The following is a 72,089-nucleotide window of genomic DNA, read 5'->3' as shown; positions in this document are numbered from 1 at the left end:
ATACAACTGTGCAAAGCTTCATCAGATTTTCGTTGTGGTTTCCATTCCGCCCGCGATCGGACCTTACTTTCCGAATAGCTGTGTAAAAGTCCAGCTCGCAGCACGCCAGGGTGTCAACATCGAGGGTCGTAATTGGGTCAGTTGCGCCAGCCGAGCAACACCAGAATATTCCACCGATTTTTTAGGGAAGAAGAACAGCAGACGTCAGCGGCAGAAAGCCGTATTTAAGGACCGGCAGAAAGCTCGCCATAATCATCTGTAATGATGCGTTGGAGTGGCGCAGAGCCTGTCTCACTTAGGGCCGGCACAAGTTCGGAGCCGTCATCGTAATAGCCGTCTACAAAACAGTCGCGACACTCACTGCTGTAAAAGTTACCGTTTGACAGCTGGAGTGACATTAGCGCTCCAAGCGGCCAGAAAGGAGAATGTCAGACGCGTCGTAAGCATGACGTTTGTTTTGCTTCCCTTTCCCATGTGATTTACGAAGTATTTGAATTATTTTTTTGCCCCAAAGAGTTTGTGCAATAACAAAGGACATAGATGTTTCGAAAAATGATTCTAAAATAAACGCGAGTAGGGGTAAAAATCGCGAATCCAGTGGCAAGCTACAACACATTCGTGCAGAAAAACTTATGACGTTGGATAGAACTGCAGCTTGCCACGTTGATATCAAAAGAATATAAACACACATATTCAAACGTAAGAAGCATAGACATGTACAGTGCAAAAGGGATTGACGCCACATTTGTCGTTCCGTAGGCATACTGTGTATTAGTCATTGTTGCCTGTTGCCACATTATATTAGGCCTATTCCAATTTCTATGTGAGGCAAGCAAGCGCCAAGCAGTGGGAGAAATATGCTGTGCGTGTAAACCCCAAGTCCTAAAAGCCAATAACACTGCCAGAATTGCTGTCATTTGCTAAATTTGCCATTAGAGACATTTCATCCAATGACATATTCACTAGTTTATCGGTATCGGAGAAATGCTGTTCCTTCTGCTTTAAAAGGTGAAATATATTGTCACTTATCCCACATTTTATTTATATGCCTTCCACATCCCTCCGTAATGGATGCACTGATGGAAGCACAAAACTTACAGCTTTAGTGCTGTATTATAATAAATTTAGAGCAAACAGCTATTTTCGTCTTTCCATCTTGCAGCACGTTTCTCCTCTTACAGCATTCTAATCTGACTTAACAAGAAGTCAAGGGCATCTTTTTTTTTCAAATATCGGGGTCCTATAGACTTCAAAATTTGTTTCTCCTTTTTCACTTAACCCTTCTGATACAATTTCTGTTGCTGTCTGCACTTAAAATGATAGGCATTTTCCTTGTCCCGTAATAGTTTTCCCTAAGTCTAGCGATCTGCACATTCTGACACTTCAAACGCTTTTGCAAGACTCGAATAACTGCAGTCAATCTAACCACTTCATCTTCAAAGCAGTTCTGTGTTGACGATTCAGATGAATCTGACACTGGTACATGGAGTTGAACTGGGTGCTTCTGGGTCATAGGAATGTTTCGCAGATTTAGACGAATTAATGAACCTTTGAGGCAATTTCCTGTTCATCGTCAGTTGAGGTAGCTTATTCGGGATGTCAAATAGTGGGGGCACTGCGTTCCACGTGAGTTTATTATTGTCTGCATACATGAACTGGTTTCGTTTGAAGTGTAGCGAACAAAACGTAACATGATTATAAAGGTTAAGAGGGTCTTTTTTCATAGGATCTTCTCGCCTGTTATTCACTAGCCATATTCTGCTCCTAAAACGAAACATTAATCTAATACAGCAGTAGTTTGCAAGCGAATTCTGACGATACAGGTTAGTAACATGATGATATATACCTCTCAGGGTCGTTAGGAAACCTAAAAAAAGACAGATGTGGTATCTTCTTCTTGTTGCTGCAGTTTATTGCACTACAGACGCTCCCGTTTGCAAAAACCATTGTACAAACTTAAATATACAACTACCATTCGCTTTCAAGATCGCGCTGAACCGTGGCTAAACTCAACAGTTTGACTTACTGGCCACTTGGCGCGCGGCTGACGCAGTAGGCAACAGAATCGAGGCGAAGTGACATGACTGTTTATGTTGTTGTTGTTGTAGTCTTCAGTCTAAAGACTGGTTTGATGCAGCTCTCTATGCTAATCTATCCTGTGCAAGTTTCTTCATCTCCCCGTACCTACTGCAACCTACATCCTTCTGAATCTGTTTGGTGTATTCATCTCTTGGTCTCCCTCTACGATTTTTACCCTCCGTGCTGCCGTCCCTTGATGCCTCAGAATATGCCCTACCAACCGATCCCTTCTTCTAGTCAAGTTGTGCCACAAATTTCTCTTCTCTCCAATTCTATTCAATACCTCCTCATTAGTTATGTGATCTACCCATCTAATCTTCAGCAATCTTCTGTAGCAACACATTTCGAAAGCTTATATTCTCTTCTTGTCCAAACTATTTATCGTCCACGTTTCACTTCCATACATGGCTACACTCCATACAAATATTTTCAGAAACGACTTCCTGACACTTAAATCTATTTGCGATGTTAACAAATTACTCTTCTTCAGAAACGCTTTCCTTTCCATTGTCAGTCTACATTTTATATCCTCTCTACTTCGACCGTCATCAGTTATTTTGCTCCCCAAATAGCAAAATTCATTTACTACTTTAAGTGTCTCATTTCCTAGTCTAATTCCCTCAGCATCACCCGAGTTAACTCGACTACATTCCATTATCCTCGTTTTGCATTTGTTGATGTTCATCTTATATCCTCCTTTCAAGACATTGTCCATTCCGTTCAGCTGCTCTTCCAGGTCCTTTGCTGTCTCTGACAGAATTACAATGTCATCGGCGAACCTCAAGGTTTTTATTTCTTCTCCATGGATTTTAATACCTACTCCGAATTTTTCTTTTGTTACCTTTACTGCTTGCTCAATATACAGATTGAATAACATCGGGGATAGGCTATAACCCTGTCTCACTCCCTTTCCAACCACTGCTTCCCTTTCATGTCCCTCGACTCTTATAACTTCCATCTGCTTTCTGTACAAATTGTAAATAGCCTTTCGCTCCCTGTATTTTACCCCTGCCACCTTCAGAATTTGAAAGAGAGTATTCTAGTCAACACTGTCAAACGCTTTCTCCAAGTCTACAAATGCTAGAAACGTAGGTTTGCCTTTGCTTAATTTATTTTCTAAGATAAGTCGTAGGGTCAGTATTGCCTCACGTGTTCTAACATTTCTACAGAATCCAAACTGATCTTCCCCGGGGTCGGCTTCAACCAGTTTTTTTCATTCGTCTGTAAAGAATTAGCGTTAGTATTTTGCAGCCGTGGCTTATAAAACTAATAGTTCGATAATTTTCACATCTGTCTACACCTGCTTTCTTTGGGATTGGAATTATTATATTCTTCTTGAAGTCTGAGCGTATTTCGCCTGTCTCATACATCTTGCTCACAAGATGGTAGAGTTTTGTTAGGCCTGTCTCTCCCAAGGCTGTCAGCAGTTCTAATGGAATGTTGTCTACTCCCGGGGCCTTGTTTCGACTGTTATGTTAGGCTGTGGTAATAGTCACTGTCGTAATGCAGGTAGTCGCCTAGGAGGTGCTAGAGTGGCGCCGCCACCGGAACTATTGTCAGACGCTGTCAACAGGCAGCCGACCGTCACGGGAGTCATCGCTTGGAGTGCTTTGTATTAACACACTGCCGCCATCGTCTTGGGACGCCGCCGCCACAAACGCTGTGACCGGGGCAGACCAGCTGCTGACCCAGACAGGGGGCTGACCTGTCCCGCTGCCACGCCCCCCGCCCCAGCACAACACAGGCCTGTGGCGCGTAGTTCCAGCTGCCGCTGTACGTCCCTGCAAGGCCGGAGCGCCGCTGTCGAGGCAGCAGACTCGAGTTAGGCCTGCGCAGCGTCAGACGCAGAAGCGGGCGCACGTGTGGAAGTCAGCCGGTGATCTCCGTCGCTGCCAAGAATATTACGAGTGGAAGCAAATCCCGCCCAGGCCCACAGCCAATGCATTGCAGTTGATCAATAAATGTTCTTACACTACTGGCCATTAAAATTGCTACACCCAGAAGAAATGCAGATAATAAACGGGTATTCATTGGACAAATATATTATACTAGAACTGACATTTGGTTACATTTTCACGCAATTTAGGCAAATAGATCCTGAGAAATCAGTACCCAGAACAACCACCTCTGGCCGTAATAACGGCCTTAATACGCCTTGGTATTGAGTCAAACAGAGCTTGAATGGCGTGTAAAGGTACAGCTGCCCATGCAGCTTCTACACGATACCACAGTTCATCTAGAGCAGTGACTGGCGTATTGTGACGAGCCATTTGCTCGGCCACCATTGACCAGACGTTTGCAATTGGTGAAAGATCTGGAGAATGTGCTGGCCAGGGCAGCAGTCGAACATTTTCTGTATCCAGAAAAGCCCGTACAGAACCTGCAACATGCGGTCGTGCATTATCCTGCTGGAATGTAGGGTTTCGCAGGGATAGAAAGAAGGGTAGAACCACGGGTCGTAACACATCTGGAATGTAACGTCCACTGTTCAAAATGCCGTCAGTGCGAACAAGAGGTGACCGAGACGTGTAACCAATGGCACCCCATGCCATCACGCCGGGTGATACGCCAGTATGGTGATGACGAATACACGCTTCCAATGTGCGCTCACCGCGATGTCGCCAAACACGGATGAGACCATCATAATGCTGTAAATAGAACTTGGATTAATCCGAAAAAATGACGTTTTGCCATTGGTGCACCCAGGTTCGTCGTTGAGTAAACCATCGCAGGCGCTCCTGTCTGTGATGCAGCGTCTAGGGTAACCGCAGCCACGGTCTCCGAGCTGATAGTCCATGCTACTGCAAACGTCGTCGAACTGTTCGTGCAGATGGTCGTTGTCTTGCAAACGTCCCCATCTGACTCAGGGATCGAGACGTGGCTGCACGATCCGTTACAGCCACGCAGATAAGATGCCTGTCATCTCGACTGCTAGTGAAACGAGGCCGTTGGGACCCAGCACGGCGTTCCCCATTATCCTCCTGAACCCACCGATTCCATATTCTGCTAACAGTCATTGGATCTCGACCAACGCGAGCAGCAATGTCCCGATACGATAAACCGCAATCGCGATAGGCTACATTCCGACCTTTATCAAAGTCGGAAACATGATGGTACGCACTTCTCCTCCTTACACGAAGCATCACAACAAACTTTCACCGGGCAACGCCTGTCAACTGCTGCTTGTGTATGAGAATTCGGTTGGAAATTTTCCTCATGTCAGCACGTTGTAGGTGTCGCCACCAGCTCCAACCTTGTGTGAACCCTCTGAAAAGCTAATCATTTGCATATCACAGCATCTTCTTCCTGTCAGTTAAATTTCGCGTCCGTAGCACGTCATCTTCGTGGTGTAGCAACTTTAATGGTCAGTAGTGTGTCTTGCCACACCATCCTCTTCCTCGCGCCCAACAGAGAACCCACGTTCGAATCTGGACGGGCAGTGGGGTCCTGTGCTGTTAACATGGCCCGTTTATATTGGTATCAGATATGGCCGATTACAGTGAGTCTGACTGACTCTGTTTCGGTTTCATTGGGCGATAGCGCCAAGAATTTAGCGGTTAATACGTTTAAGCCTGCTAATTATCTTTTAATTTATGGATCTGATACGCTACTAGTGTTACCAGTAGCCGTTTAGAACTGAATCGATTAACTCTGAGCGAGGTGGGGCAGTAGTTAGCATACTGGACGAGTATTTAGAAGTATGGAGGTCATCGAAAATTAGATTGTCCTTGATTTCCATAAATCACTTAAGACAAATGCCAGGGTGGTTCCCACGAAGGGGCAAAGCCGATTTACTTCACTAATCCGACGTTGTGATGATGTTTGGTTTGTGGGGCGCTCAACTGCGCGGTCATCAGAACCTGTACAAAGTCCCAGTTACACAGTCAAATCTAGCCACTGTCACGAAAGATGATGATGGGGAGGACAACACAAACACCCAGCGCCTGGGCAGAGAAAATCCCCAACCCAGGCGGGAATCGAACCCACGACCCCGTGATCCAGAGGCAGCAACGCTAGCCACTAGACCACAAGCTGCGGACTCCCAAATCCGAGCTTGTGCTCCATCTCTAATGACTTCATTATGAACAGCACGTCAAACTCGCAATCTTCTTCCCTTGAAGTCAAACAAAACAAGATATCTATTACAACAGAAAACTTGGTACAAAACTCTGTTGTTTTTTTAGATCTTCTTCAAGTAATGGTCACCAACAAATTCGACACAAGCGTTACTTTACGACAAATTATGACAGTACATACTCCTGTCAAAACAAAAAAACTAATGTGACATGTAATTACAGTAACCGTAAATAACAAACGCGGATTTACTATGAAATTGGTTACGCACAACACTCGTAACAGACGAAAATTCTCGTAAACATATGTTTGCAAGAGTCCCAAAATTTCTGAAAATCTATCTTTTTCCAGGTAAATATATGAGATAATGGAAAGATTGGATTCGAACGACGATACTGCGACCAGAATCTTCTATAAAGCACAAATTACGTTTAAAATTGACGAAATAGTATGAGTTCGCGCCTGTCCCAAATGTTCGAAAAAACACGTCTCCATAAACACGAGAATTGACACAGTCAGAGAAAGATTTTCTGGAAACGACACGGAAATCTAGACTTTCGAATTATCCTACAGCTTGTGCGTGAGCAGAAGTACGATGCAATTTCCACATAAATGGATTTGAAAATCGATGTTGAAACTTGTAATGGCTCAGAAGCACAAGTAGGAATGTTATCCATACGAAATTTAACGGCAGGAAAACAACTAACTGAGAGAAGAGTGCGCACGAAAGTACCCACAGAAAATAACTTAAATCGCTGGAAATGTAAAATTTGGGAATGTTAAAACAGATTTTACTATAATTATACTGTTAGTTTGTTTACAACAGTCACCAGATGCTAAAAGTACAATGTAGAAACTAATAGGAGAAAATTATGAGTACATGACAATGCTCTGAAAATTTATAAATCACTTCTATGGCAAAAATGTTTTGCCTCTACTGAGATGAAAACCTGCTGGCGCCCCTGAATGAATTTTCTCCTTTTGAGAATGTGACAGATCCCTTATCTGACTAACTCCACGGACGAGTACACAATACATCGCTAGCGTACAGCGGTCTAACTTACTTATCCGCAATAATAAACAACAGTCGCAACACGCGGACGATGTGAGTTATTACTTCATAAACTTCGTGTGTTTTGATTTGAACGCCGTGCAGGTGACGACATTATCAGAAAATACGCACTCGCAGAACTTCCTGTATACAATCAAATGTGGAGCCCTGATATGATACAGGCATCAGTTTGCACGTGCTCAAAATGAAACGTTTGACAGCTCATTGGTCATCCCCAGATGATATCTGCAGTACCGGCAGTTGACTAGCTGACGACAGCCGAGCCTCCAGTTGCACAACATGACACACCCCCACAGCACTGAGATTATTCAACATAAAGGTTACGCCAGTTTCATCATACGGCATACAACGAATATGGAAACACCCCATATACGGGGTTATTACAAATGATTGAAGCGATTTCACAGCTCTACAATAACTTTATTATTTGAGATATTTTCACAATGCTTTTCACACACATACAAAAACTCAAAAAGTTTTTTTAGGCATTCAAAAATGTTCGATATGTGCCTCTTTAGTGATTCGGCAGACATCAAGCCGATAATCAAGTTCCTCCCACACTCGGCGCAGCATGTCCCCATCAATGAGTTCGAAAGCATCGTTGATGCGAGCTCGCAGTTCTGGCACGTTTCTTGGTAGAGGAGGTTTAAACACTGAATCTTTCACATAACCCCACAGAAAGAAATCGCATGGGGTTAAGTTGGGAGAGCGTGGAGGCCATGACATGAATTGTTGATCATGATCTCCACCACGACCGATCCATCGGTTTTCCAATCTCCTGTTTAAGAAATGCTTCTGCTTTAGCCTTTTCCGTAAGATTTTCCAAACCGTCGGCTGTGGTACGTTTAGCTCCCTGCTTGCTTTATTCGTCGACTTCCGCGGCTACGCGTGAAACTTGCCCGCACGCGTTCAACCGTTTCTTCGCTCACTGCAGGCCGACCCGTTGATTTCCCCTTACAGAGGCATCCAGAAGCTTTAAACTGCGCATACCATCGCCGAATGGAGTTAGCAGTTGGTGGATCTTTGTTGAACTTCATCCTGAAGTGTCGTTGCACTGTTATGACTGACTGATGTGAGTGCATTTCAAGCACGACATACGCTTTCTCGGCTCCTGTCGCCATTTTGTCTCACTGCGCTCTCGAGCGCTCTGGCGGGAGAAACCTGAAGTGTGGCTTCAGCCGAAAAAAACTCTATGAGTTTTTCTACGTATCTGTAGTGTGTCGTGAGCATATGTCAATGAATGGAGCTACAGTGAATTTATGAAATCGCTTCAGTCATTTGTAATAGCCCTGTACTCAAATCTCGAACGGATGGAAGGAGTCAAATCAGCATACCTGGGGGAAAAAAATGCTATGCGTCTCATGATTCACTCAAAACAGAATAACCTACGTCTTAGCAGATACTACCTTCTTAATTGAAGACCTAGTGGCAGCTAATAGCCTGGTATCAACCTTATACAGCACCAGACTCCTGCAAGACGCGCAGCAAAAAGCAAGAGAGACAGATCATGGACTCCCCAGCAACACAGCGATGATGAATGCCGGGCAGAAGAAGGCCAGCTTCCGGTTGCGTCGCCTTTACGCGAAGGTGGCAGTCCATGGACTACATCACAAAGTGTGTTCAACCAATGATACCACAAGTCCACCGACAGATGTCAGTGCACCATATGTGTGGTACCTTGCACTAAATATCAAATCACTGAGTGTAAAGAAAGAAAATTGTCACTATGCAAATTATGATAACTTTAACTATTTAATATCTGGTACATATCGCGTTTAATAAAACCTTAATAAATAAAATGAAACTCATATACGTTCTCTACCTTCATATACGAGGAATGTCGGGAAAGCAAGCACCGTATCGGAAAAAACTCATAAAAGGTTTTTCCAAATCAAAATTTACTTTTAAAAAAAAGAGCATTTCTTAATCTATTTTTCTACATAGTTGCCACCATTTTTCATAATTTTTTTATAGCGGGAAAACGATGTTTCTATATGCTCTTCACAGAAAGATGCCATTGGTGAAGACAGTCGCTGCATAACTGCGTTTCTTGTGCCGTCACCGCTGTCAAAGGGCATTCCATCAAAATCTCGCTTCAGGTTGAAGAACAAGTGCTAGTCAGATGTTGCGAGATCGGGACTGTATGGCGGGTGATCGAAATGCTCCCAACACAATTCTTGACTAACATTTTGAGTGACACTATCAGAATGGGGACGTGGGTTGCCATGAAGCAACACAACGCCGTGACTGAGCATTCCACGCCTTTTGCTTCGAACTGCACGTAAAAGTTTTCTCAGTGTTTCGCAGTATCGTACCGCATTGACGGTTTCACGTCTGGGAAGGAATTCAACAAGCAGAATGCCCGTTCTGTCCCAGAACACAGTGCACATGATATTTTGGGCTGACAAAGTTGTTTTGAATTTACGTTTTTTGGGGGTTCGTGAGTGCCTCCACTCCATCGACTGTTGTTTTGTGTCTGAAGTGACATGACAAACCCAAGTTTCGTCACAGATCACAGTTCTGTTTCAGACTTCATCTTCCTCACCACTGCATTGGGGAACAAATGTCAAAGCACTGCCAAGTTGCTTCATTTTGTGGACATCCGTAAGCATTTTCGGAACGCAACAGGAACACAGTTCGCCAAAATTTAACCGATTTGTGACAATCTCATGCAAAACACTTCTCGAAATTTTTTGAAACTCATCACACAGCATTCTTATTGTGAACCATCTGCTTTTAGAAATTTCTCATTCAATTTCTCGACCAGACTATCATTGATAACAGAAGGCCACCCACTCCGTGCTTCGTCATGAACAGTGGTTCGTCCATCATTGAATTGTCTCGTCCACTTTCTCACCATTCCACCAGTCACTACATTTTCACCATAAATCTCCACAAGTTGACGATGAATTGCAGCTATCTAAACATTCTTTGCGTTCAAAACTCTATTACAGAATGCACTTCACAGTCAGCGAGCTCAAAGATTGTCTTAACCATTTTGATTGATTACTAACAGTTACTGTGTGTAACATGCAGTGTCTTTTAGTTACATTTTATTCATATGTACATCAATTCTGAGCTATGGCATTCTTTTTTGGGGGACAAATGCACAAAATATGAACACAATTTTCAAACTCCAGAAAAGAGCCATAAGAATAATAACCAAAAATACTAGTCAAGCTCGTTGTAAAGATCTGTTCAGAACACTAGGGATTTTAACTGCTCCATGTGAATACATTTACCAGTTAGTTGTGCACATCAAAAATAACATAGGCAATTGCTGCACAAACAGCTCTGTCCACGACCATGCAACAAGAGATAGACTCAACTTACATTAATCAAGAAAAAATAAACATAAAACTCAAAACAGCATTTTCTACCAAGGAATAAAACTGTACAATAAATTACCAAAAGAGATTAAAGAAATTTCAAAAATACCTATATTTAAAAAGGCAGCTAAAAAGTATCTGTTATGCAATACATTTTATACATTGAAAGACTACTTAGCTAAAACAGAGTAGGGGTTTCATAAAAAATGTTATACAAATAAATAATAATAATTATTATTATAAAATAGCCAACATTCCACATAATACCTTCACTTTATGTTTTTTCCATCTTTTTTTTCCTTTCTAGAAATACTTAACCCACAAGCTATGCATGGCACAATACAACACCTCTTCCTCTCCCTGAGTTCAACATTTTACTAATTACGGAGGGATGCTGACTCAGTTTTTCAGGATAGCAAATGGGAAGCTGCGGTACAGAAAGTGGCCCAGAGATCACCTGTGTGTGTGTGTGTGTGTGTGTGTGTGTGTGTGTGTATGTGTGTTTGTGTGTGTGTGTGTGTGTGTGTGTGTGTGTGTAGTGAGTGAAGTGTCGTGTATAGTGTGTGCAGTGACTGATAGTGAGATATGAGTGAACAATGTGTCATTACATTATTTAATAAGTTATTTGCAAAAAAAAAAAGTATTGTATACCAGGAGTAAATCTAATGATTGTCTCTAACTAGAAGTCTGTAAATATATGTGTATACGAATTAGCTTATTTTAAATTGATGTAAGTTTGTAAATACTTTGACATGTCCTATATCCTTGTAAAAAGAGATCTACGGATGAATAAAGCTACTACTACTACTACTACTAACAATGTAAACACAACACAACCTAGCTCTAATGGTGTCAGTGGATAGACGATAAACCAATTAGACGAGTGCGAATAATGTGCGAACTGCGACACTTGTGCTGCGGTAGCAATAGAAAGAAATGGTGCTTACTTTCCGGACACGTCTCGTACCTCACGCACTGCAGCGCAATTAGCAGTTCTCAAAATAAGATCACGTAAGTTACAGCCTACTGCGCATGAGATCTGACTCGCATTTCTTCTGTAACCCATTCCGCTTGTCTGGTTTCGAAAGCTTGCGTTCTCCAGAAACTGTCGATTGTCTTCTGTTATGTGACCAGCATTGGTCACAGTGTAAAGCAATCGTCAACTCGAAAGCTAATTTGAAGATCACAGCGTTTTAACAGCACTGTCGCGGGTTTCCATGTCCTTGTTTTCCACGGAACTCACTCACATATGGATAGAATAACATCGAAACTACCACTTCCGACTGATTTCCATGGAAACCACGATAAGCATTGTTGAACATAATTGAATGTGGTGCAAAAACTCTCCGTATATCTGCAGCACTACAACCAATGAATACTGTCAAAGCCAGTCTCGACCGCATCAGCTAGTCATATGCACCCTGTGTCCCGGTTTGCGATGTTGAGGGTTCCACCCATCGCCAAATTCCGTTGACACCACAGTACACGGAGCAGGATTCCAATATCGATCACGATATGGACGTGTTTTCTGTTGAGGATCACGCAAGTCAGGAGCACTTCATGGTGAAAGACGAGTTAAGAGACAGGGCTGTGCCATAAACATCAAAGTTCTATCTTCTCCCATGAAAGCGCCGTTTCAAGATATCGCAGACTGCAGTGGAGCCACAGAATAGCACATCTACATCCAGACTAGCATCCGACTTAACAAAAAGAGACTAGGAGTAGAATTTCAAAACATATCAGTTAAGATGTAGAAAACTTTATATGTCCAGTCAACAAACACAGCCGGACCAAGGCAGCTCACCATCCATACATGTCACCACAAGCGACTGCTATCAGGTTGTTAACATGGCAAGTGCTTCAATGCAAGAAACCTCCACCAGCATGAAACTGCAGTTGTTGTCAATTGTGTTCAAGTACAACGGCCAGTACACTTCTAGTCACTTAAATTGCAACGGCAGGAAGGATAGCAAATAACGAAGTTTGACTTATTTTGTGTATACAGTATAGTGAGAAAAATACGTGATTAAATTTATAGGTGATTTTGAGGGTATACAGGTGCCGAAAAAAGGTTTCAGATAAAGCACAGTTTAAACAGAGTTTGAAAGAATTTTGATAGGCAACTCCTCCTACTCCATAGATGAATATCTTAACAGAGACTGTTAAGCCAGCTTAAGTAAAATTATCTGATAGATTTCAGTTTTGACAACACTTGGTGACAATATTCAAGATTAGGTATTTTGTGTATGATAAATTTATTAATAGTGCATAACAGTGTTTCATTCTCACAGTTTGTTAATTCTGTCAACACTAGCTGTTCCAGTTTAGTGCATTGTATTAACTTATTTCGACTATCTCCTGATAAATGATCACGGTAATAAGTATTATATTCAAATGTTTTATGTTGTACTTTTTGACATGTTCCACACCCACAAGAATCATCTCATTTTTTGGGTCTATGGAACGAAAACTGAATCTAATCTAATCTTTAGTATACACAGCTCCCACATGTGGCAGCATCAATGCCTCTAACATAGTTGGATGACATACGAGTACGGCATTCGATGCTGCTTCAACTTTATGGCAGGAAAATGTTGGTATGCCATTCTCTCAGCAACCCATGGCCAGATATTCTCAATATTCGATGAATAAGAGACTTGCAGGATGTGCTGGCCAGGGCAACAGTCGAACATCATTTGTATCAAGGTAAGTCATGACAGCATAAAGAACGTGTGGTCTTGCATTGTCTTGTAGAAAATGGAAAGATATTTTAGGTAGCGCACAGCCACTGACCTTAAGACGTTAGAAATTTAACGTCTACTTTACAAATCACCGAGCATGCGAAACAGAGATGATTGCATTGTGTACACAATGACACACCATACCATCACGCCAACAAATGGATCTGTATGACAATGACGAATGCAGTCTGGCAATGTTTATTCCGCGCAGAACAGGGACTCAGTGATCATACGACCGTTGCAGCATCCCTGAATATGAAAGTAAATATGATTATAAAAAAAGGGACGAAGGTTTATCTGTTTAGCAAGAGTAATAGGAGGCAGATTTCAGACTACCTAACAGATCAAAACGAAAATTTCTGTTCCGACACTGACAATGTTGAGTGTTTATGGAACAACGCAATCGTAAAATGAATTTTAGACAGGTACGTGCCGAGTAAAACTGTGAGGGACGGGAAGAACCCACCGTGGTTCAACAACAAAGTTAGGAAACTACTGCGAAAGCAAAGAGAGCTTCACTGCAAGTTTAAACGCAGCCAAAACCTCTCAGACAAACAGAAGCTAAACGATGTCAAAGTTAGCGTAAGGAGGGCTATGCGTGAAGCATTCAGTGAATTCGAAAGTAAAATTCTATGTACCGACTTGACAGAAAATCCTAGGAAGTTCTGGTCTTACGTTAAATCAGTAAGTGGATCGAAACAGCATATCCAGACACTCTGGGATGATGATGGCATTGAAACAGAGGATGACACGCGTAATGTAGAAATCCTAAACACCTCTTTCCAAAGCTGTTTCACAGAGGAAGACCGCACTGCAGTTCCTTCTCTAAACCACAAAGCGAACGAAAAAATGGCTGATATCGAAATAAGTGTCCAAGGAATAGAAAAGCAACTGGAATCACTCAACAGAGGAAAGTCTACTGGACCTGACGGGATACCAATTCGATTCTACACAGAGTACGCGAAAGAACTTGCCCCCTCCTTCTAACAGCCGTGTACCGCAAGTCTCTAGAGGAACGGAGGGTTCCAAATGATTGGAAAAGAGCACAGGTAGTCCCGGTCTTCAAGAAGGGTCGTCGAGCAGATGCGCAAAACTATAGACCTACATCTCTGACGTCGATCTGTTGTAGAATTTTAGAACATCTTTTTTGCTCGCGTATCATGTCGTTTCTGGAAACCCAGAATCTACTCTGTAGAAATCAACATGGATTCCGGAAACAGCGATCGTGTGAGGCCCAACTCGCTTTATTTGTTCGTGAGACCTAGAAAACATTACATACAGGCTCCCAGGTGGATGCCATTTTCCTGGACTTCCGGAAGGCGTTCGATACAGTTCCGCACTGTCGCCTGATAAAGTAAGAGCCTACGGAATATCAGACCAGCTGTGTGTCTGGATTAAAGATTTTTTAGCAAACAGAACACAACATGTTGTTCTCAATGGAGAGACGTCTACAGACGTTAAAGTAACCTCTGGCGTGCCACAGGGGAGTGTTATGGGACCATTGCTTTTCACAATATATATAAATGACCTAGTAGTGTCGGAAGTTCCATACGGCTTTTCGCGGATGATGCTGTAATATACAGAGAAATTGCAGCATTAGAAACTTGCAGCGAAATGCAGGAAGATCTGCAGCGGATAGACACTTGGTGCAGGGAGTGGCAACTGACCCTTAACATAGACAATTGCAATGAATAGCGAATATATAGAAAGAAGGATCCTTTATTGTATGATTATATGATAGCGGAACAAACACTGGTAGCAGTTACTTCTGTAAAATATCTGGGAGTATGCGTACGGAACGATCTGAAGTGGAATGATCATATAAAATTAATTGTTGGTAAGGTGGATGCCAGTTTGAGATTCATTGGGAGAGTCCTTAGAAAATGTAGTCCATCAACAAAGGAGGTGGCTTACAAAACACTCATTCGACCTATACTTGAATATTGCTCATCAGTGTGGGATCCGTACCAGGTCGAATTGACAGAGGAGATAGAGAAGATCCAAAGAAGAGCGGCGCGTTTCGTGACAGGGTTATTTGGTAAGCGTGATAGTGTTACGGAGATGTTTAGCAAACTCAAGTGGCAGACTCTGCAAGAGAGGCGCTCTGCATCGAGGTGTAGCTTGCTGTCCAGGTTTCGAGAGGGTGCATTTCTGGATGAGGTATCGAATATATTGCTTCCCCCCTACTTATACCTCCCGAGGAGATCACGAATGTAAAACTAGAGAGATTCGAGCGCGCACGGAGGCTTTCCGGCAGTCGTTCTTCCCGCGAACCATACGCGACTGGAACAGGAAAGGGAGGTAATGACAGTGGCACGTAAAGTGCCCTCCGCCACACACCGTTGGGTGGCTTGCGGAGTATCAATGTAGATGTAGATGTAGCGTCGACGTATGGGTATGTAAATGGTGGTTGACGTATGCAGAAACGGAACTCGTCTGAAGAGATCACGTGTCTAGTGTTGTCATTGGGCGCGTCATTGTCGGTGGGTCTCTCCTTGCTGCAACAACAGTCGCTGTGCTGACAGTCTGCGATGCTCCGCGAGCAGTCGCAACGTCCGTAAAGATACTTGTTTTAAAATGTTTATTTGACACCACAAACGGTCATCAAGCCACAGCCACTAAAAGAATAAAATTTTTAAAAGGTTACGTTACTAGTTTCGGCGCTCTGAATCGTCATTTTCAAATGTCATAACAAACCTGGAAACCTGCATTAATAACTGAAACCACGCTTCTTTCAGATATTACGAAAAATACGCTAAAACCAGCAAACTGAAGCAAAGACAGCAGAAATGAGTCACAAAACGTAATGACAATTTCTGGTTGACCAGTCATTCCACATCTTAATGCAGTGTAGATAAAAAGTGCATCGGGATGAAAGATATTATACACTCTTGCTTTACATCCTACAGCGATGCAACGATCATTTTGCAAACAAAGACTCACACGTCGTAATCTCATAAAGTGCAGTAAGCCCAAAACTAGAACACAGCACGTAGTCGTACTGTGTTCCGCTAACGAAGTCTTACTAAGATACTTGTTTTGTTGGGAATAATCCCGTTTAGTGACCTAAGGTTAGTGGCGTGGCTGTACGATCCTGCACTGGCAAGCAAATAATACTCTATACCTGTCCTCTTCGGGGCTAGTCGCATGCAGCCTGAATGGCACTGACAAGGGGAAGGCCTCAGACAAGGCCAGTCGATTCAGCTCATATTTGGCAGGTCGCTTGTGCACAAACTAAAAAGAAAAACTCAAAGATATTTTGGCTCAACAACCCTCCTTTTTATAGAAAACCACCCCCAAATTTCATGACCTGCAGTTGACTCAAAATTGGCGAGATTGACAGGTAACTGAAAACTGAGCATTTTCCATAATCATATACAGGGTCGGTGTAAGCATGTTTTCCTAGACATCGAGGAAATAAACTGTTACGATCGTCCCACGGTACAAGCACGCGAAGGAAAGCGCCGCTTTGATCGAGATGCGGAGAACGTATTCTGCAGGCTTTTTTTATTTGCAGCTTTTTTTGCATATCGAAATTGGTAGGAACAGGATGTTTAATAGGGTAAATAAATCAATAAAAAATAATAACAAGGTAGGCAAATAAGTTTCTCAAACGACTCTGATTAGTAGAAAATAAAAATTTTAAGCCTCGCCTTATAAAAACAATTCTCAGTAAGACTGCTGCGGATTTGCCGCAGGGACCTCGGACAGCTAACAGCGCGATGCTTGTTTACAGTCAGGCGTGGGACAGAATTTTATTTTGAGGTTTCAAAATTGCAAATTCGTAGCTAATTCATGATCAGCTGTCAGCATCGATTTTTCAGGCGACGTTATTGCATGGTCGGTACGCATCAAAATTAATTCCATAAAAACAAATATTTTAAACATAAAACAAGTCTGTTTTTCGCCTTTTCTTCAGAAAGAACAATGTAGTTGCGCGAAGATTGTATTCATAAGTTGTTTAGAGTGTTTATATGCCAAGTACCATCCCTTTAGTTTTTCGGAGGAAAGTGAGAACATTACAGTGTGAGTGAAAGAGTCATTGTAGGGCGACCAGGATTAAAATTTTAATTATTTAGTGGTCAAAGTCGTTTGGAAATTTATTTGCCTCTCTTGTTATTATTGGTTATTGTTTTGCTTACGCCATTCACCCCCTCCCCCAATTATCCCTGCCAAATTCTATTCGGAAAAAAATTCAAATGAAAAAAAAAACAACAGAATTTGTTCGGGAATCGAACACGGGTTCTCCTCTCCCATGTCAAATGCCTTGGTCTCTATGCCCACATCGCTCTCATTCACCAGCGTGCACCTTACGGTTCCGTAAGCAGGAGTCATAACACTTTCTTTCCTCGATTTCTAAGGAAATGTGTGTTTGCGGACCCCTTACATGGTAACAAAAAATGTTTTGTTTTCAGTTACCTATCTATTTATCCAGTCAATTTTGAGTTGTACACAAGCAACCTGCCAAATATGAATCGAATCTGTTGGCCATGTCTTCCCCTTGTGAGCATGACCTTCCTGAAGCCGTTGGTTCCACATTTGCACAAAGTGAGGGATCCCAATCAACGCGAACAGCAATATCGTGCAAGGATAAACCACAGTCCCTACAGACCAAAAACCAGTGATCATCGAATTCCGGCACATACTAGTAGACGTTCCTCTTCTTTACACGAACGATAACACAATCTTCTCGCAGACAGACAGCGTTCTCACTTGGTTTCTGAAAGGGAAACTTGTTGCGTACTCTTTCCACATATATGGAAAGTAGATGACCTTATTACGAGGGCTATTCGGAAAGCAAGGTCTGATCGCGGGCGAAATGGAAACCACAGCGAAAATCTGATGTAGCCTCGCACAGTTGTACTGAGCATTGTATGCCCAACGATTGCGTCACGTCGCTTTTTTCCTTTTTGAGCGTACAGTGAGCACGTAAAGATGCCTAGAAAATAGTGTCTTCCGCCAAATATGAGGACCTGGTGAGAGATTTCGCATCATGTCATGCAGTTCACATAAAATAACTCTCACGCGTCTCCTTTTTCATGACAATGCTCGGCCGTGTTCTGCAGGGGCAATGAAGGTGCTCCCGCAGCGTTTCCTTTGGGGAGTGTTTCATCAGCCACAATACAGCCCGTAATTGGCTCCCCTCAAGTACCATTTCTGCTCACATGAACCGCTGGCTATCAAGACAATATTTTGGCACAGGCAATGAGCTGTCGACCAACGTAGAGAATTGGCAGAAAGCACATGCGGCTTTCTTCTATGACGAAGGTATTGTAAAGTTGTTACAAGACTACGACAAAAATCTAGCTGTAAATTGGAGCGATGACTACGTAGAAAAGTACCAGTAGCTCGAAAGAGTAGCTAACTGTTTCAAATAAAACATTTTTTTATTTTCACAGTGATTTCCACTTCGTGACCAATCGGCTCTTACTTTCCAAATAGCCCTCGTACTGCGTATATTGTGTGGCAGCGCTGAAATGGTAGTCATTTACATAGCTTAGCATGTGCACTTAATGCAAATTTGACTTTTGTGGCATGGTGCATAAATTTATTGGCAAACAGCAAGAGAAGACTAATTCTGGAATCCATACGGTTGTCATCAGAAACAGTTGTAGCACTCTGTGTCAGTGTATTTAAAACGGCTCTCTTCTGGACTAAATGGTGGATACTGTGCATCGACTTGCCCTATGCTGAGCTGCCTATCTGACATTGTTGCGTCAATACATCTCAAAATGGCAACTTTCCTTCTCTCTCTGACTCTATGGTGAACTGGATGACTGGGCGCATGATGTTTATGTGTTGAAGGAAGTGCTCAAATGCTTCAACATCATGTGGCCAGACTGTAAGTATGTGAATATCGTGATAAAATGAAGGTGAATGAAATGGAACACGTTTTCAAAATGTTCCATAAAGAAGTTAGCCACTGCTGGAGGTGGGTGAGAAACCATAGCCGTTCTGTCGGTCAAATATTTTCAGCTATACAAGAAGTAGGTGGTCCTCGTAGCATGATGAACTATATAGTCTAAGAGGGAAAGTGCTTCTCCAACTGTCTCAGTGTATCCTCCTTAGGATCTTTTCTAAATACAGAAGGATCAACCCTTATTTATTTGACCAACTCAACAAACATCTGAGAGTTTTTATGGTGATGTTAATGTCAGAGTCATTAACCTGGTTAAATGCACTGACAGAAAAAAATCACAACACTAAAAAATAATTAACGTAAAGTAATGAAATTTTGGGATTACATCTAAGTAAAATATTTAAGTGATTAACATTGCAAGATTACAGGTTAACATAAGCACAAAATAAGCCATTGCAAATATGAAATGCTGCTACATTAACAACCAGTGTACCCACCAGAACATTGAATGCAAGCATGCAAAGGTGCATGAATTGTGTAGCATTGGTGCCAGATGTCAGTTTGTGGGATGGAGTTCTATGCCTATTGCACTTTGTTGGACAATACAGGGATGGTTAATGCTGGATGTGGATGACACTGAAGTTGTTGACTAATGATGTCCCACATTTACTCGATTGGACAGATTTGGTGATCAAGCAGGCCAAGGCAACATGTCGACAAACCGTAGAGCATGTTGGGTTACATGTTATGTGGTTGAATGTTATCCTGTTGGAATATACCCCTTGGAATACTGTTCATGAATAGAAGCACAACAGGTTAAGTCACCAGGTTGATGTACAAATTTGCAGTGAGGGTGCATGGGATAACCACAAGTGCGATTCTGTTGTCATACAAAATCACACCTCAGACTGTAATTCCATGTGTAGGTCCAGTGTGTTTAGCATGTAGACAGGTTGGTTGTACGCTCTCAGCTGCACGTTTAAAGCAAATATGATTTTCATCCTCCTAGTGACACAACTAGTGCCACTCTTATGCGACTGGTGCAAAATTTGAATAGACATCATCTTTCAGATGTAGAAATTAGCCTAAACTTTCATTTATGTCACATAATACCTTCTTGGTGTTACAATTTTTCTTTCCACCAATGTATTTGGTTAGCCTGTAGTGGGGGAGAACTAGCAGCACTAATGATGGATCACAGCAGCATGGGTTCTTTGTATATTTTTGGATAATCTGTACAGTGTGCGATGTCTAGGAGTTCGAGCTCAAAAATTTTTGCATTGGTAGATCAGAATTCTTCAGTAACACTGCCATGTTAATGCTGTATTACATAGTAGGGTTCTGTTATAGGCATTTGTAAGTATTATCCTCCAACAGTGATGACACTTTGGTATGACATTCAGTAGCATTAAGAACAACCATAGCATTTCCCTTGTCAGCTGGAAGCACAAATAGACTTTAATGTCTCTATAACGCATGAAGTCTCTCTTTCTCTCTCCCTCTCTTCTCTGCTGATGTTTGACTTAGTGGGCTTGGCTGTGGCTAAAATGCAACCTGTGGTAACTCTTACCTCATTAGTGGCAACCCGTGAGAGATGTTGAACTGCCTGTCCCACTCCACAAACAAAATTTACAATGAGTACAGAATGTGACGTAGGAGTGAAGTCCATCCTTTAACAGGCCAAAAAAGTTACTTCATCCAGGAACTTGAGATATCATCAGCCTCATAAATAAACACAAAATACTATGTGATAAAAAAGGGTTGTCTGTGGCTTCTACAAAATGAGATTCTTTTATTAAAGGGGCTGTCTAAGTCACAATGTGTGAGAACAACTTCGACTGGCACGGTGGATATACTCTCACATGTGTGTGGAAGGACGTCGTCTGCACTGAAAAGAAACAGAGAATGCTCATATGGGAACAGTGGTGCCACCAACACAGACATAAACACAATCTGTGGCAGGATGATGTAATGGTGCATGCTGTCCAATCAGAAGCTGTCCATAGGCTATGTAAGGACACAACAGCAGCAGTCAGTCGGTTGCTTCTGACAAAGACGATGGTGGTAATTATTGAAAGCTTGGGGTTTTACCCACAATTCACATGGTTTTGCCATGAGGAACTCCGTTCTCATGTTACTGTGTGTTTAAAAAATCATTCTTGAAAACTGTGAGACTGAGTACTTTTTATTATTCAACTACCACCAAACAAACCCAATTTGCTGTAGAATGAATAGAGGTCAGAGCCAGATGTAAATATGTGCAGAACTGTACTGCCTACCACTCTGTAACTATGGAAGAAGTGACCTTGCCAACAGCTTTACTGAATCTTCTAAGTATAATACATATTCATAAATTTATTCAAGAGCAAAACTAGCCATCATTCCATAGTCCCCATATCCTTGGTTAACTTCACACTTGCTTTGTGTAGTCCATACCAGAATAAGACTAACTGAAATTCATGTTCATTTGACTCACTTCATACTTGCTGCTGACAAGTAGAAAGTCTGTACATCTTACCAATGTATTACAGAACATTAGCTAAAACTAGACAATGGTAGCACAGGAAATTGGACATGACTCTTTCAAAGCAATCACTATCAGAACATTTTCCTTAATTAATTCAGGGAAATTTCCAAAACACTAGGCCCAGATCTGAACGACGCTCCTCCTAAATCAGAGCCCAGTGCCTTAAGCACTGCACTATGCCACTCAGTACAGAGAGGTTGACTAGCAGAGATTGACGTGACAAGAGTTGCAAGAAAAGTTGTATTGGAGAGACTGTTCCCAGTTGTGCAACTGGAAAAGCTGTTAACAGATGGGAGGGAAAAAGGAGATCAGGGTGTAAGGGAAAGCAGTTCTTAAAGTTGAAAATGCGCTCAGCAGCATACACAGCCAGTGGGTTTTGAAGCTGCCCTTGGACACATTATTAGGCAACATCTCATCATACATTGGTTAGTGAATGGCTATGCATACGTAATAATCTGTGCATTAGTTGCAACAGAGTTGGTACATGATGTGGCTGCTTTCATAGGTGGCCCTGCCCATAACTTTGATCTGATAGGATAAACTGGCTGCAGGTTTGGAATAGGATGTACTTAGATGATATGTGGGACAGGCTTCACATCCATGCCTTCCACACAGATGTGCCCCATGTGACAGGTGGGGGGGAGAGGGGGGTCAAATGGAGGAGTGTCATAAGGATGGCCCAGTATAATTTGTAGGCTGAGTAAGCAATCAAATACTACCCTGCAGAATGTTGGAAGTAATTTGGGGTTGCAAAATTTCTCATTTCTTGGCATAATGAATGGTTGTTAAAGTCCTGACAAAGGACACACCAACCTGGTGTGATTTACATCTACATCATACTACACAAGCCCCCTAAATATGCATGGCAGAGAGTATTGAGAGTATTGATGGTGCCACTACCTGATTCCCCCTTCCCTGTTCATCTTGCAAATGGCACGTGGGAAAAATAGTTGTTGGTAAGCCTCTGTATTAGCTCCAATTCCTCAAATTTTCTCATTGCGGTTATTTCATGAGATGTATGTGGGAGGAAGTAATATGTTGTCCAACTCTTCCCAGAAAGTGCTCGCTCGAGATTTCATTAGCAAATCTCTCCATGATGCACAACACCTTTCTTGTAATATCAGCCACTTGAGTTCGTTGAACAACCCCTGTAACACTCTTGCGCCGACTAAATGAACCTGTTACGAAACGTACCACTCTTCGTAGGATCTTCTCTATTTCTTCTAAACATCCTAACTGTTAAGTGCCCCAAATTGATGAACAATACTCTAGTGTCGGTTGAACAAATGCCTTGTAAGCCATTTCCTTCATGGGGGAGTTACATTTCCTTAAGATTCTTCCTATGAATCAGCATGGCATCTGCTTTTTCTACTATTTGTTTTATGTGGTCATTCCACTTAAGGTCACTCTGGATAGTTACTCCTATATATTTTATGGTAGATACTGTTTCCAACAATATGTCATCAACAGTGCAGTAGTGGATTTCTTTTTCTATCTATGCACAATATGTTAAAATTGTTTATGTTCAGGGTCAACCTCCACAGCATGCACTATACATCGATTCTCTACAGGTCATTCTGCAAATCTATACTGACTTCAGGCATTGTTACTTTCTTATAGAAAACCACATCATCTGTAAACATTCTCACAGAGTTTCCAACATTCGCTACTGCTGTAAACAGTAATGGTCCTGTCACACTTCCCTAAAGTACTACAGACATTATCTTTATATCTACTGATTTTGCTCTATTAAGAGCAACTTATTAAGTTCTATCTGCAAGCAAGTCTTGAATCCACTTGCAAATCAGATTTGATACTTGGTAAGCTCATATTTTTTCACCAAACAGCAGGATGGAGTCAAACATCTTCCTCAAGTCAAGAAATACATCTGCCTAAGTGCCATTATCTACAGCACTCTGGATCTCATGGAAGAATAAAGCAAACTTAGTTTCAAAAGATAATACTAAGTAGTAAAGTAGCTCTTCTTTAACGCTGGCCACTCAGGGTGGCTGGAGTACTGGTAGTATGAGATACAGAACACCTGTTATTGTTCAGATTTTGGGGGATAATTATTGTCCGGAAAGAACTTGTCAAGGTATTTATAGCATACCAGGAAAGGTATTGCTCTACATTAGAGCTGTACCATCCTTCGGTATCAAGACTGAATGAGGCAGATTTTTTTAATATGAAATGGATAGGAGTTGTTGAAATGAAGAAACTGTTTCTTATTGGCACTTTCTATGCAGACAGATTTTTTGGATCTATCGGAGAGGTGATAGTCAATATCCAGCAATGTGTGCCAGTGAACTAAAGAAGACCACATGAAATAATGAGTAGATAAGATTTAAAGTATGTGACATGAAGAGAACAAACTCTTTCATTGGGCCAAGGCCAGGAAAACATCAAAACTGGACCAGAACCAGGCTAAAGGTTTAGCATAGTTCATGATCTGTGTAAGATCAATGTTGAAATACATGTCATGTCATGTCATGCCATGTCATTTCATCAGATGAATGCCCTGTGCATTAGTAGTAAGACATGCAGTAAATCACTGATTTTCAAATTATGGGTGCCAAGAGATAGTCTTAGTCAGGAGTTTCTAGCAAGATTGCCAGGACTGACACCATTAGACTAACTCTTCCGACAGAATGTAGACCATAGCAAATAAAAAAATGAGTAATACACACACACACACACACACACACACACACACACACAAAACATTTTACTGTTGTATGTAATGCAATTTCTTCAAATACGTAGATCAGTCAATTATTTGTGCAACACTCATAAAAGTGCTGTGTTAAAAAGGTCAACACTTTGAACATATTTTTTTCAAAATATTGTCAGCAGAAATGACACATCTTGCAGATGGTATACTTGGTTCTTAGTAAAAAATATTTGGATTCAGTTAAGTACCATCTGATATACAATATTTCTAGTCAACAAAATACCCATAAAACATCAACAGAAAAAAAATGTTAATGTTATAACAATAAAAAAACAATTTCATTGCAAGCATGAGATGTTCGTATGGATTCTTATGATTGATTGAAGTATTTTAGTAAGCCTGGATAAAGACTTTAATCTGACCAACCTTTCTATCAGATGAATGATTGTTCTCAGTATTTGGTACAAGTTTACAAGGGTGTAGAAAAATTTCCACTACCAGTCACAATAAAAGGTTATTTATTTGTCACACGATCAGTTTCGGGTTTGTGCCCATCCTCAGGTGTTTATACATTCATGTACATGTTTATACTGCTAGAGATCACTGTATAAATACAGAAAAATTATTTGTTGGTGACTAAACAGATACAAGTGGGACAACTGTAAGTGGCGTATCAGCATTTGTCGAAATAAAGCTATACTTACACAAAGATGAAGCATCATTATTATAGTTACACTATGGTGACAGTTTTTCCACTTAGTTGCACACTTGTTTACTATTTACATGCATATTTCAGTTTCATAAAGTTTAGCTGCATATTTCACTATTACGTTGTGCACTCATGAAATACACTGTGTTTACATACAAACATGATGGCTATGGTCATAGAACTTAGACATAGCAGGTGTAAAAATGTTGCTCATACAGAAATGTGTAGGTTATGGTCAAACCAGTTATGGTGGACTCTTAACAATGTGTTCCTGGATACTGGCTTTCGGATCAGGTAGAGACCAAATGTGTCGCTGGTAAATGCATTCTTTTATACAACCCCAGAGCCAAACGTCACATCTTTTCAGACTTGGTGATCTTGCAGGCCAGACCTCTGTAAAATTTCTGGTTTGTTCACGGAAGATTGCTTTAAGCAGATCTTTCACTGGGCAAGCGACGTTAGGTGTGGCCCCATCTTGCATGAAAACAGTGCTTCCACACAGTTATGTTTTCCAAAGCAGGAATTACATGCTTTACAAGGAGATCTCAATAACGTTCAGACATCAGGGTGCACCTGACAGGCCCTCTCGGTGTGTTCTCTTCAAAGACAGATGGAATGAGAATGAACAAGCTTGTGAATCCACAGCACAAAGTCACATAAGGCGAGGAAATGGTCCTTTGTGCGCAACATGCAGTTTAACAGTATCTCAAACTTGGCAATTCAGTATATACACTCCACCCTGTAGTGTAAATGTGTCTTGTCACTCCACAGAATATTGACCGGCCACATGTCATCAACTTCAATCCGCCCCACAAATCAAAGAGGAAATTCAAAATGTTGCTGTAGATCATGAGGTTTCAGTTGCAGCACCATCTGAATCGTGTGCAAGTATGAGTGTAATTGTAATATAGACTGCAAAACTTTCTGTACTGTTGACTTTATGATGGGCAATTCTCGCGATACTGCACAAGCACTGGAACTACCCGGGGAATGTCTTGCCTGCTCAGGTATGGCAACAGTAACCTCACCAATAACTTCCACCAGGATAGGATGCCTTCCTCTTTCAAATTTAGCTCACCAATCCTCGGACCTTTCAGTCAGCAACATTCTCCCCATGCAGCACTGTAATTGCTGCCATGTACATAAAACAGTTTCACTACCAGCGCACAGTTTTTCTTCTCGATAGCCATATTGTTCGCTCACATTATGGCTTGTCGAATGACAGCATATCTAGCAGATTTCACTGCCATATGACAGTTACAACCTACAATGGACTTCCATGAGTAGCTGCACTTTAATTATAACTGCCCAGTATTTGTGTAACACTTTTACGGAAATCTGTAGTATACTGAATCAAATTAACTAAAATTTTTAGGTGAAATTATTAAAAGTTTTTACCAGAAAGACTATCTGAATATTGTTGATGTAATTTTGTCTTCTACTTTACTGTGTGCATGTGTCTGCAATTAACTGTGGAGTATGTGTATTGATATCTCCAAATAATCTTGCATAAACTTATGTTTTCAGGCCTACAAGTCTAAGTCACTTGTAGCCCTCAACATGTAAAACTGTGGACACAAGGGTTCAATAATGAAGAAGAGATAATCTTCTAACAAAAAGATATTTTAGCTCAAAATCATTTTTTTTTCCAATGGTAGTAGTTCTCATGTCTTCTACAGTCTATGAGATTCTTCAGTCACACTTTTTACTTGTTTCATTAGAAACACACACACGTAACACAGTTATGAACCACATTATACAATGACACATTTCAATATTCCAATGAATACAGAGTCCACACAACTACAACAGCACCACTTTTTTTCATGTTTCCTTTAAGCACAGGAATTGTAGTTTTCAATATCCTTAAATTTTACAACAAGGAAACCATTTCAACAGCCATTTCCTTTCTTACAAGTGACAGTGAATCAAATGCAATTTCTTCAATCTGATGTCTTCTCTGTTTGCCTGCAATAAAAACAAATGCTGTAAGTATTATGCTGTCTTATTAGGTTTGACATACAAAGTCTTTTTTACAATCTCTGAGACAGAAACGTCATCCAAAGTAGAATCAGGAAAACGACTATCACTCTATGAAAGAAGCCCACAAGTTTTACTGTAAAGCTTCTTACTTGCATTTAAAGTTACTTAATTCAGTACAAACAACAATCATACATAAGAAAACGTTTTCAAAGTTCTTCTGTAACACTGAAAACTATTACTTTTTTCTTTTAAAAATGATGTTTAATGATGTAATGATGATTATAAGAATATGAAGATACAGGGCATCCAGAGGAGGAGTCCCCGATTCCAAAATTAAATGCCTCAAAAGCTAACCTCGATACATGAGTGCCACAAAAGTTATGTTTGTTGTGAGAACTGCAAGAATTTTATACAGAAGTTATATAGAAATTTCAAAATAGTTTTAAAAAGCTGGTAACAGATGGCGCTGTATGCTGTGCACCTCACAGAGTATCAGTGTGCATAATTAAACTCATCCTATGCAAGCAGTCTTTGCAATCACATCACAACCTTTTCAAAATTTCCACCACTCGCAGTATGGAGGCGGTACAAACAAACAATGAAATTTATCATCACACCCTGAACTGTCTCAACAGAAATCAAACAGATCACCGATTCAAGTTCATCTTGCGTGGTAAGATGGTTTCCAGTGTACAGTGTCTTTCACTGTTCCCCTCAGAAAGTACTCACAAGGAGTCAGACTGACCAAATATGGAGGACAATCCATCCCTGCACCAGCAAATTTACAATAATCTAATGCCGTGACTCTATTCCCAAAGAAGTGTGATGTCGTCTGGTCTCACCTTGTATGAACCACTCATAGTCTGGTCGATCCTCCAACGCAAGCTGTCTGCCGACAAATTATTTCAAAATTGCAAAGTAACATTCATTGGTGATCATTTCTCACATGAAAAAGGGCTAATAATGCCTCTGCTGCATGTTGCAGCCCAAACAGTAACTTTGGGAGAATATAGTGGTTTCACTGCACATTAATGGGGATGTTTGGAACCCAAAAACCCCAGTTTTGTTTATTCATGATTCCATTCAGATGGAAGTATGCTTCATCTGTGAAACACGTGGATGCAGCATCAAATACTCCATTATTAGTCACTGTGAGAATCTGGTTCACAAAGTCAGTCCTCTGTTGCACAGCTAGTACAGGTATGGCGGCTTTGGATTTTGAATGGATACACAAGTAGGGTCTGTCTCAGTATTATCCGCATGCTAAAATGCTTCAAACCAGTCTCTGCTGCAATTTTTCAGTTTGATTTCCTTGGATTTCGCCAAATAGTTCCAGAAACTGTGATGACGTTTTCAGGAGCAACTGCAGTTTGCCTACTGCCAACATTCCCCATTACATCATTGGTCATGCTGCCTGCCTGTTGGAATTTCGCAAAGTGCTTGCAAATGCTTTGGACATTGGGTCTTTTTGAAACATTAAATCATGTTTGAAAACTGTGCCTTGTTGCTGTAGGACTGTTTCCTAATCTGTGGAATTCCAATACCAGAAAAGCACATTCAATGGAATACATAATATCAACCTCCTCCTTCAGTATGCTAACCTCCTTTCACATTTCAACAGTGGAATTGATAGCTCTCAGCTGTGGTACACTATTTACAGGCATTACATATTGCAATTACAGCACCATCTCTTAGCAACATTTCAAAGTATTTCTAAACTTCTGTATAAAATTCTTACAGCTTTCAAAATAAACATGCCATTTGTTGCAGCCATCTACCAATCTCGGTTTTCAAGATATTTAATTGAAGTCAGGGACTCCTTTGCTGGACACCCTGTAGCAGACAGCAGTAGCAAAGAAAAGGCAGATGCACATGAACTGAGGCAGAAAAATATAAAAGCAGAGAAGCAAGAAACTCACAAAGATTTAGACCAGACAGCTATAAAGGATTTCTATTAAGAACAAGAGAAGACGTTCTGATGCTTGAAACACACTGACAATTGTACAACTTTTGTGTGTGAAGGATGATGTGCAGCTGTTTGGTGTCACTTCTATGCCAAAATGGAGGTGTGTGTAGAGTTTAAATTTGGAAAGAACTGTCATTGTTTACAGAAATATCTCCCACAAATTACAAGCTTACCACGTGGTGAGCCTTTGGTATGACAAGCAGCCTATAAAAAGACACAGGTTGCATCTAGAACATATTGTGCTAATCATTCAACATTTTTAGCATTGGCCTTGACTGGCAGATGCAGTCGTCATGTGTTTGTGAGTTGCATTTGTGTGTGTGTGTGTGTGTGTGTGTGTGTGTGTGTGTTGTCTAATTCTGAAGAAGGTATCCTGGTTATTAGTCAATGAAGTTGTGCAGTGTTGAGCACTTTTCAAAAGTCCAGGGGGATGAAATCCACCTTTTCACCTGTACCTGTTGTTTGCAAGACATTATGTATGGATAAAGCAGTTGTGTATCACACACATGACTTTTCCTGAATCACTGCAGATTCTTTAATGGAAACTTTTTTTTCCGGAGGTAATCTGCATTCTTTTATAGTCATGCAGACTTATTCACTAGGCAAGAAATTCATGATAAATATGAACTCTGATAGGGGCTAATTCTAAAGTGTATTCAGTATAAAAATCCAACTGGTATTCCATCAGGGTATAATATCTTATTTAACTGTCTGTCAGTACTGTGAGTGTAACAGTCAAACATTGGTATGACAGGATCCTCATACAAGTATATTCGTATGTTCAAGTATAGAATTTAATATTTCTGCTTTCAAACTGCTTTTGTCAATGGGCTTTCACTCAGCAATGGAGTGCACATTGTTATGAAACTTTCTGACATATTAAAACCATTTGCAGGACCGGAGTTCAAATCCGGAATCTTGCTTTCTAGGGGTAATATCCTTATTGACTGAGCTACCGGGCACACCTCATAGTCGGCCCTTGCAGTTTTACTTCTACCAGTACATCTCTCCTACTTTCCAAACTAATTTCCCCAGCATACTTTGTGGGACTAACATTACTGAAAGGAAGGATATTGCAGAGAATTAGGCTTAACCACAGTGTAATGGATGGTTAACTGAGTGGTAGATTGGGACTTGAATGTGGAAACTTTCATTTCACTGGTAATGCTCTTACCAAATAAACTATCCAGGCGTGGCTCATCCTCACAGCTCTAGTTCTGCCAGTACCTCTATTCTACTTTCCAAATTTCAAGAAAGTTGCTCAAAAGTCTTTCAGGCATGCAGCTGGATGGATTGGTCACTGGAAAGAATTTTCAATGGGTACTACTATGAACAGAATGATGGTATGGCTGTGGGTTGTCCTCTGGCACCTGTGGTTGCCAATATGTACTTGGAATACTTCAACAAGAAAGCATCACATTTATGCCTCTTGCCTGTCAAGCCTAAATCTTTTCTAGAGACAGAAAAAGTGATCTGGGACTTTGAAACAGTAGTGCATACCACGCACTATGCGAGTGCATAAAAACACATGTCAGAGAAACCATTCACATGGTTAACACCTTGAGGAATGGGCAGCTAGGGTGATACGCAAGTGCCTGATACTATGCTTTTTCACTTTCCTTTTTTTTCCAATTCTGAGTCGCAGGTTCTACTGCACACAAGTTAAGTCAGTTTACTGCAATAAGAAAGTTGAGTCTTTTTTATATAAAATAGAGCAGAGAAACATAGACTTACATCAGTGGCAATTTTTTGTTGTGAAATGAAAATGTGTTTATAATTACTGAAACAAAAAAAAGATTTATCTTTCGTTACCTAAGTAGAGAAAGTGTCAGCAATTGTTGGTGCTAAAACTGTATGAAAATGTAGTTTTTAATTGCAATTTACTTAGTTACATTTGCCTTAGAATGAAATTTTTGAAGCATTTTGGAACACAAAGTCCTACATCAAAGTCTTCACAACAGTTCCTCATATCTCTTCTTGCCACGTTCCTAGATCTTTCCTCATTTTGTTCCACACAAACCTCGTATCGCCTCTGATTTCCTCCCCCCCCTTAGTGGACCACATTGCAAAATATGTCTTGTAGTGACATGATTATGATAATGATACAGCACTTACACTGACTTTATATGAGTTTTATAGTGTAAATCACAATGAAGTCATTCCAGCATATTGCCATCATCACGTGTTCTGTAAATACATTAATAGGTGATAATCTTGATACTGTACTTTGTAACTATGATTGTACAGGGATTATACACTCAATTAGTGTTTTTACCTTACAGGTAATATCGACACTGTCATATGCTGTCTTTCTTGGATTTGTATTTAGACATTACTTGTTGGGCATTTGTTTCAGACATACTGTTATATCTGATGTTTAGGTATAGATTAGTCACATTTTTGAGCTTTATTTTCCCTTTTGACAGCTTCGATGACAGTGAGTTATTCATATTACATGTTTCACAATTATCACTAGAAGTAGGTGATGTGTGGAAATTCAGTTATGTTTTGTATATTTTCTTAGGGTTTTTTTCTGATTATGTTTTTTACCTGAAATTCGTGTGGTTTGCTTTGAGATTATCACATGTTATTTTTATTATTATTTAATAATTTTGTTATGGTTTATGATTTGTCACCTTTCCTTGGTGCTACTGTATATTTTTGTTGTATGGTGTTTATGCTGTTACTATGGATGTGTGTTACTCAGTATCCGTGGTTTGTTTATTTTACCCATTTCCTGCTTTATAATATCAGTAGAGTTTTCAATGTATTTTTTGTGCTTGAGGTATGTTTGTTCATTCTGTAAATCTTGAGGGTTATTGTTCGCATGTAACATGAGCCACAAAGTCTACACAGGACAAACCAAAAGAAACTTCAACATCATAAACCAACCTCAAGCACAAACAATACATTGAAAACTTTATTGATATTATAAAGCAGAAAAATGGGTACAATAAACAAACCAGATACATGAAGTAACATTCATCCATAGAGCAACGTTCATGCCATCCACCTGCAAAATTGGTATCCCACATGACAGAACAGAGATGCAGGATGCCTTCATCACAGCAAGTGAAACCAAAGCAGATGTTACGGTATGACTGAGGCTGCTGTTGGAGACTAACATAGCCTCGGATCTCAGCCAATGGCAACCAGGTCCTGCTACCTGAGCACTACCAACCAACAGCAGTGCCAGAGGTCGCATTTCAGAAGCGAACTATTTTCCTGCGTCACTCATGTGATCGAGAATAATCCCAGAAAACCCATCCACCAACCAGGCTTATAAGCTGGAGTACCACCAGCCAGAAAGCGGTTCAAAACGCCGCCTGGACCTGTAGGTATCTGCCATCCTAGCCGCAACATCCCAGATTATCAGGAGAGATGGCTTCGGACTGTGACTCAAGAGTGTTGCGCAATAGTGGTCTAGTCTCCATGGACAGCTTTGTAGTAATGCTGTGCCGACCACTCTCAAGTAGTTTTGTTTCCGTTTTTTCTTTGGTGGACTTTCTTGAGGAAGAGCCTTGTAAGGGAAACATTTTGTTTTGTTATTCTTCTGTTATAAAACCCAAAGCGGAATCCTTACTTTGTTTCTAGCTTGAATTGTGCTTTGTTTTTGACTACTTTGTCAGCAACAGCAACATTCTTGTTTATTGGTTTTTCCCAGAAACAGATTTAGGAATACCATTCACATTTTGTCTCTGCTACTGCAGATACAGCACATAGTTAACAGCATAAGCACTGTACAACAAAGACATACAGTAACACTAAGGAAACATCACAAATCATAAACCATAACAAAATTATTAAATAAAAATAAAAATGGAACATAATAATCTCAATACAAACCATACAGAATTTCAAATCGAAACATAACCAAATTTTCGCACATCACCACCTAATTCCTAGTGGTAACTATGTAAACATGTAATATCACTAATCCACTGTCAGCCAAGCTGTAAAGAGGGAAAATCAGGCACAAAAACTGACCCATCTATATCTAACAATCAGATATAACGGTATGCCTATAAAGAACGTCTGAGTACATTTAAATACAAGGTAAAAACACCCCAATCAAATGTATAATACCATTATGATCATAGTTACAGTTTACAATACTAAGATTAATAGGCGATAATTTACCTACAGAACACCTTATAAATGAGTGCATTGTGATTTATGCAATAAAACTTATAGAAAGAGCAGAGTAACTGGTATATCATTATCACAATCCTCTAAAATCGTTTCAACATTTCCGTAGCCAAGGTCACTTTATGAAAACTTCTTCCACTGGATTTGTTCATGACTGAACTTAATTTGAGTGGAAGGTGATTCAATGAGGCTTGCCTCTGCCAATTCAATAATAAATACAACAAGGTGTTTGCTAGTAGTCCTTGACTTTTTGTATAAAACATATAGTTATCCTTACACCACATTCTCCGCTCCATAATTATCCCAGTCTCAACCTACAGTAACACACTATCCCCACAGCCTCCACATAAAACTTTCCACCTTCTCTGTCCTATCATCTCCTCCCCATTCTCATCTCAAACCCTGTTTATTTGCTGCCCTCTGACAATGCATCCGCCCATCTTTCCCTGCTCTTCCCCTTTTTTTCCCCATTATCCTACCCCACAAACTCCTGATGCAGCACCAGTTGGAATTCTGGTCTCTGTGCACTCCACCAGACAGTGTTTGTCTCTCTCCCCACCCACACACTACTATCCCTTCCCTTTCCCTGCCCCCTCCAGGTTGCTGCTTGTATCCCACGTGATAGTTGCACTCTGGCCCAAAAAGCTGGAGTTGGCGGTCACGTGTGTATGAGGTGTGCTTGCTTGTGTGTATGAATGGTGTGTGTCTCTCTTTTACTGATGAAGACTGCGGCTGAAAGCTTTATGTAAGTATCTTTTAATTGTGCCTGTCTGTAACTTATCGTGTCTTCTTTACAGCAAGTAGCAATCTGTCTTTTCCTGCTTTGTTTGTTTTTATTAATTCTGGACTAGAATGTGTTAAGGATACACCATAATTTGACAATATACCCTACACATAGCTGTTCCAACACTGCCCCATTGGGCACCGGCATCTGCAAGTGCTTTTCAGCTTGCCTGTGGGCAGGGGCAGATGGTGTAGGCAACCCGCCAGATTGAAACACAATCTGCGCACACAACACCTTCTTGGTCATGTCTTGGCTGACTGAGATCAGCCAGTGGACTACAATCTCATACGCTATGGGGCGGCTGCATGGTTTCCCGGGTGTCAGCTGTTTGCCCACCCGCACCCGCCCAGTGCCCATTGCTCCCTGGCTGCTCTCGGGTGGGTATGCAAGCTGGAACTGCCATCCCTAGACACTGAATAAGTGACTGTTCTATTTCATCACAATAATACAAAGAATATTTTTTTCGATGTAGCAATGGGTCTTCATTTGACAACGACCTATACTATCACATTCCACTGGCAATGTTTTCATAATTTTTAGGTTCTTTAGCATTGAGTTTTCTGAGTACCACACATATTTCAACTTTTTATAACATACAGTATTAAAAAAAATTATGTGTCTGGTTCCACAACCATTAAATATTTTACAACTGAAAACACTGTACGGTGTATATTAATGTTCTTTATTTAATTTGTGTGATTAGCTAATTTTGACTTTGCCTCATTTTCAAGGACATGTGTGACATCAACTTATGTACATCATATTTTACATTGTGTAAGTATTGAATGCCACACATCACACATATGTAAATACATGTGGACAGAATCCAGATCATAATGCTATGCCAGTTTATGTTATGCCTGTGTCTAAAAATGATGCAAACTTAAAGGTAGCTAATCGCATAAAGTGCTATAGCAAGAACAAAAGCGATTTATGGAACGAAGTACTTTATAAAGGAACACATAAGATACAATGTAGTACAGGTTGTGCATAGAACTGAACACATGCACTGAACACATTGACTGGACTACAGTAACACAAGTTACAGAATAGGCCGAGCACTCATTTACTATCGCTTAAATAACACTGTTTCTTTAGTGGCTCACACTGTGTGCCAGGGGGCCAACCCAGGTGGCCTCTAGAAATGGGCCTGTGAACTGTACGGATGTGCGATCTCTGAAACGCTTCTGTCAAGAGCGAGGGTACATCACAAATTAATAAAGAACATTGATATACAGCATCCAGCGGACCACGTTTTTATTTGTAAGAGAAATACTATTCACTTTAAACATTTCCTTAAGCTTTGGCGCATCACATAAAATTTTTTCAAGACAAGTATCAACAAATATTAAATTTACATTCACAAAATCTAAGATTAGGACTGACAAATTTTGAAGAGAGGTGCATTGAACATAAACAGCGCACTGCTCTCTGGCAGCCAATGAAACCAGCAATTGCTGAATTCTTGGATAGACAAACCACATAAATGAACGAGGTATGAAGACAAAAATTTTGAAAAACACATGCCCCCCTTTGGGACTTTGCATATAAGGAGGCCACAGAAATCTAGCAACAAATTAACCTAATCAACAAGGCGATGGATTTCAACTTAGCCAAGCATGGAATCCAACACTGAAGCTGCTGCGAATGCAGTGGAGGCAGAACACAGAGTAGGATGAAGGCAGAGGGCAGACCACTACTCAATACCGAGAGCAAGTCATCCTCACAACAGTCGCCAGTGCATCATCGACAACTACATTCCACAAGTTACAATATGGTGGGTGATGAAGGGTACTTCTAGTACCACACGCTTACCCCCTTTTATGCTCCATTCGCATACGGCATGGGGAAAAAATAACTGTCAGTAAAGCTTCATACAAGATCTAGTTTCTCTAATTTTCTTGTCGTGATCACTTGACAAGATACATGTTGTGGGTGGAAGTAATATGTTGCCTGACTCTTCTTTATATGTAGGCTCTCAAAATTTCAACAGCATATCTGTCTGTGCTGCACAACACCTCTCTTGTAGCATCTGTCACCAGAAATTGTTCAGCATAACTGCCATCGAGTAAACAATGCCTTGGTGAAACACACTACTCTTGAATGAGATTTTCACTCTGCAGTGGAGTGTATGCTGATATGAAACTTCCTGGCAGATTAAAACTGTGTGCCGGACTGAGACTCAAAATCAGGACCTTTGCCTTTCGTGGGCAAGTGCTCAGGAGTGCTAGTTCTGCAAGGTTCACAGGAGAGCTTCTGTAAAGTTTGGAAGGTAGGAGACGAGGTACTGGCAGAAGTAAAGCTGTGAGGACAGGGCGTGAGTCGCGCTTGGGTAGCTCAGTTGGTAGAGCACTTGCCCGCGAAAGGCAAAGGTCCTGAGTTCGAGTCTCGGTCTGGCACACAGTTTTAATCTGCCAGGAAGTTTCACACTACTCTTCATTGGATCTTCTATTTCTCTTCTATTAATCCTGTATAATGAGGGTTCCAGACTTATGAACAGTACTCAAGAATCAATCAAACAAGTGTTTTTGTAAGTCACATCTTTCAGGATGGGTCTCATTTCCATGAAATCCTCCCAATGAATCTCAAACTGGCATCTGCTTTCGTTACTAACTGTTTTATGTGGTCATTGCACTTTAAGTCACTCTGGATAGTTGCGCGTGCATTGTGTATCAAACCGAGAAGCTAGAAATGACGGAGAGGTTTCGTCCCTGCCATAGCCCTCAGTGATTCACAATCCCACAACAGGCTATAGCAGTCCACTCACACCACCACCACCCCACATCGAACCCAGGGTTATTGTGTGGTTTGGCCCCCAGTAGACCCCCCCCCCCAGGAATGTCTCATACCAGACGAGTGTAACCCCAAATGTTTGCGTGGTAGAGTAATTATGGTGTATGCATACATGGAGACTCTGTTTCTGCAGCAATCGCCAACATAGTTTAACTGAGGTGGAATAAGGGGAATCAGCCCGCATTCACCGAGGCAGATAGAAAACCACCTTAAAAACCATTGACAGGCTAGCTGCCACACCAGACCTCAACATTAATCCGCCGGGCGGATTCGTGCCAGGGACCGGCATGCTTTCCTGCTCAGGAAGCAGCGCGTTAGACCACACGGCTAGCTGGGCGGGCTACCCTGGATAGTTACTCCAATGTATTTTACGGTAGTTACTGTCATCCATTTCATACTCAAACAGCCATGGATCTCTTTGCCTATTTATTGCAATACATTACATTTATTTACACTGAGGCCAGTTTTTGTACCAATCGTTGATTCCCTGCAGATCTTCCTGCATTTTACTACAGTTGTCTGGTCTTGCAACCTTCCCATAGACAGTAGTATAGTCACCAAATAGCCTCATGGAGCCTATTATTCACTACAATGTCAATATGAACTGTAAATAGCAGCAGCTCTATAAACCCACTTGGTGTACTCCTGAAATTATCTTTACATTTGCCAATTCTGTTTGATGATGATGATGATGATGATGATGATGATGATGACGATGAAGTCCAATACTCCTTGAAGAGTGTAGGGGACGATGCGGGAGAGTTAAGGGCAAAGTTTTGAGTTCTACATGAAAGGAAGTTCTGTGTACAATTATAAATCTGGTCTAGTACTCAATATATACATACTTTGTTCACTACACGACAGTGTAGAGCGGTATCAAATAACGTCCAGAAATCAAGGAACACGGCATCAACCAGAGAATCTTTGTCTATGACACTCTGGATTTCATAGACAAATGGAGAAAGCTGAGTTTCGCAAGATGGAGGCCACAACCCAGTTCAATACAAAAGTTGATTAGTTCTTGAGCTATAACGTCACTACACATAAGACATGAGTATGGCACTAACTCCCTCAAATCAAATGCTAGTAAACTGGGTATAGACACCACATCATCACATGGAAACATGAACTGAAACTTTGTGTCATGGAAGATTATATTGGGTATTAAAAGTGCTCTTTGTGAATTTTATGACATAATGCACCAATATCAACTATATCAAAAATGGAAGCTTCTATACAAAAAGTGATGGAAGGCAAGTATTTTTTTATTTGATAAACACCATTTTTATTTGTTTTTATATAGAGAATCTTAAAAAAAATCTGTGTTAGACCATAGTTTTGGTGTGACCTCCTTATACCTCTAACAGCAAAGATGTAAACTTCCAAAACACTATGCAAGTTGTACTTGAAGTGGTGGAAGTTGTACTTGAAGTAGTCATGAGATATGTTGTTTGTTGTTGTGGTCTTCAATCCTGAGACTGGTTTGATGCAGCTCTCCATGCTACTCTATCCTGTGCAAGCCTCTTCATCTCCCAGTACCTACTGCAGCCTACATCCTTCTGAATCTGCTTAGTGTATTCATCTCTCGGTCTCCCTCTATGATTTTTACCCTCCATACTGCCCTCCAGTACTAAATTGGTGATCCCTTGATGCCTCAGAACATGTCCTACCAACCGATCCCTTCTTCTAGTCAAGTTGTGCCACAAACTCCTCTTCTCCCCAGTTCTATTCAATACCTCCTCATTAGTTATGTGATCTACCCATCTAATCTTTCAGCATTCTTCTGTAGCACCACATTTCGAAAGCTTCTATTCTCTTCTTGTCTAAACTATTTATCATCCATGTTTCACTTCCATACATGGCTACACTCCATACAAATGCTCTCAGAAACGACTTCCTCACACTTAAATCTATACTCAATGTTAACAAATTTCTCTTCTTCAGAAACGCTTTTCTTGCCATTGCCAGTCTACATTTTATATCCTCTCTACTTCGACCACCATCAGTTATTTTGCTCCCCAAATAGCAAAACTCCTTTACTACTTTGTCTCATTTCCTAATCTAATTCCCGCAACATCACCCAACTTAATTTGACTACATTCCATTATCCTCGTTTTGCTTTTGTTGATATTCATTTTATACCCTCCTTTCAAGACACTGTCCATTCCGTTCAACTGCTCTTCCAAGTCCTTTGCTGTCTTTGACAGAATTACAATGTCATCGGTGAACCTCAAAGCTTTCATCTCTTCTCCATGGATTTTAATACCTACTCCGAACTTTTCTTTCATTTCCTTTACTGCTTGCTCAATGTGCAGATTGAATAGCATCGGGGAGAGGCTACAACCCTGTCTCACTCCCTTCCCAACCACTGCTTCCATTTCATGTCCCTCGACTCTTATAACTGCCATCTGGTTTCTGTACAAATTGTAAATAGCCTTTCGCTCCCTGTATTTTACCCCTGCCGCCTTCAGAATTTGAAAGAGAGTATTCCAGTCATGAGATATATGTATAGCTTATGACTAAGATCTTTTACTGACTTTGTCATATTTACTTTCCGTGTTGCTAAAACAGATAATTTAAAATAATGAATATTTCACAAAAACTGTAATTGTGTTATTAATATTATTGACGAGTTACTGAAAATGAAACTACATACACATTGCTCCTCCCTCTATGGCATGCAATGTCATTTCAGAAGTCTACACGTTCATTAGCTTTGGGATTTATTTACCTTCAACATACACATTCACAACATGTTTCTTCCATGAGGCAAGCAGTGAGTTTCCTAATTTCTGGAGAAATTCAGGGCAAAATAATCATGGACCACCTGCATTTAATGCTCTTTCAGTGAATCCCACCATGGTATCTTACACTGCAACAAAGAGACTGGTATTTAACAACTTGTAGAAAGAGAATGGAGAATAAAAGATAACATCATCCACAGATTTTCTGCAGTGCACTGAGAGAACTTAACATATAGAGCTACACATTTCAAAAGATATTTTTTACTTCTGGCTTTATTAATATGTTCACTCCTATGTATGGCATCACTATTATTTCTACAAGCACGATAATGAAGATTTTATATCTTTTCTGGCTCAGAAATACCATAGGAATTCAAACGTGTAACAAGGGAAAGTTTTCTTTATTTAGAGTGACTGGGCACCTTCCATTTACAAAGTAAGAATGTTTAGTCATAGCAGTAAGTAAATATCTCATGCTGATGACTTTAATGAATGCACGTAGAATGTAGTATTGTTTTTGTGTTGATATTGACAGTGAGAGAGACAAGGGGAAAATTTGGAATGCAGTGCCAATACACAGCATATTCCACTTGAATAGCACCAGACTACCCAACCAAGTATCCCATTTGACAAATGGCTCTTATCAAAAGTGTAACAGCTTCCATTAGTCTGATATCAAGAGACATGCATTTTATCTAAGTAAACTTCCACATTAGCATAATGTCTTTATTCATCCCTTCAGATTCAAGAAGTTTTGCTCATCATTTAACAAATACCTAACTTTCCACAATCAAATAATGGGAACTCCAGGTCAGAATAACAAAAATACAGGAATAGGATAGATTGCTACTCACTGTAAAGAGAGTTGCAGACAGGCATAACAAAAAGACTGATACACATGCCAGCATCAGCCAAAGCCTTCCTCAGCAAAGAAAACATACACACATTCACACATGCAAGCACACCTCAATCACACTTGGTCGCCACCTCCGGCGGCAGTATGTGTATCAGTCTTTTCGTTGTGCCTGTCTGCAACCCAATGGGTCATCTTTACGGTAAGCAGCAATATATCCTATTCCTTACATTGTTGTTATTCCTACCTGGAGTTTCCATAAAATATGGTACTGGTCAATGAAGTGTGTCTGGCTTCACTTAATGCTGCCATGGACAAACAAAACAATTTATCAGAGTTAAAAAGAAATGTTGTTCTGACTTAACACTCAGGAGAGACAGTACATCTAAAACACTTAACCTCTGCAGTGCCAGTGTGAGTGGAATAATGGTGCCATAATGAGCAACCACAAAAAAAAACTGTAGAGCTCGACCGGTAATAGATGTCCATGGTTGATGTTGAGTGCAAGTGTGTAGAGCACAATTGATTATCTCTCACCACTCAAGTGCACCAAGAGCCTACCAATCAAATAAACCATAAAAACTTAATGAATCCTGTTGCCTATTGGACCTAAAGATGGAAGGTAATTCCACCCATCCTAACAGTGCTACTTCAATGGGAAATACTTGAATTTGTTCAGCAATATTGAAAGAGAAGCACTGCTGATTTGTGACATATAGCATTCCTTAACGACTCTTGTTATGCCTCACAAGATGGCTGGATTTCAGCATTTTTAGCTCCATTAGGTGAAAATTTACCTTGATGCCAGCCTTGGTCTTCTCATCTAACAGACTTCCCTTGAACTTTGCAACACGTTTCACTACAAACTTGACACTCATTATATCACTAGATTCCCCTTTTCATGTACATTACTTGAGTAAAAAATGTTGTTTCAATGTTTCAGCAACTAAAATGATTTAAGTAATAAATGAACACAAAATGTTCACAAGTACAAACTTGTTTGTAAATCTTCTGTCAATAAATTAAAGCATTCATAGTTGTCCATATTACGTTAAAAACCAAAAATGGATAAAAGTAACTTTGTTGCCTTATCCAGTATTTCTCCTTCAGCGTTTTTGACCACAGTCCCTTCTTTGTCACAGCACTCTGGTTGTTGCCATGGAGAATGACACTCTCTCATTGTACCCCTCTATTAATTTTGATTGCATTTGTTTATGTTCTCTTTCTTTACCACACAGATAAGTGCACCATGCTTTTCTTATTACAACCTGCTCCTCTTTATCTTCCTAATTTTCTCTTTTTGTTCTGGAAAAATGGCTCGTTTCCAAAACACTAAGAATCTCGCACGTATTTTGTCTCTCTTTTGCCCTACTGTCATGTTCATTTTACAAATAGAGCAATTTTACCATTGGCTAGTGTGATAAAATAGACAGGGCATTCCTGTGACACTACGCAACAACATTTCACTTTTTTCTGTAACTGTCATGAAAACAGCTAAATGTTATGTTTTTGGTTATGCTGATAATGAAAATGTCAATGAAAATTCAAGATTACCTCTCATTTTGAAGTTCTGATAAGTTTGTTTTATTGCCAGTATCAGCTTATGCACGTATTTACCTTGGCGTTATCCCTTGGAAGAAGTTCATTGAAGGGGCAACTGCTTTCCCTCACATTTGTACTTTTCTGCTGGTGATTCCATGATTAGTGTCCAGCAGTAATCGGCTAACTTTGATGCACTTCACTTTCCCTAGTATTTCGTTCCCCTGTCCGAAAGTTGCTGTGTTCTTGTGCTCATTGGTTATAGCACCAAAGTTGTCACAGAAGAAGTCCAAGAGAAAATCTAGGAAATGTAACTTTAATGGCAGGTTGCAACACAGTCTATTGTTGTAGTGTTGAGGATTTACTGCAATATCCTTATAGTTTTCTGCCCTCTTATTTCCTTGAAAGATTGTTGACACTTGAACAAAAGCATCCCAAGCTAGCTTTTCACCAGCTGTCAGGATGGTGTTGAAGTACTCATCTTTGTACAGTTTGCATATCTGGGAATCCACAAAAATCCCGTCTTTTATTTTTGCCTCACTAAGACATGGAAATTTCTTGTGTAAACAGAGAAACGTTTCCCCAGTATTGTCCATGGGCCTCATGAAGCTTTTCATTAGACCTAATTTTATATGAAGGGCAAGGAGAATTATGCTCCTGGCTTCAACAACTGCTTCGCGCATAACATTGTGAGATTCTGGCTCAAGTGAGGGATGCTTAGCCCAATCTTTCTTTTTATAATGAAGTGCTTCGGTGCAGCTATCCCAGAGGTACGGGAACCAACACAATTCGGTGAAGCCTTGTTGTAGCCCAAGTAATATGCTTGTTACTTTCAGATCTCCAGAAATCTGCCACTTAAACTTGTCATAGTTCAATAATAATAATTTTATGTTATCATATGTTTCTTTCATGTAAAATACATACTCAACCGGAATCAATGGTAGCATGTCGCCATTATGCAGTAGCACATACATGAGAGATACTTTGGAGAAGTCAATGAACAACTTCCACTGTAAATGGCCATAGTTGCCATTAGTCCCTGTACATCATTACAAAATATCAATTTCTTTTGCAGTTGCATTTATTGTCCTACAGATACAATTCCACTGTTTTAGGTTTGACACCAACAGTTCAGCTTCACCTCTCTGCAATTCCAGATCTCTCACTAGGTCATTAAGTTCACACTGTTCACTAACACCCCTGTCACTGTCACAATCAGGTGGGACAGGGACAGGCAGTCCAACCCCATGAGGCAATGGCTGCATGGCCAGCGGTATGTTAAGATGTGTCAAGGAAGACTTTTTCTTCTTGGAAATGCCATGTGTTAATGGAGTTGTCATACAAAAGTAACAGTCATTCACGTGGTTCGATGGTTCTTGCTAGATCACTAGTATAACAAAGTCCATGGAAGATCTTTTATGACTGAACCACAAACAAAGCCTCAAGACACAAGATATGTAACATGTAAGAGGAGCCCAGGGCTTGCCCTGGTCCCCAATTTGACAGCCATAATACAGTCTGTATGCCTTCCTACTATTTGGCATTATTGGCCTCCTTTGCGATGTCAACATAATTTGTCCGCAAATATAACAAAACATGTCACCACTGTTTACACATTTGTGAGGCATTTTGAATCACAGGAATTACAATGACCACATGCACTAACTACACTTCAGTAACATGTTCTTCCAGCACTTGAACAGAACACAGATCATAACAGACTGAAACTACACTTGCATGAAACATGCTCCGCTCATCCCTTCCTCTTCCCCTTCCCCCTGTTGCTACAAGCCAACGCTAAAAATAGCAACAGCTATTGCTGTCTGAAATTTCACCACTCTGTCTGCCATAAGCGAGATTTCGAAGGGATTGACAATGAATGCCAATCAAATATAATTATAATTAAATGCACCCCTCTTTAACTTGGAAACAAGCGCTAATTCGAGTTTTTCCATTGGTATTTACATTACCAATGTGGTCATATAGTTAACAACATTTATTTCATCCCAGTTACTTTTTCACTGTTGGCTAGTGTAATCAAAGGTTGATTTGAACACCACGTTCTTTTACACGCATTATCCTATTGGAAGTAGTTAGTATGTTCTTGAATTGCTTCAGCTTTTGGATTCATTTACATACACAATTATATGAGGACTGACAGTTTAACATGGACTGCAAATCAGAATGCAGCTTGACAAATCTTTCAATTTGTAATCTGACACTTGCCCACTAAGCACCAAGAGACTCTTGCTAAACATACAGACAAATAAATATCACTTTAAAAGTAATTTATCCACCCTGCCATTACCTTATGAAAAGGAAAAATTACTCACCACATCAGAAGTCTAAGGCTTTTCCACATGGCAACCTGCTCCCTGAAGGACCTATTAGTTCATCTTGCTCTCTCTCAGTTGACTCTTGAAGTTCTGGTGGAAGGTGTAGTTTCTGCAAAGGAAAATAAGACTTCATTACTGTTTCATTGTACTATACTAATATCTCTGTAAGTGCACTGTAAATAACACTGAAGTACATGAAATGTTCTCAGGTAAGCATTGGGTTGTACTGTCTAAACTCCACAATATTTCCAGGAAGCAGTTACTCATCATCTGCAGGTGCAACTCTGGCTAGCTGTTGTGGTTTGCCTGTTTATATGACAGCTTCCCAGAAATGCACAGGTGCCGAGAAATGGGGTACAACTTCAGTGGAGATGACCTTTTCATTCAAAGCCTCCTGACAGAGAAGCGAGCTACAGATTCCACATGTGTGGCTTGGAAAGATTCTGCAGCAATCCATGGTCCCCACCACATGTGTGTGGCCTAGCTGTCCTTTCTTAAATTCCCCATCAGTGCTATTTTGATGAATTTGTTTCCATACAGCCAATTGATTCCTTAGTGCTGCCAATGCTGCTTCCCATATTTTGCCGGGTTGAAAACCTCTGTTCCTGATAATTAATCTGTTAGCTATACGTATTTCAACTGCTTCTTTAATGACAAAGTCCCAGAATGTGGAGTCCAATCATGGCCCATCCATAATTCATATCACATTCTGTATCAAGACAGTGCTCAGCAACAGGCAATTTTTGTGGCTGAACTAGTCCTGCAAGATGTCTGTGTTCATTGCATCTATGGTTAACAGTGTAACATGTCTGGTCAATGTATGATTTTCCACACTAACACAGCATCTCTTATATTCTTGGTCTTTTTACTAGAGGATCCCCCATAGGTCACACTCTGATTCAACACCGATGTTGGCTTAGGTGCTAACACTTGTCATTTTCTGAAAAAATGACAGCCAAAGTTTGGATTCAACTTCATCAGTGCTCTCCAAGTGAGTTTGTAATGCAGTATCTAGAACCACCCATTTGAATTTTTGTGCCTTGTGTTCAAAGCCTATCTCATGTTTTTTTAAGCGCACCCAACTCCCAAAATTTAAGCAGAGGCTGGTTTCAAACCTAGGACCCTTTGATATCTACTGAAGGACTCTACCCCTAACCCGAAGGTTTGTCCAATTGCTGCACTACTAATTCATGAGCATTCATGGTGCGTGAGCAGACTAATGAAGTAGCATCAAAACTTTGAGCATCATTTGCTCAGAAACTATTGAGTGCTGGCACCTAAGCAAAAATAAGTGTCCCTTTACTTTCACCCTGCCAAGTTTCAACTGTACTGCCTAAATGTATAACAGGTTATCATTGTTAGACCTGGGTATTCTTTTACTGTAATCAGTGTCATTTGCATTCAAATTAGATGACAGAAAATGCATTTTATTCAGGGTTTCCTGATGAGCCTGCTGATATTGAAGGACACATTGCCCAGATAAGGCAGGAAAACCTTCATAGTGGAATTCTCTGTTTATTTGGGTTGCTCTCAATGTCTTATCTTCAAAATCAGCAGACTCTCCAAGAAACATCCCATAAAATGTGTCTTCTCTCATAGTACAAACAATGCTGGGTTCTGTAAAAGATGACCAAAGTCTACAAAGACCAGGAGTTTAAGAGATCTTATGTTAGTGTTGAAAATCATACACTGGCCAGAAGTGTCGCAATGTCAAAGAAGGATGTGATGAAAACAGATATCACACAAGACTAGTTCAGGCAGAAAAATTTGCTGTTACTAAAAACGGTCTTGATACGGAACATGGTATGAACTACAGAGACCAAAATTCACATGTCCATCTCAATGTACTGGGAGTCCTTCATTTCAAAAGCAGTTGAAATACGTACAGCTAACAATGTAATTAACAATGACACAAGTGTTCAGTTCATTGAAACATGGGAATAAGCATTGGCAGTACTTAAAAATTGTTGGCTGCAGGCAAACGAATTCTTTTAGATAACACCGCTGGGGAATCAAATGTAGGTTGGTTGGTTGGTTGGTGGATTTGGGGGAGGTGACCAAGCAGTGAGGTCACTGGCTCCATCAGATTAGGGAAGGATGGCAAAGGAAGTTGTGCGTGCCCTTTCAAAGGAATCATCCCAGAATTTGAATAAAGTGATTTAGGGAAATCACCGGAAATCTAAATCAGGACAGCCGGATGCGGGTTTGAACCCGAATGCGAGTCCAGAATGTTAACCACTGCACCTCCTTGCTCAGTCCGAAGGCAGGACAGCAATATTGTGCAGCTTAGATAATACAACCTGACTCTACATCCAAGAATTTTTCAAGCAGTTATGATGTTGGGAAATCCTCAAACAACAAGATATGGAAGTAGTTGTCATTATTTCACTTAGTCTCTCTAACCACTTCCCCAAATGTATCCCTAAGTTTCTTTGATTTACTGCTCTTACTACATCAAATGCATGGGAACACAATATATAGTATTATGACTGGTCTAATTCCCTATTAGTTAAATTTTTAAATGCTAAATTTATGGACCACAAACAAAAAATAAGACAAGAAATCAAACAAGAACATCAATTAGAAAAAAAAGTAAAATCGACATCTAACTTAAGGTTTATAGGACCACTGGAGATTCATTATGGCTTTGTCTTGCTGGAACCTGGGAATAACCTGTAACAATCCCTTGTGGAAATCGCTAAACACGGAAGCAAAACCTCAAAGCTACTTGTATGCCTATCACAAACTACCACACGACATATATTCAGATACTTTGCACATATCTGTTACTGTTGTCTACTTGATAGCATGTGAAGTGTAGCATAATTTCCAGTTTTGGTAGAACACCTCATGTTCAGTTTATTTACTTTTTTGCACTCACATTTTGCTTCCTTCTTTCAGTTGTAAGTCAGTTATGTTTTACTTTCAACACTGTATGAGGGCAAATAAAAGTGAAAAATTGTTTCTTCCTTTGTTCAATTATAGATCTTCTCATGTAGTTTTTCTTCAAACTGATCCATATGCCTTGTATAGCATTAAACATATTAATAAGCTTCGCAAGGTAATCAATAACAAGAATACAATTTCCATAGCAAAATAATTGGCCATCATATCTCTACCAGATGAAATCAACCTTGCCTTTCTTCTTGCTGATCACCCCCCCCCCCCAAAGCTTCCACCCACTGATTTGATTAAAAATGGTGCAAACATTGCTCAGAAAGTCATATTTGCTTTTGCTTTAAGTTTACACTCAAGAATTTCAGTATCCTTCTTGCACAATATTTTCTTAAGATAAATTTTTCATGTATAATGTAACGGAATCTTTTGTTTATATACCTATGACATCAGCTATTTTATACTTAGTCATCAATCATTCAGAAGAATATTCAGTAGTTTCTAAGTGTTTACAATGTGGTAGCAGTTTCGGGTGTCTTTCACATGTACCGTCTTCAGGGCAAGTTCGGCCATATTTGTGCTTAGGTGTCTATATTTCAACAGATGAAAATGGGGAAGGTGATTCCTTAAAAACATCATCAGCTTTGAATGAATTTCAATTGGTGATAAATTCACCAAAAACAAAATGATGTTATTGGTGGCTACATAAATGAATGTACTACAATGAGAGCAATAATAAAATAATCTGTGTAATTTTAAAATTGTTATTATTGTGGTAATACAACAAATGACAAATTTTTTATCATTTAGTGTGTTGTATCATACACATCTACATCTACACCTACACCATCTGTACTCAGCAAACCACCCTGAGGTGCGTGGTAGATGGTACAGCCCACTTTACCAGTTATTAGGGTTTCTTCCTGTTCCATTTGCATATGGAGCATGGGAAGAGTGATTGATCAAAAATCTTGTCCTCACAATCCCTGAGTGAGTGATACATAGGGGGTTGTAATACACTCCTAGAGTCATCATTTAAAGCCAATTCTTGAAACTCTGTGAAACAGACTTTCTCGGGATACTTTATGTTTATCTTCAAGAGTCTTCCAGCTCAGTTTCTTCAGTCTCTGTGTGACACTTTGCCATGGATCAAATAAATCTGTTACCATTCGTGCTGCCCTTCTGTGTATATGTTCAATATCCCCTCTATCCCCTGTAAGTCCTATTTGGTACAGGCCCCCACATTAGCAATATTCTGGAACCATTCACATGAGTGATTTGTACGCAACCTCCTTCGTAGACTGATTGCACTTCCCCAGTATTCTACCAATAAACCAAAGTATGCCACCTGCTTTACCCACAACTGAGCCATATGATCATTCTATTTCATATCCCTACAGTGTTCTACATCCATGTATTTGTATGAGTTGGTCGACTCCAATAGTGCCTCATTGATATTAATAGTCATAGGATATTACATTTTTTCATTTTGTGAAGTACACTATATTACATTTCTCAACATTTAAAGCAAGTTGCCAATCTTTGCACCACTCTGAAATCTTATCAGGATCTGACTGAATATTTATGCAGCTTCTTTGAGACAATACTTCAGACAAGATAAGTGCAGCCTGCAAAAAGTCTGAGCTTACTATTAAAATTGTCTGCAGGGTCATTGATATACAACATGAACAGCACCAGCTACAATTCACTTCTCTGGGACAGATGTGAAGTTACTTCTACATCTGAAGATGACTCTCCATCCAAGGTAACATGCTATGTTCACCCTACCAAAAAGTCCTCAATCCAGTCACAAATTTCACTTGATAGCCCATATTAAACACCTGTCACAATATAAAATAATTGTGACTCATACTTTGTGTGCTAAAAATGAATCATTTTTCTCTACTTGAATATAAGTTCATCCCTTTGCCTCACAAAATGAATAACATTTTACTGCCATGAGTCTAGATGTCATATTAGTGCCAAATACAGGATATTAACTACCTCACTTGTTGGTATGAGTCACACATGATATTGTTGCCTTGAATCTCTCAAATTTATTGCAGAAGGAAAAACAGATACAAACTCATGCAGAGAATACAATTTCTTATTTATGCGCTGTGTCAGATATTCACTAGGATTTAAGAAATTTGGGCTAACTACAGTTTGAATCCTGACCTGTGCCTTTCCCATGTGGCACACTTCAGACTGTATCATCTGAGCATGCATTATAAACTGACAGCAATTCAACTAGCTACTGCCTCTCAGTCTTTTCTAACCACTACAAAGTTGCCCCCACTCAATTTCCAGGAAGGATTTAAAATATTGGCAGAAAGGATAGAAACCTAAGAATGACTAAACTGAAAAATGTCAGATATTTTTAGAGTTACCTGTATCACAAACTTCTTACGCCGTAAACGGAAGGCAAGGTCCAAGCTTTCAGGTATATGCGGAGCAAGTGTATTGATGGCTGGAAGCTTACGAAGGTGAAGTAAGCCATTGTAATCACGGAGAGCAGGTAGAACATCACCTTCCCAAGCCTCCAGTCTAACTACATAGTCCACCAAATGTTCAAATCTCTCCACTGCACCAGGCACTGGCTGAAAAAACAAACAGCAGTTGCACAGAAACTATAAGTGTGACAGACATGTTTACAATAAACTTTTACATTGGTGTGACTACCACCATGTTATAAGTTAGGATGAATGACCACAGACGTGGTGTATACTAAAACACACACAATATCATATTGTAAAGCGTGCTCTACAATATGACAGTCGTGACCTCAGTGGCTGTTTCACCACGTGTGCCATCTGGATTCTTCGCTCACACCGGTTCCTCAGAACTCTAGAGGTGGAAACTGGCATTGCAACATGTCCTCTGTTCTTGCACCTCATATGGCTTTAATTAATGTTGATTTCTTCAGTCTCAACATTTCTCCTCAGTAACAATTCCTTTCTTCACTCCCTTTTAGTAGTGTTCTGTATCTTTTATTTTCTAACCTGTCCATTTCCTCCCCACTTCCACCACATATAATGCAGTTGCTTTCTGATCTTATTAGCTGTAGCATTATGTTTCATCAGTAACTTCGATCTTGCTTTTTATCCATCTTCCACTTGCATGGTCACAGGTTTTCAGTTCCAACAATCAATCTTCCCTTCTCATCCCATCAGATAGCTCTCCCCTGACCTGAGTTTCTGGACATCTTTTCCATAACTCTCACCATTTCCTAAACTTCAAAAGTCATTTTCTTTATCCCTCTTCCTTCCCCTTCAATTCTACTATCTGGAAGAGGCGCAACTGGCTCCAAAAGCTTGCAGCACACTTCCTCAACTTTTGTTTACTGGTGGAAAAAAATCACAATATCAAAAAACAATTAATGTAGAGTAATGATATTTTGGGATTACGTTTGTCTAAGTAATCAAACAATGGAAACTCCAGGTAGGAATATAGATTGCTACTTACTGTAAAGAAAAGACATTAAATTGCAGACAGGCACAATCAGCAGACACTCGCATGTAGCTTTCAGCCACAGCCTTCATCACACACACACACACACACACACACACACACACACACACACACACACACACACAACAAAAACAAGCAAGCAAGCAAGCACACCTCATGCACACGCAACCACCAATTCCAGCATCTTGGGCCAGAACGCAACATCACGTGGGATGCAAGCAGCAATCTGGATGGGGTGCGGAAGGGAAAGGGATAGTAGTGTACAGGAGGGGGGAGAGATGAACACTGTCTGGCAGAGTGTGCACAGACTAGACTCCAACAGGTGCAGTGTCAGGAGGTTGTGGGGCAGGATGGTGGGGATAGGGAGGAGATGATAGGACATAGGACGTGGAAACTGTTGAGTGGAGGATGTGGGGACAGTATGTAATTATGGGAGTGGGGAATGTGTTGTAAGGATAAGTCCCATCTGCACAGTTCAGAAAAACTGGTGGTAGAGGGAAGGATCCAGATGGCTTGGATACTGAAGCAGACATTGAAATCAAGCCTGTTATGTTTACCTGCATGTTGTGCCACAGGTTGCTATTGGCCACAGTTTGGCAGCGGCCGCTCATCCTAGTAGATAGCTGGCTGGTAGTCATACCAATATAAAAAGCTGTGCAATGATTGCAGCAGAGCTGGCAAATGACATGGCTGCTATCACATTGTCTAAGTAATATATTTAAGTGATTAACAATGTCAGATAACAAGTTAATGTAAGGGAGGATAAGTCATTGCTAACGTGAGATGCTGGTACATTAATAACTTGTGTAAATACCACCACTATATTGTACAGGTGTCAGATGTCAGTTTGTGGAGTTCCACGCCTCTTTCATTTGGTCGGTCAATAAAGGGATGGTTAATGCAGTTCGTGGATGACACTGCTGTTCTCAACCAATGATGTCACATGTGTGCTCAATTGGAAACAGACCTTGTGATCAAGCAGGCCAAGGCAACATGTTGACATACTGTAGAGCATGTTGGGCTACAACAGCTGTAGTATATCAGTGAGTGTTATAATGTTGGAAAACACCCCCTGGAATGCTGTTCATGAATGGCAGCACTACAACTTGAATCATCAGATTGATGTGGAAATTTGCAGTCAGGTTGTGTGGGATAACAACAAGAGTGCTCCTGCTGCCATATAAAATCGCACCCCTGACCACAGCTCCAGGTGTAGGTTCAGCTTGTTAAGCACACAGGTAGTTTGGTGCAGGCCCTCTACTGGCCACCTCCTAAACAACACACGGCCATCACTGGCACTGAGACAGAACCAGCTTTCATCAAAAAATAGAACAGACTCCACCCGGCCCTCCAATGAGCTCTCACAAATGGTGGTGGTTTGGGATCAGTGGAATGCATGCTAAAGGGCACCTGCGTCAGAGCTGTTCTTGCATAACTGATTCCTAACAGTTTGTTGCATCACCGTAGTGACGATTGCTGCTGCAGATGCAGTACCATGCACCAAAGTCATAAGCTGAACACAACGTCTTCCCTCTCAGTAGTGACACATGGCCATCTGGAGCCCGTCTTCTTGCAACCGTATATACTCATGACCACCACTGCCAGCAATCTTGTACAGTTGCTAAATTCCAGCTAACTCTTTCAGCAGTCTTGCAGATGGAACATCCAGCTTCTTGTAGCCCTATGACATGACCTCATACAAACTCAATGAAGTATTGATAATGGGTTCATAATGACATCCTTGACTTAAATCAGATCACCCTATCCAATCTCAAAGGTAACTAAAGTTCACAGGTATTACAGCTTCTATTTAAAACAAACCTGATTTGCATCCTCATAGTCGTACTACTAATGCCAGTAAAATTTGGACAGATATCTTATTTTGGTTGTAGAAACCTGCCTACCAATTTTCGTTCATGTTGCACAACTCCTCCTCGGTCCTGTGATTTTTCCCCCTCCCGTCAGTGTATGTGTTTTCCCCTAATGCCATTTAGTGAGTACATTTTTTATGTATCTACTTATATATTCCAAAACTGATTATTTTCGCTATTTATTGTTTAATCCTAAAGTACTGATAATTTAACTGCAAGTAATTCAGCTGTAATTTATTATGTTAGATGGCGGTCTACCCTTATTTGTCTTTCACTGCAGATTTTTTTCTGATAAACTTGAAGAAACTTCCCCTTAAGACAATAAAGTGATCCTACTATGATTGCTTATTAACAGTGTTAAGTGTTAAATTTGGGCTTGGGAAAAAGATGGGGTGGGATAGGAGGGAGCAAGTGACATAAGTAACTTAATTCTTAATACTACAGTTCATAAATTTCTGCTCAGACAGCACAACACAAATATGAAATGTGCTACGTGCCCAAAAGAGTTAAGATTTTAGGTGGTCACTTCTACATTATTGAAGCTACTACTTACTTTTATTATTCTGTATAAGTTTGCAAAACATACTACACAGTTTACTTCTAGATTCCAGTCTTAGCATCATGCATCACACAAAGAGACACACATCATGTTTTGTGTCCTTGCCTAATGGTCAACCAGGGTCCTCCAACTCCGATGAGATGATCCCAGAATTGGCGGCCTAAGGTGGGGTCAGCACTAGGCAGTTCTCAAAAGACTACGTGGCATGTCGTAGAAGCCACTCACAACATGTACAGAGGAGTGTGTAATTATATGATGTGCCTCATACTTAGGAAGCCACATCAGCCATTCCACTTCACTTCATATCATCTAGCAGCACTATTACTTCACCTGACAAAGACCTTCTATTGGAGTTGGCTTCTACCAGACTGCTGCTTTGGAAGCCTTTGTTAATTGTGTACAATTACTTAGAAGAATTACTTTCTAGTTAAACTACCATGTTCTGTTTTGGCTCCAGGTTACGATTTATTTTACTTACTGTACTCTGTTTCAGTTGTGAATAAATGGAGTATTTGTCAAATAGTGTTGAAGACATCGCCATGCAAGTAGAAAAATGCACTATTTGTCACAAAAGTGCCACAGACCAAGCAAGGAGTAAGAAATGGTAGCAGGGCATTTTTAGACCACTATTTCTCTACCTCTGACTGTAAAGAGGCACTGCTGGTTTACGTACACAACCAAAATTATATCTGCAGCACATTGATTTAATTAATTATTTACTTTGTCACATTTAAATAAAATCTTGCAGCACAGAGAACAAAGGTTAATGTAATCTAATCCCAAAATACAAGCTAGTCTGCCCAGAAACCAAGAACAAGTGTGACTGTTTTTATGTACATAAAATTAATTGAAAAATTTTGCATACAGCTTTCTCATTTGACCCACTCTTGGGGGTTCAGAAGCACACATTCTTCAGAACGGGGAAGGAAAGGGAATTCTTTGCAGCTCAAGTACAGTTGAGAAAGACTCAGACTCCAATAAGGGACACACAAAGCAAATGCAGACAGGAAAAAATCCGGATAAAGAATAATGAAATAATAGACTATAAAGTTGGCAATATACCGTATTTACTAGAATCTAAGCTGCACTCGAATCTAAGCCGCACGTAGAAAATGAGGCTTGAAATCAAGGGAAAAAAAAATTTCCCAAATCTAAACCGCACCTGAAATTTGAGTCTCGAAATTCAAGGGGGAGAGAAAAGTTTTAGGCCACACCTCGAAATCGAAACAAAGTTGGTCCATTGTAATATGAGACACAATTTAGGTCGAATGAATGACAATACAGCTACAGTAGTTTGGTTCGAGTCGTAAGCTTAGCAGTTAAGCTTTACCAGGTAGGCATTACTATGCGTCAGGTGCTCTGTCCGTATTTATATGGGTACCCTTCCTTTTTCACGTGCTTCGTCTGGTTTGAATTGATTGCTTATTTTTCTTTGATCTGATAAGTGCCGTTCTCTATGTTATAGGTGTTTACGTCACTCTAAGCTGAAAATGTATTATTGTACTGACTCATGCATTGTTTGTCGCATTCTGTTAATGAGTGTTAATGGCCTGTCGCCGCTCGCGGCATGGCTTGCTGTTGTGCGCGCTATCATGGCTTAAAAGAGGAATCGTCTCATTAGTGAAACAATGACAAAAGACTGCTATTTGTTGTTACTTACACTGCTGCTTTCTTTGGTAATGATCAACAAGAACCAAATAATAGACTGTGTATGATAGATGATGATCTGAACTAGAGTTTAGCGAAAAATTTTCTCTGTTTGAAAATCTTTGCAGACGCCTCTTTAGTACATTACATTCTGCACAGGAATTAGTCATCATAGATTTAAAAATCTAGTCAATTGCCGTGCTTCATTTCTGACTGTATCACTATTAGGCATAAAAATAGTACGAATATAAACATGACATATGTATATTATTCCGCGTCTGCTGTTGTCTCACTCTAGTTTCGTAGTTTATTAGGCAGACAGGATTTAAATGAGATAGCAGCAAACACGAAAGAATACATGGCAAAATGTTTATATTCGTATTATTCTTATGGTGCAGAGAATACTGCATGTGATTCACAATTCATAAAATTCCTGTTAGCAACAATCTCTTCTCACAGGTTGGAAAAAATTCAGAACGTGGAGTTGGCCATATTGATAAACATCCCAAACAGTCTTTCCAGTCGGATTTTCGTAGTACATTGAAATGCTGCTACATTCGAAGATGAACAATACGGAATTTGTATTTACTACGTTGGATAATGTATGAAAAATGCAGTGGTTGAAACTCGGGGCAGAGAAAACGCTCGTCTTCCACCTTTTTTTAATTTATTTACTGATGCAGAGGTTTTGGCGCCAGTATTTATCTTTGTGCCTGCAAAGCATGCCTGTATAGCGCTACATACATTCGACGGCAGCAGTTTGTTGTGGCGGCACCTACCAACATTTTTCAGAACTTCCGCTTACTTTGCACTCGATTCTAAGCCGCAGGCGGTTTTTTGGATTACAAAAACGGGAAAAAAAGTGCGGCTTAGATTCGAGTAGATACAGTAGGTATTTCACTCAGCAAGCAGTAATTTAACTTGAAAGGCTATGATACATTAGCTTTGATAAATTCAACAGTGTGTTGAAAAATGAAATAAGAAATCAATTGTAATGGCAAAGCAAGGTTTCCAGAAAGAGGAACACTTATTATGCAGAAAAATGTGGTTGGAGTTAAGGAAAAGAATAGTAAACACTTCATGTGGAATGTTTTTTGCTATGACTATGAAAGCTGGAAATTTAAGAAGAGAGAAAGAGTAAAAAATTGTAGCATTTGACATGTGTATTTGGAGGAGAATGGAGAAATAAAAATGGGTGAAGAACAGTGAAGAAACAGAAAGGGTAAAGGAACACAGAGTTCTCTTAAACCCTTAAGAAATGGAAATCAAGCTGAGTGGGACACATACTCACAAGAAAAAGGAAATCAAACAGCTACCAAACATAAGAGTTGAAGGACAGAAGAAAATAGGAAGAAAAAGAATGAAAATGCTCGATGAAGTGGACTACTAAGCAGTTAGTCTGGAACAGGATCAGTTGTAGACAGCAGCTGTGTCAGGATCCTGCCTGTATGCTAAACACCTTATGGTGATTATATGGCTCAAGATGCATAGTACCTCCTAATTTTTTATATGCATTTTAAGGAGCTCAGAAGCTTTGTATGAAAGAGGAAAATTTTGTGAATACAATAATGCAGAATAAGACAAGAGCTCTCTTTTTATAAGAGAGCTATAAAAAGCTACAGATGTTACCAATTTACAGTTGGCAGCCCTAAATTGCCAGTTGACATCTGATGTTACTGCAGCAATAAAAGCCTACCTGAAGAAGGGCACTACGTGCCTGAAACTAGTTAACGAATTTTTTCTTTTTTTTTCTTTTTTTTCCCATGCAACTGGTTGCTGATTACTTCAATGTATAGAACTACATTTGTTGAAGATGGATAAAACAGTAAACACATGTTAACTCTACAAATGAAAAAGATGATTTTTCTGTCAGTACATATGACTGAATAAATGTATTGAAGAATAGTACTGCTAACAAAGTACCACATAACTAACAATACCCACCTTGAGTTCAACGTTAACTGCAAAGTTAGTGTACATTGCAAAATGAGACATTGATGGAAATAAATATGCACACCACATCTTTCCCAGAGGAAACAGATTCAGCAGGGATGACAAAACAACAAACAGACTACAATTTTCAAATATGAGGACCAACTGCAAAAAGGAACGAAAAGACGTTCTGTGTTTTCAAGTAGGACTAGAACATGAACCAGAACCTCAAGTCAGTGATAACGAGGATCCTGAAGAACCACCTTAATAGCCAAATATTCCAGAAACAAAGAAGAAGAGGTGAAACAGCTGTTTATGAACAATCTTGAATTCCTTTGGATACACTTATTTTAGAAGCACAAAATCAAATTTTTTGGCCACTATAAAATATTGGATCTCAATCATCTATTTTTGGGGGCTGTTTGACTTCAAAATTTCAGGCCCATTAATGGGTTCAAAATTGAAATCTCACCTAAAAGATACCTTAGTAGAGAGTAAAATTACCAATCTTTTGGGAAAAAAAGGGGGGGGGGCTGTGCAGGGTACGCAAATTTTTCTCATTTTGGGGCCAGTTTATTTGGTTTTTAATTTTTGCGCACTACAATGTGATATTGGTGTGAAGACATTAACCACTTGATGTGTAATTTTGACTTAAAAAAGTTTGTAACATTTCACAAAGGACATTTTAAGGGTAATATATATGCAGAATTTGTGTCTTAAATATGGCAAATTTAATAATGGTAATAAAGTGAAACATTAAAATGCTTTATCTCAAAGCACCTATTTTCTATCACCAGTACTCAACCTGTTATAACTCACTCAATTATAGAGATAGAGATCTACTTCTTTTACAAACTGTTCAGAATTTAATGCTGGATGTAAAAATTGTAACAGCTCAAAAACCAATATTGTGGACAAAGTGTTCCTTTCTGCTTTCCATTTCACATATAGAGGAGATATTCAACAGATCTGCTGAAATCTAGAGAGTCACATAATTTTATTTGGTTGTAAAAGGACAATTATATGACTATAATAAATATTAGTTAGGCTGCTTATGATACTTCATCCACAAACTAAAACAGAAAGTCTTCTAACATATTCTAACTTTCTTTCTAAAATCCTGTGAGTAGAACTTACCTCAAACAGATGCCACGGCAGTGTCAATAAGCAGACACCAAATGCAGAACGGATAAGTGAACGAAGGCAATACAGAAAGTGGCATAAGTCTTTGATATCTTCCACAGGCCCCCACAGCGGAGAACCCATGCTAGTCACACCCACCCTTAAAATATTTCGATGTTCAGGATTTACATGTACAGAGAACCCTCCTCCTTCAACATGGTCACGGATAAATTGAAGCAGTTGCCCATAGCCAGCTTCAGCAAAGTGACCTGTAGATCAGAAGTTTCATATTCCAAAACACAATACATCAAGCTATAAGGAAAGTATAGGATGATCATAAAATAATATAAAATAAAAAATTCATTCAGTGATACAAATAAGCAAAATGAATTCTGAATTCTGATGTTTGATAAAAATCTGAAATTACAGTATTAATAAAAGATCAGAACAGTTTGAATGAACCACTGAAAGAAATGTGAAAAGTGACACAAGCAGAGTAACGGATAACATCTGTACTTGTAGTATTTTAGTTTCCTGCTTGTTTTATGGATCACATGTACAGTAATTCACACGTGAAACATGTCAAAATGTTGTAAATCCAGTACACAGACATGCAAGCACTTCCATGATTAAACTATCACAGACTTAACTCAATTTTAAACTGACATAACAGGAAAACACCTATTCACGCATGCACGCGTGTTCGCGCCCACATACTCACGCCTCACGTGCATGCACCCTTGCTCTCACACACACACTCGCTCACACACTTTTATATTATATTACAAGTTAACATACTTAATCAATGAAGTAAGTATAGAGGATCTGTTGTGCATATATTGTGATTGTGATTTTTTTTTGTGTGTGTGTGTGTGTGTGTGTGTGTGTGTGTGTGTGTGTGTGTGTGTGTGTGTGTGTACATTTTAGAGATTGAAATAGTTTGTTTACCTTAATAGTAAATGCATTTGATAAGAGTGCATCTGTGTTCCAATCTGTTAACTAAGTTCAGCCATAATACAATAAAATTACTGTACCAATCATCCAACAAGAATACAAGAAAAGTTACCTTTTCTCTGTCCTAACTACAAATGAAACTGAAAAATTTTATTCTGCTGTGAAAAACTCACCACTGGATTCTGTAGGCTGACTTTGACTCCCATGCCAATAAAAAATATTTGCCGTTTTAATTGTTTCCAAATCCATTGTTCGGGTCAAGTCGTAATAGTGACCAAAACTTGTTCTTGACTGTGATGGTACATCCGGTTTTATGTTCTGATAACGCCATGCAATTTTCATTTTCTCATCTGCAGTGGCACAATTTGGAGGTTCGCTGTCATCTTCCTGTACTATTGCTGGTAATTCGGCTACCTGAAAAACAAACAAACTCAGAGGAAAAGTTCAAAACACAAAGGAGATGTGTACCTGAATCAGTCAACAAGAACGCTTTTTACAGAGTCTAACAGTTACATCTTTAGTATTTTATATTTAACTTTCTGTAGCAAATTTTTAAATTCAAAACAAAATTACTTGGTGGGGTAATCAAACACGGAAAGAAACTGCAGAAATCAAACATTAGCATCATAGTTTATACGAAATACTTGAAGATAAATATGGAGTTTAAGAGCCAAAATATAACAGAGGTCTTAAATATTTCCGACTAATCACTTTTAAAAGCTTTCTTTATCAACTTGAGCTCCTGAGATAAAGAATGATCTCATTCATTGTGTAGTTAGTAGAAGAAAAAAATCTGTGACACTGTTGCAAACCCACAACAATGTGCATCTGCAGCCATTGACAGACTCAAACAAAAGGTATACCAATGAGGACAGAACATAACTGAGCTGGTTACCAACATGTACAATCTATTGTTTAAACTATTTGCCACTTTACTCAACCGAGGAGGGGGGGGGGGGGGGAAAGATGTATAAAAATGAAAATCAAGCAACAAAGAAAAAGAGGTATGTAAACAACTCGTAGCTACGCTTTCAGGCAATTCAGAGCTAAAAGATTAATGAAAACACACACATATGCACCTCAACTATACGGTGAGTGTCTAAGTTCCTTCCACTGGCTGCACACAGCAAAACATTGGCTACAAAAGTGTATGAAAAACAGAAACTGGAACTGTTAGAAATATGGTATCGCTGAGGCATGTAAAAAGCTGGAAGAACACACAGAATATTTACGAGAGAGAGAGAGAGAGAGAGAGAGAGAGAGAGAGAGAGAAGGGTGTTCAAACAAGGATATTTGTAGGAAAAGGTTTACTGAAACTGTAATAGGAGGAAGGGCAAATTGGTGGTATATGTTAGCAATGTTGCATGTCACAAAGCCTGATGTATGAGACACATTACTGATGGCGCTGATTACACCAAGTGTTCAGATAATATTTCCGCATGATAGGGTCTTCTGAAAGTGCCAGTATTGGAGTAATCATAACACTTGTGAACAAAATGAGAATGTCCCACAGCTTACCATTTGCAGTGGGCCTGCATTTTACACAATGAATACTTGACCGAATATTGAATCACTCATTTCTCTCATATGTACCCATTCAGTCTTCCTTATTTAAATAGTTTGTGGTTTCCCTGAACACAATTGAGGCAAATATCAGGTTACCCCCTTAAACCAGGTTATAACTTATCTTTGCCCAATACAAAAATGTTCTGTCTCTAACATTACTGACATTGAAATGATTCAAAGCCAACTTCCTTCCCATTGGTTAATTTCACTGATACCTGCTGCTTCGAAAGGTCACTGGTTCAGCTTCACAATGAAATCTTAGCATTATATTAGTCAAAATTGTTAGAAAATATGATTTCTCACTTAATTCAAACTGTTTGTAATATGAAGTGAGAATGGAATTGAAAGGTTCAGAATTACAATGACACATGGGATTGTGCAATCTGAATCCAGGTATTATCATTTAAATTCTTTTTTTTTCATGGGATTCTAAATAACTTCACATCAGTTAGGGATAGTTACTGTAACAAAATTCTGACTTTTTTCATGACATAAAAGTCCAAATGAAATAGTAATGCCTCTACAGAATCTCTCTGTCAGCAAGAAATAACACAAAACAAAAAATTACAGATATCAGTTTGTTTGGCAAAGAAAAGAGGTGGATTGATAGTGGATCTTCTTATTAAATTCAGAATAGTTTGTGGGATGGCTTTTATTCCATCGAGGACGCTCATTTTATTGTATTCACATGGTTTATCCGTAAGAAAGATTCCTATACTGCTGTCACCAGCAATGAATATGTGTGGACTGCTAGTCCATTTATGTAATAAGCTACAATACTTTCAGCTATTGGATTTCTTGTGAAAATTCTGAGAACTTTATATTTACAGTATTAAGTCATAATTTATAACCTTTATGCTGCATGCACCTGGTAAAGTATTAGACACACTAAACAGTATGTTTTGGATGTTTGATTTCAAATCTACATCTACATATATATACTCTGCAAACCAACATGAAGTGCATGCCAGAGAGTACATCAGTTAATAGGGTGTCTTCCCGTTACATTCACATATGCCTGTGTGTGTGCTGTAATTATTCTGATCCTATCCTCGTGGTCCTTATATGAATGATACGCAGTGGTTGTAGTGTATTCCTAGAGTCATTTCTTGGGATAGTTTATGTCTATTTTCAAGAGTATGCCAGTTCAGTTTCTTCAGTATCATTGTGACCATTTGTGCTGCCCTTTTCTGTGTATGTCCAATATCCCCCGTTAGGCTTATTGGTATGAGTCCCATACACTTGAGTTATGTTCTAAAACCAATCACATGAGTGATCTGTAAGCTATCTCCTTTGTAGACTGATTGCACTTCCCCAGTATTCTACCAACAAACTGAAACCGACCATCCGCTTTACCCATGACTGAGCCTATGTGATCACTATATTTCATATTCCTACAAAGTGTTACACCCAAGTATTTGTATGAGTTGGCCATTTCCAATGGTGACTCATTGATATCATTGTCAAAGGATACTACGTTTCTTTCATTCTGTGAACTGCACAGTTTTACATTTCTGAACATATAAAACAAGTTGTCCATCTTTGTACACTTTGAAACTTTATCAAGCTCTGACTGAATATTTATGCAGCTTCTCCCATTACACATCAAAAAAATTTCTGCATTACCTCGGTTCCAGAACCTGCACAGAAAATTGGAAGAGAGATCAACATAAACATCATTTCCGCCCTTTCTATTGCTCATGAAAACCACACATTGCATGTTGTACCACCATACCGCGAGACCTTCAGAGGTGGTGGTCCAGACTGCTGAACACATTGGTACCTCTAATACCCAGCAGCACGTAATCTTGCACTGATGCATGGCCATAATCGTCGTGGCATGCTATCTACAAGTTCATCAAGCCACTGTTGGTCCAGATTGTGTCACTCCTCAATGGCTGGTGGGTCACGTCTTCCATAAACAGCCCTTTTCAATCTATCCCAGGCATCTTCAATAGGGTTCGTGTCTGGAGAACTGCTGGCCACTCAGTCGAGCGATGTTGTTAACCTGAAGGACGTCTTTCACAAGGTGTGCACGATAGGAGCGTGAATTGTCATCCACGAAGACAAGTGCCTCGCCAATATGCTTGCACTATTGGTCGAAGGATGGCATTCACGTACTGTACAGCTGTTACGGAGACTTCCATGATCACCGGCGGCGTACATCGGCCCCACATAATGCAATCCCAAAACAGCAGGGAACCTCCACCTTGCTGCACTCGCTGGACAGCGTATCTAAGGTGTTCAGCCTGACCGGGTTGCATCTAAACAGGTCTCGGACAATTGTCTGGTTGAAGGCGGATGCGACACTCATCGGTGAAAAGAATGTGATGCCAATCCTGAGCGGTCCATTCGGCATGTTGTTGGGCCCACCTGTAAGGAAGTCGGGAGTGAAGTTGCACATCATGCAGCCAATTGCACACAGATTGAGTCATAGCACAATGTCCTGTAGCTGCACGAAAAGCATTATTCAACATGGTGGCATTGGCGTCAGAGTTCCTCCGAGCCATAATCCGTAAGTAGCGGTCATCCACTGCAGCAGTAGCCCTTGGGCATGTCATTGACAGTTCCTGTCTCTCTCTGTATCACCTCCATATCCAAACAACGCTTTGGTTCACTCCAAGATGCCTGGACACTACCCATGTCGAGAGCCCTTCCTGGGGCAAAGTAACAATGTGGACGCGATCAAACCATTTTATTGACCGCATAGGCATGGTTGAACTACAGACAACAAGAGCCGTGTACCTCCTTACTGGCAGAATGACTGTAACTGATAGGCTGTTGGACCCCCTCCGTCTAATAGGCACTGCTCATGCATGGTTGTTTACACCTTTGGGCGGGTTTAATGATATCTCTGAACAATCAAAGGGACTGTTTCTGTGACACAATATCCACAGTCAAAGTCTATCTTCCGGAGTTCTGGGAACCGGGGTGATGCAAAATGTTTTTTGATGTGTGTAGATAACTGCATCACCCGCAAAAAGTTTACAGTTACTATTGTTCAACCATTTTTCAGTATCTAGTGTTATGAGAGTTTCACTGCTTTTCAGAAGCACTTCAGAATCTGGCATTTTGTTGTAAATGCTTCAGCAGTTAACAATTAGGATTTTAATATGGTCACATGTCAGAGCCACTTCTTTCAATCTTGCAGGGCAGGGAGCACACTAGACTCAACAGTGGTTATGCAGTGTTTCTACAATGCTGTGGCATATTGTATCGTTTAGTAGCTAAAATTGTTGTTAGAAGAAAACATTCTGTACCAGGCTGAAGTCATCTGGTTACTGTACGCATAGAAAATGGCCAAGTTTTATTGCACAACATGAGGTAGATAATTATATGGAAAATGACAGTAGAAAAATTATGTAATGTTATAATCAATACTAACCACTGCTTCCGGATCAACGTCTTGTGAGGCTGCAACAACAGAGTGGCCACACACAACTCCTTCAGCTAAGAAGTACTTCATAATGAATTTTGAAAATGTTCCATATTTGTCCTCTTCTGAAAGAGTCGAAAAATAAAACTGAACTGAGCAAAGGAAAACTTTTCATCAAGTTATTAGAAAAGATGGGATGTAGCTTACAATCTCCTCAATAACTCAAGAACTAAAGCAATACAATTTAAGCACTATGAGTGATGGACAACATACTATCCTGACAATATTAAAGCACTTACCCACCAACATCACTGTGCCAACAGGTATACCTCCACCTATAAATGGTAAAATTGTCTTCTTAGAATGCAACATTAAATTTACTAATTAATATTAATGCAATCAGAGTTATACTCTTTACTCACTGAAAACAGTACAGCTATTCAAGATAATCAAATCTAATGCATCATCACCTTTACAAGAGGTATACATTTACCACTTTTTATTCCCCCCTCCACCACATTATGCATCTTTTGTTATTTACATACTACTACATATGTACATAACATGCATCAACAAACTCAGTCGAGGAGGTTCCATTATCAAATACAGGTTTTCTAAATTTACTTCACCATTTTAGTTACTATAGCAAAAAGGGCTATAAATATGACATGAACATAGATATCATGCTCCAAGATGTATCAATCTGTTACCACAACTTTTATTTCACCTCTATACCCACTGACTTCATCAACTCTCAATGAAAATATCACTTTCCAACCTAACTTAGACCTAAGTCCACATCACAGTCAAGACTGTAGGAGGTTGGAAAACCCACTATCACACTCTTACTTTTCTTTTCATCTCTAGCACTCCCTCCCCTATCACCCTAAAGAATTACTTCACCTGACACTGAAAGAGAAGGATTCAACTGTATCCTCAAAGGTACAACCCCAGCATTTGGGCTGAGTCCTAAGAAAGGGCAAATGTTGACGGCCTGGCAGATAACTGAATATGAAATTTAAGGCCAATCTCTTAAATACATATTAGTACCTTACCTAGCAAAATCAATATTTATTTACAGGCCATACAATACACCGAGGACTGGACACTTTACACAGGTTTTCCTAAGCTCATTATGTTGTAACATTTATGATATCACTATTGGTGACTTCTTATGGATTTGCAAAAAGACTGCAAGGCGATTACAACAAAATTTAAAATTTCTCTTGCTAAGTGATACTGTATCCTATTTAAAAATAAACACAAAAGTAATCATTACTGCTGGCTGACAGTATTATTTGTAACACTGTAACTTTTGTCATTTCATATGAGATGCACAAAATGGTATCCTTCGAATCTCTGACATGCAAAGGTATATTTGCGATTCACGCTCTTTCTGAATAAAAGTAAACCACTTATCCAACAGACGTCTGGTTTACGAAAGACTAATTCTGAGCCATAATATTTTATGCCTGTCATTGAGACAACCGTAAATCTACGTCCAAAATTACGTCGATCATTGATGTACGGTTTCAAGGCATGGTTTCTAATTTCAATGAACGTAAGTCTGCTTTGAGCACTGAAAGATCAAGTAACGCAGTGCTTTACTAGCCATGGTCCTGCTGACGGATATATGGCTTTGATTGCCTCCGACGCTTGAACCAGATTAACCATCCAATTATATAAATCTCAAACACAGGCAACACAGTAGTTTTCACATTCAGCACTCTCTGTCAGGAGTGAAAGTAGCCATGTATGACAGAAAAAAATTAAATAATATTAGCAATAAATTCAATTATACTACTTCTAACGAATTCGCATAAATCCTCCAAAATTATAGTTTCAACAGTGTGTCACCCTGTACGACGATACATATGCATCACTTACCTAACACATAGTCCAAAGAGGGAACACCAGAGGATATTAGCAACTGTGCATTGTGTATAGATGGTTTAGTTCCCTGAATTGGGGGCACCTTCGTCTTCCCTTTTTTCTGAAAGCTAGTTGACTGTGACATCTTACAGGAGCCCTAAATCCAATGTTCATACTACCTGGTACACAGCCACATAATATAAACACAAACACTTCGTCACTTTGTTTACTTCTTATTCCCAAAGCTCTTCCTGCACAAAGGCAAAACTAACTGCATTCTTCCTGCACAAAGGCAAAACTAACTGCAATCAAAATAAAAATATCGATATGAAGCAACTTTTCATACAGTTTAGATACACCCTGGACGTGAACAGAGCAGCAGGTATGGAGAAAATATTTTCAGAAATCTGGATAAATGCAAGTAGGACTCGCGCACTGAGAGTTCCATAGAGATTTAATTATGTTTATAGACAGTTCATCCACAGTCTAACATATGTTAGACTGTGGTTCATTCATCTTTGAAAGCCAGAAATTCAACGATTTTTGCCTGTTATCATTATCCTTTTGGTAATATAAAAAAATATGTGACATAAATAGCCGCAAAGACCACGAATTGCTGTATGTTTTAACTTCTTTGATTTAGAAGCTTAAGGTTGTTACATCGCCAAGTGACCATTGACCTCAGCATGTGACACAAATTTCGACGTGGTATGTCCAGTCGTTCTGAGAAAAAGGGGCATTAACAGACGGACATATAGACGCCGAATAACGAATGACAAACAAATATTTTTTCCTGTAATATAAATACCACTTAACAATTTTTGGGTTTCTTCCTTAAGTTGTACTTCCTACCAAATTTCATGTTTCTAGTTCAACGAGAAGTGCCCTATAGGTTTTTAAAGTGAATTTGGAGTATCAAAACCGTATCTTTTGGTTTCTACATCTACAGACAGCCCTATAGGTTTTTAAAGTGAATTTGGAGTATCAAACCCGTATCTTTTGGTTTCTACATCTACAGACATACTCTGCAAACCACGTGAGGTGCATGGCAGAGGGTACGCCCCCTTGTACCAGTTATTGGGCTTTCTTCCTGTTCCATTTATGTGTGGAGCGCGGGAAGAATGATTGATTGAATGCCTCTGTGCATGCAGTAATTATTCTAATTTTATCCTCACGATCCCAGTGCGTTCGATACCATGCGAGCTGTAGTATATCCCTAGATTAATCAGTCAAAGCCGGTTCTTGAAACTCTGTTAATAGACTTTTTCGAGATAGTTTACATTTGCCTTCAAGAGTCTGCCATTTCAGTTCCTTCCAGTATCACTGTGACATTCGCCCATGGATTAAACAAACCTGTGGCCATTTGTGCTGCCCTTCTCTGTATATGATAAATGTCCCCTGTTAGGCCTATCTGGTGCAGATCCAATACACTTCAGCGCTGTTCTAGAACCAGTCGCCTGAGTGATTTGTAAGCAATCTCCACTATAGATTAATTGCAATTCCCCAATATTGCACCAATAAACCAGAGTCTACCATCTGCTTTATCCATGACTGAACCAATGTGATCATTCCATTGCATATGCCTACAGTGTGTTACACTCAGATATTTATATGAGCTGGCCGATTCCAACACTGATATTACAGTAGTAGGTAAATCCTTATTTTCGGTTTTGTGAAGTTCAAAATTATACATATCTGAACATTTAAAGCAAGTAGCCAATCTCTGCACAGCCTTGAAACCTTATCAAGACTGATTGAATATTTATGCAGCCTTTTCAGATAGTTTTTCATTATAGATAACTGCATCATCTGCAATAAGTCTATGGTTACTATTAATACTGATTAACAGAAAGGATTCCAACATACTTCTCTGGGGCACACCCAAAGTTACTTCTGAATCTACGGATGACTCTCTATCCAATGTAACATGTTGTGTCTCAGTCCAGTCACAAATTTACTTGGTACCCCATATGAACATACTTTGATTGCATTGATGTAGCTGCCTAAATTTTTTACATCACCAAGGGACCATAGATCTTAGTATGTGACATAAATTTCAACTTAATGTGTAAACCCATTCTTGACAAAAGGGGTTCTTAGCAGTCGGACAGACAAGGGACAACAAAGTGATCCTATAAGGATTCTGTTTTTACTGATTGAGGAGCAGAACCCTAAAAATGGACGAGTCGGTAAAATGAGGGTGGTAGAACTGGTGTTTGGATGAAATCAGTCAGTTTGGTTGTGGTGACAGACTAACCTGTAGTGTAGGTTAGATTGAAATGTGACAATTTGGCTGTGACTTGGTGAAGCCAATGAATGCAAACGCCAAATAAACGTTGCAGTAATAGATTGACTTGTTGCATATCGTAATGTTTAAAATCGTTCCATATTTGACTGGCCGATACGAACTGAATGCCACTTACATCATACTCATTTTAGTTACTCGTTCGATTGGTAGTTGATGAGTTGACACTAGACGCAACGTCAGCTCATCAGTTCACTTAGCCCTTTAACAAATGGTGAAAGTGAGTTTATGAGATTCCATATGTGATACAAAAGTCAGATATATAGCCTGAATCAAGGAACTACTATTGAGTTTGGTTGTTTTGAGGGAGCAGACCAGACATCAAGGTCATCGGTCTCATCAGATTAGGGAAGGATTTGGGAAGGAAGTCGGCCATGCCATTTCAAAGGAACCATGCTGCCATTTGCCTGGAGCAATTTAGGGAAATCATGGAAAACCTAAATCAGGATGGCCGGACACAGGACTGATCCGTCATCCTCCCGAATGTGATTCCAGTGTGCTAACCAATGTGCCACCTCACTCAATGAACTACTGTTGATGGAAGTTATTTATGGCCATAGTAAAATCCATAAATGGTGTTGTTGACAATGTTTGCATGGTAAACTTCTGAAACAAGAGGAGAAGTGTCATCCAAACGTTTCGAAACATGGATATTCATATGACAAAGAAAATACATACGTATAAACACATTATGCGATGTGTAGAAGAGAATAAAAAGAGTTCCCCTTCCACAGAGATCAGTTCTTGGACCATTCCTTTTTTATAACTGCAGTTAACGATTTCCCACAACATGTTCCCCAATCTGAGATGTGATACGCAGATGGCACAACAAAATTGTAACTAATCAAGACACATCAGCATTACTACAATTTTACTGGAATCACTAGATGCTGACCCTAACAAATTTCTATGTAACCCTAACAAGACCTATCATCTTCTATTAATTCTAAGTAACGATATAGAAAGCAGAATGGTTAAATATTTAGAATTTCAAACTGACTCCAAATTCATCTGGAAAGAAACACATCAGTCATATCTGCAAAAGAATATCAAGGGTTACATACATAATGTGGAAAGTGAGAGATTAAGTCACTTTAGAATATTTAAGGAAGATATATGTTGGACTGTTCCAGTCTCAAATTTCTTATGGACTGCTGGTATAGGGGTGCTCTATATAATTATGTAAGCAACATATTGAAGATCAAACAGGAAAGAGAGAGAGAGAGAGAGCAGGAAAGAGAGAGAGAGTGAGAGTGAGAGAGAGAGAGAGAGAGAGAGTGTGTGTGTGTGTGGGGGGGGGTCAGCTCCCTAAGTTTTTTTAGAAAATTACCACCCTCAGAATGATCCATGTCTTGTAAACTATTTAAAAGAAAGTTGTATAACTACCTGACGGAACATTAATTTCATAATATGTTATAAGAAAATTTTTTGTGTAGAGATTGTAAACATACATTAAAATTGAAAATGTGGGGCTAAATGTCTATAACTGTGAATGTAATTAAATACATCATTTTACATGTAGGAGATGGAGCCTATTCCATTGTGTGTATCGTCAAAGGTGAATTCAAATAAATAAAGATTAAGGAATAAATTATCTGCTGAGTATTTTCTTTATAATCATGCTACAAAATAATGTCAAAAACTAGTGTTTTCCCTCCTTCATTAGAGATGACCTTTTCACTATTGGAAAAGATTACAGTAATAATTTCCGGGTATGCAGCCGGATCCTGTCAACATTCGACGTGGCAGAATGTCGACGGGATCCGGCTGCATACCCGGAAATTATTAGAAGAAGAAATACACCGGAAAAATTTCAGAAGTCACAAGATTACAGTATTTAATAAAAATTATTTTATCGTGATCTTATTTATACTATTATTATTATTCTTTGTCCAGGTATTATGAATTAATTTGTTATTTTCATCTACACTCTTTTGTGCAAGAAGACTGGATGAAAAAATATGCAGGACATAAAGGTACAGTTGTTAGTACAGTTCCTACATATCGAACCTTACCATTACTCATGTCTGCCAGAACTGAGCCAATTGGTGGCTCTGTGGATGCCCTAGCATATGGATATTGGAGCAGTTGGACGCTTGTGGCCTGCCACCGTACAGCAGACATATCTCTGGACTGAGCATTGCATTCTGTGCTTGATAATAGTGTTAAAATAGCACTGTAAAGTGACCTCAGGACTTGTTGTTATTGCCTTGTTCCCACTTGTTTATTCGTAATAGCAATGGCGAACTGCTGCTGTTGCTACAGGCCCAGAGAGAAATACATGAAAGGAGAATAGTCTGAGTTGTAGGATCACCAAAGTACCATGCTGTTTTAGTTTCATTATGAATAAATGTTTTCATTCTGTAAACATGTGTGCAAAATGTATTGGATTGCTGAGCAAAGTCTTTGGCCATCCATTGCAGTCATTTCTAATACCGAATTCGATTATAGCATTCAAACACATATAGCACAACTGAAGTCCACAGCTTGGCAAATGTCGATTTTTAGTGATAGTAATGAATCTCAAAAAGACTTGTAGCAGTTAGAGTTTATTTCTCTCGATACATTTCTGATAACAGACCTGCATGATGAATGGTCAGTTTGTATATCTGAAACTGGAATACTAATACCATATGGTATTCTGCAACATGAAGAAAGAGTTCTGCGTTTTATTCAAAAGCAAAGTGTTTGTGAAGTGTTTCACACTTATCTGATACGATGTTTTCTACAATATAGGAGAAAAATATCATTTACATATATATGTATGAATACCTGGAACTGGTGTAGGCATGATATTCAAATACAGAGATATGTAAACAGGCAGAATACAGTACGGTGGTCAACAAGTCTTATATAAGACAAAAAGTGTCTGACACACTTGCTAAATTGGTTACTGCCACTACAATGGCAAGTTATCGAGATTTAAGTGAGTTTGAACGTGGTGTTAGAGTCGGTGCACAAGCGATGGGACACAGCATCTCTGAGGTAGCATTCCAGTGGGGATTTTCCCATACGACCATTTCATGAGTGTACCATGAATACCAGGAATCTGGTAAAACAGTAAATCTCCGACACCACTGTGGCCGGAAAAAAAAATCCTGCAAGAACAGTACCAATCACGACTGAAGAGAATCGTTCAACGCAACAGAAATGCAACCCTTCTGCAAATTGCTGCAGACTTCAATGCCGGGCCAACAACAAATGTCAGCGTACAAATCATTCAACGAAACATCATCGATATGGGCTTTTGGAGCCAAAGGCCAACTTGTGTACCCTTGATGACTGCTCAACACAAAGCTTTACACCTCGCCTGTGCCCATCAACACCGATGTTGGACTGTTAATGGAAACATGTTGTCTGGTCAGACCAGTCTCGTTTCAAGTCGTATCGAGCAGATGGATGTGTTCGAGTATGAAGACAACCTCATGCATCAAGGGACCCTGCATGTCAGCAGGGGACAGTTGAAGCTGGTAGAGGTTCTGTAATGGTGTGGGACATGTGCAGTCAGAGTGATATGGGACTCCTGATACATCTAGAAACCACTCTGCCAGTTGACACTTACATAAGCATCCTGTCTGATCACCTGCATCCATTCATGTCCATTGTGAAATCCGACGGACTTGTGCACTTCCAGCAGGACAATGCGACACCCCACAAGTCCAGAATTGCTACAGAGTGGCTCCAGGAACACTCTTCTGAATTTAAACACTTCCGCTGGCCACCAGACTTCCCATACATGAACATTGTTGAGCATATCTGGGATGTGTTGCAACGTGCTGTTCAGAAGAGATCTCCACCCCCTCTTACTCTTACGGATTTATGGACAGCCCTGGGGATTCGTGGTGTCAATTCCCTCCAGCACTATTTCAGACCTTTGTCGAGTCCATTCCACATCGTGCTTTGTCGAGTCCATTCCACATCGTGTTGTGGCACTTATGTGTGCTTGCGGGGATCCTATACGATTACGGTATTAGGCAGGTGTACCAGTTTTTATATATATATATATATATATATATATATATATATATATATATATATATATATATATATATATATGTGTGTGTGTGTGTGTGTGTGTGTGTGTGTGTGTGTGTGTGTTCTTTACAGCATATTTAAAAGTAAATTATAAGTTAAGTGTGTGCTAATAGTAATGTGAAATAAAGGTCTGTGATGTGAAATGTATTGGACAGAATTTCAGTATTTATCTGAAATGCATTTCCTGCAGTATCCTGGTACATATCATTTCATTTGTTTATTTTTGTTGTAACACAGACATCCACAAACCTAGATTGTAAATTCTGCTTTTCAGA

At 39.8% G+C, this 72,089-nt stretch overlaps 1 protein-coding gene across 2 annotated transcripts; it reads right to left on the bottom strand.

Annotated features, from left to right (window-relative positions):
• Nucleotides 1-26,685: 26,685 nt before the first annotated feature.
• Nucleotides 26,686-65,714, bottom strand: LOC124545389 (elongator complex protein 4). 2 transcript variants are annotated; one of them, XM_047124300.1, is made up of 8 exons: nt 65,490-65,714; nt 63,902-63,937; nt 63,612-63,727; nt 58,834-59,074; nt 57,722-57,975; nt 49,495-49,704; nt 44,207-44,318; nt 26,686-27,030 (listed from the first exon to the last, which is right to left on the bottom strand). In XM_047124300.1, the coding sequence occupies exons 1-7, from the start codon at nt 65,617-65,619 to the stop codon at nt 44,211-44,213; spliced, it is 1,095 nt and encodes a 364-aa protein (XP_046980256.1). In that variant the 5' UTR covers nt 65,620-65,714; the 3' UTR covers nt 26,686-27,030; nt 44,207-44,210. The 2 variants fall into 2 exon arrangements, with proteins under 2 accessions (XP_046980256.1, XP_046980257.1); XM_047124301.1 differs by lacking the exon at nt 26,686-27,030 and adding an exon at nt 39,470-39,609.
• Nucleotides 65,715-72,089: the final 6,375 nt, after the last annotated feature.

The sequence above is a fragment of the Schistocerca americana genome, chromosome 8 (assembly GCF_021461395.2).
Source record: "Schistocerca americana isolate TAMUIC-IGC-003095 chromosome 8, iqSchAmer2.1, whole genome shotgun sequence".
Taxonomy (NCBI): domain Eukaryota; kingdom Metazoa; phylum Arthropoda; class Insecta; order Orthoptera; family Acrididae; genus Schistocerca; species Schistocerca americana.
Note: the sequence above shows the minus strand (reverse complement) of the source record. Positions and strands in the feature narration are given on the sequence as shown.

Excerpts from the sequence above, each read along its gene's own strand:
- LOC124545389 (XM_047124300.1), bottom strand. The coding sequence starts at position 65,619 with ATGTCACAGTCAACTAGCTTTCAGAAAAAAGGGAAGACGAAGGTGCCC. Across the intron at positions 63,938-65,489 it reads CTCTTTGGACTATGTGTTAG|GTGGAGGTATACCTGTTGGC; the intron begins GTAAGTGATGCA and ends TACCATTTATAG. Across the intron at positions 59,075-63,611 it reads ACGTTGATCCGGAAGCAGTG|GTAGCCGAATTACCAGCAAT; the intron begins GTTAGTATTGAT and ends TTTGTTTTTCAG.